At 46.7% G+C, this 53120-nt stretch overlaps 11 protein-coding genes; 3 read left to right on the top strand and 8 right to left on the bottom strand.

The window, feature by feature from the left end:
- Positions 1-11639: 11639 nt before the first annotated feature.
- Positions 11640-11807, bottom strand: GSTUM_00011359001 (uncharacterized protein; the record flags this gene model as incomplete). The annotated part of the gene is made up of 1 exon (XM_002841876.1): positions 11640-11807. The coding sequence occupies one exon, from the start codon at positions 11805-11807 to the stop codon at positions 11640-11642; it is 168 nt and encodes a 55-aa protein (XP_002841922.1).
- A 2403-nt stretch (positions 11808-14210) lies between these two features.
- Positions 14211-15552, bottom strand: GSTUM_00011358001 (uncharacterized protein; the record flags this gene model as incomplete). The annotated part of the gene is made up of 5 exons (XM_002841875.1): positions 14211-14739; positions 14799-14857; positions 14927-15234; positions 15344-15412; positions 15471-15552. The coding sequence occupies 5 exons, from the start codon at positions 15550-15552 to the stop codon at positions 14211-14213; spliced, it is 1047 nt and encodes a 348-aa protein (XP_002841921.1).
- Positions 15553-16323: 771 nt separating this feature from the next.
- On the bottom strand, positions 16324-17867 carry GSTUM_00011357001 (uncharacterized protein). XM_002841874.2 has 5 exons: positions 17604-17867; positions 17284-17557; positions 16809-17233; positions 16649-16756; positions 16324-16597 (listed from the first exon to the last, which is right to left on the bottom strand). The coding sequence occupies exons 1-5, from the start codon at positions 17816-17818 to the stop codon at positions 16567-16569; spliced, it is 1053 nt and encodes a 350-aa protein (XP_002841920.1). The 5' UTR covers positions 17819-17867; the 3' UTR covers positions 16324-16566.
- Positions 17868-20044: 2177 nt separating this feature from the next.
- Positions 20045-25109, top strand: GSTUM_00011356001 (uncharacterized protein; the record flags this gene model as incomplete). The annotated part of the gene is made up of 16 exons (XM_002841873.1): positions 20045-20162; positions 20227-20471; positions 20537-20769; positions 20832-20948; positions 21012-21578; positions 21638-21707; positions 21759-21827; positions 21882-22061; positions 22118-23188; positions 23247-23495; positions 23550-23805; positions 23862-24176; positions 24226-24311; positions 24369-24552; positions 24609-24740; positions 24793-25109. 16 exons carry the CDS (start codon positions 20045-20047, stop codon positions 25107-25109), a joined length of 4209 nt encoding a protein of 1402 aa, XP_002841919.1.
- A 1623-nt stretch (positions 25110-26732) lies between these two features.
- On the bottom strand, positions 26733-30393 carry GSTUM_00011355001 (uncharacterized protein). XM_002841872.2 has 4 exons: positions 29728-30393; positions 28400-29560; positions 27706-28332; positions 26733-27645 (listed from the first exon to the last, which is right to left on the bottom strand). Exons 2-4 carry the CDS (start codon positions 28451-28453, stop codon positions 26989-26991), a joined length of 1338 nt encoding a protein of 445 aa, XP_002841918.1. The 5' UTR covers positions 28454-29560; positions 29728-30393; the 3' UTR covers positions 26733-26988.
- A 2855-nt stretch (positions 30394-33248) lies between these two features.
- On the bottom strand, positions 33249-36334 carry GSTUM_00011353001 (uncharacterized protein). XM_002841871.2 has 4 exons: positions 35589-36334; positions 35046-35436; positions 34790-34916; positions 33249-34372 (listed from the first exon to the last, which is right to left on the bottom strand). The coding sequence occupies exons 1-4, from the start codon at positions 36200-36202 to the stop codon at positions 33528-33530; spliced, it is 1977 nt and encodes a 658-aa protein (XP_002841917.1). The 5' UTR covers positions 36203-36334; the 3' UTR covers positions 33249-33527.
- Positions 36335-39125: 2791 nt separating this feature from the next.
- On the top strand, positions 39126-40318 carry GSTUM_00011352001 (uncharacterized protein; the record flags this gene model as incomplete). XM_002841870.2 has 2 exons in its annotated part: positions 39126-40093; positions 40171-40318. One exon carries the CDS (start codon positions 39126-39128, stop codon positions 39831-39833), a length of 708 nt encoding a protein of 235 aa, XP_002841916.1. The 3' UTR covers positions 39834-40093; positions 40171-40318.
- Positions 40319-40372: 54 nt separating this feature from the next.
- Positions 40373-41993, bottom strand: GSTUM_00011351001 (uncharacterized protein; the record flags this gene model as incomplete). XM_002841869.2 has 5 exons in its annotated part: positions 40373-40753; positions 40808-41214; positions 41271-41433; positions 41490-41544; positions 41652-41993. 5 exons carry the CDS (start codon positions 41991-41993, stop codon positions 40674-40676), a joined length of 1047 nt encoding a protein of 348 aa, XP_002841915.1. The 3' UTR covers positions 40373-40673.
- Positions 41994-42741: 748 nt separating this feature from the next.
- GSTUM_00011350001 (mitochondrial 54S ribosomal protein YmL19) lies at positions 42742-43646 on the top strand. XM_002841868.2 has 4 exons: positions 42742-42934; positions 42993-43025; positions 43101-43313; positions 43378-43646. The coding sequence occupies exons 1-4, from the start codon at positions 42806-42808 to the stop codon at positions 43465-43467; spliced, it is 465 nt and encodes a 154-aa protein (XP_002841914.1). The 5' UTR covers positions 42742-42805; the 3' UTR covers positions 43468-43646.
- A 749-nt stretch (positions 43647-44395) lies between these two features.
- On the bottom strand, positions 44396-47264 carry GSTUM_00011349001 (uncharacterized protein). XM_002841867.2 has 8 exons: positions 47122-47264; positions 46882-47017; positions 46739-46804; positions 46529-46677; positions 46446-46459; positions 45569-46382; positions 45514-45520; positions 44396-45458 (listed from the first exon to the last, which is right to left on the bottom strand). Exons 1-8 carry the CDS (start codon positions 47146-47148, stop codon positions 44812-44814), a joined length of 1860 nt encoding a protein of 619 aa, XP_002841913.1. The 5' UTR covers positions 47149-47264; the 3' UTR covers positions 44396-44811.
- A 370-nt stretch (positions 47265-47634) lies between these two features.
- GSTUM_00011348001 (uncharacterized protein) lies at positions 47635-51061 on the bottom strand. XM_002841866.2 has 4 exons: positions 50322-51061; positions 48723-50124; positions 48485-48673; positions 47635-48355 (listed from the first exon to the last, which is right to left on the bottom strand). The coding sequence occupies exons 1-4, from the start codon at positions 50577-50579 to the stop codon at positions 48075-48077; spliced, it is 2130 nt and encodes a 709-aa protein (XP_002841912.1). The 5' UTR covers positions 50580-51061; the 3' UTR covers positions 47635-48074.
- Positions 51062-53120: the final 2059 nt, after the last annotated feature.

Genomic DNA, 53120 nt, shown 5'->3' with positions numbered 1-53120 from the left:
ATCAAAGAGATCATATAGTCGAATACGGGATAGACTCATTGCGGGCACGGCAACTAGGGAAGTGTATTTTTGAATGCTACCTGTGTAACAGGCAGTTCACAAGGTGCTAATCACGTTATCGGTAATAGATACGATAGTTGGCAGGTGGCCTGCTCTTCCAAAGAGGAGGCGAGAGCTGAGAACTAAAGGAGGCCTCGAGGGTGTACTGAGAGACAAAGGAGTAACCGTTCAACCAAGGATATTGAAATACTGTCTATCAAAGTCTACCTTTTCTATCATAGAAACAGGTGGTCTTTAAATACACAAATCTGTTCATGTCTAGCATGAATGAAACTAATCAAAGGTATCAATCGATACACTTTGGTGAAACTAATCAAAGGTATCAATCGATACACTTTGGTGAAACTAATCAAAGGTATCAATCGATACACTTTGGTGAAACTAATTAAGTATCAGAGCGATACTTAAAACAAAATATAAAGCAAAATCAAGTATCAAACGATACTTAAAACAAACCAAGTATCAAAGCGATACTTAAAGCAAAACATAAAACAAAACCAAGTATCAAACGATACTTAAAACAAACCAAGTATCAAAGCAATACTTAAAGCAAAACATAAAACAAAACCAATAACCGAGTACCCGTACTGGTTACAGCCAGATTCCACAATGGCCGAAGCAGACTTTGACAGACAGTATTTCAATATACTTGGTTGAATAGTTACTCGTTATTTTCTCAGTACATTTTCGTAGCTTTCTTTACTTCTCAGCTCTCAGCTCCTCTCTGGTAGAGCAGGCCACCTGTCAACTATTTTACCTTTACTAACAACGTGACTAATACCTTGCGAACACATTACATATACTGTATTATTCTTACATCTTCAATTCTTTGGAATCATAGTCACAGGACTCAACTGAAATTAATATGCATAGTAACATGGGGGCCCTGTAAGGGAGCCGGAAGGGCATTTTGCAAACCAGAGATTCTAATTCCGAGTGGGATTATCCTACTTAGGCTGGTTTCTAGATATCAGATCCCGGTATTTCTAACAAGTGCAGGACTCATAGAAGACTTGATAACACTCACAATCTGCTACTATTTTAATTAAAATATAGATAATAATTAAAAAACATAAATATATATGTTACAAATAAGAAAAATACCTATAGGAAAAAAAAGAATTTTATGAACTTTGATAATCCTTAATTATAAGAGGTATATAGTATTTTCTTATAAATTTCTTTAATAATTTCAATATCTAACAATTTACCACTAACTGAAACATGGTGAAGTACTTTGTAAAACAAATAGATAGTGTAATATAAGAAATAAATAAAAAGAATAGTCTATATTTTACAAAATATATATCTTTTACCTAATGTTAAAATATTCTGTACTAGTAGTTTCTGCAAAATAAAATAGACCTTATAAGGAATAAATATTAGTAGTACTGCTAGGAACTGTTTTTTTTTTTTTTGCATTAGTTAAATAGTTAAAAAAAATGGTAGAATGTAAAATAATAATATTATATACAAGACTTATATTTTAAACTTGTACAATACAATCTCTTGTTTAGGAATAGGAATGTTCTCTGATATTACTTTAAAAGAAAATTATAGTTGTATTATTCCATTTTAGCATATTATTATATTATTGTTAACTAATTATATTCTAAAATGTTAATTTTTTAATTGACTAAAAATATCTACTTATTTACTACTTCCATTAATATTTCTATATACTCTTTGAAATACTACTGGGTACAGAACTCAAAATTTTTCATACCCTTAAATGTTTACAGAAGTCAAGTGTAAATCGAGAAGCTTCAACTTGTTTATGTTAGTCTCACTCCTCAATCACTCCTGAGATATTTTCATTTAATTGGTAACAAGTCTGGTTGTTGAAGTCATTTTATACATTATTATTTCTATTTTTTCTATATTGTAACCATCTCATGGTTGTATCCTATCGCTTACAAAATTACTCTTATTTTCTTAAATACTATAACAGCATCTATTATTCAATATACTTGTCATGAGTTTTTCATAACGATAATTTGTGAAATGTAAATATGAAGTAGTATTTATAAAGATATATGTTAGGGAATAACTTAGGTGGTTGTAAAAATTTAACTTAAAGGACAAACTCATCACCTTATATAGACCTTCCTATAATTCTCTTACAAATCCACAGTCATATGGATTATAGCTGTGTTCTATTTGACTACATAATTCTCTACCACCATGATCTCTAAACAGGTTCTGTGTATGAAATTCAAGTAAGACTTATATTATAATGCTTACTACTATCCAACTAATGATTCTAATAAAACATGACTATTATGACTTAAAGTCTAAGTCATGTGCAAAACTCACATGACCCCAAAATATGTCATATGTATGAATAATAATCATAATATTATATGACTTAATTAAGTCGTGGATCAAAACCAGTATCCCACATGACCCCTAACCAGGTCACATATATGAACATCAACCATAATATATAAAATTCTTTTAAAATTGCACCTGGTTTATAATACTTAATAGTGTTAAATAAACTTATTTCCGAAACTTTAATCTTATTTACTATTGTTCCTGTACTCTCTTCCAATTTACTAAGTCTTCTACCAAGTTCTAGCAGCTTCCTACTTCTTCTGTTTTATGTAACTATAAATTTTTTCAATTAAATTCCTCCTCTTTGCAACCATGTAATTTTAACATAGGTGCATTATATAATTCTGTAATATAGTCTTACCTCTATTTACTCAAGTCTAATGTGTCTATAGAATAATTCAAGTTAGTAGCCCTCTAGAAGCTGCTACCTTCAACCTCTGCTCCAAGAGCTCTAACTAATTTATGTAATGCCCTAAATTTTCAGCTAACCAATGAAATATTTCATAGTGTGTATTCAGCCATGCTGAGTAAAGTATTAAAATCGAGTTAGTAATCTTAATACTGTTACTGTCAGATTCTAATTAGGACTGGAACTTACTTAAAATCTTGAAAACCATTAGATTTGAAAAAGTAGAAATTGAAAAATAGTTTCAAATGGATGAGAGCTATGAAATTTGGTAAGATCTGTATTCAGGAGTGCTGAGTAAAGCATTAAAATCAAGTTAGTAACCTTAATACTGTTACTGTCAGATTCCGATTAAGCCTAGGACCTACTAAAAATCTTGAAAACCATTTAAATAGGAGAGAAGTTGGTTGGTAGTAGGATGGTTTGCCAGTGGAGGAGCGTAGTACCCCAAATATAGCTTGGGCACTGTAGCTAATTTGCTGGAACCAATAGTAAATGGCAGGGCCCTGTAGCTAATAGCTGGGTCCTGTAACCAATGGCTTGGCCCTATGACCAATAGCTGGACCCTGTGACTACTAGCTGAGCTCTGTAGGTAATGGCCAGGCCCTTTTGCTAAGTTCTGAACCCAATAGCAAATGACAGAGCCCCATAGCTAATACCTAGGCCCTGTAACCAATTGTCAGGCCCTGTTACTAATGGCCCAGTCCTATGACCAATAACCTGGCCCTGTGGTAATAGCCTGGCCCTGTTGCTAATGACTAGGCCCAATAGTAAATGGCTAGGCCCTGTAGCTAATGGCTGGACCCTGTAACCAATGGCTAGGCCCTGTGACTAATAGCCAGGCCTTGTAGGTAATAGCTGACCCTTATAGCTAATAGCTGGGCCCATTAACTAATGTCTAGGCCCTGTAGGTAATGGCCAATCACTGTAGTTGATGACCGGATCCTGTAACCAATAGCCAGGCCCTGTAGCTAATGGCCAGTGTCATGGTAGGTAGTGGCCATGCCCTGTAGCTAATAGCTGGGCCCTGTAACCAATGGCCGGGCCCTATGACCAATGGCTAGACCCTGTGACTAATAGCCAGGCCTTGTAGGTAATGGCCGACCCTTATAGCTAATAGCTGGGCCCTGTAACCAATGTCTAGGCCCTGTAGGTAATGGCCAATCACTGTAGTTGATGACCGGGCCCCGTGGGTGATGGCCGAGCACTGTAGTTGATGGCTGGGCCCTGTAACCAATAGCCAGGCCCTGTAGCTAATGGCCAGTGTCATAGTGGGCAATGGCCAGTGTCATGGTGGGCAATGGCCAGTGTCATGGTGGGCAATGGCCAGTGTCATGGTGGGCAATGGCCAGTGTCATGGTGGGCAATGGCCAGTGTCATGGTGGGCAATGGCCAGTGTCATGGTGGGCAATGGCCAGTGTCATGGTGGGCAATGGCCAGTGTCATGGTGGGCAATGGCCAGTGTCATGGTGGGCAATGGCCAGTGTCATGGTGGGCAATGGCCAGTGTCATGGTGGGCAATGGCCAGTGTCATGGTGGGCAATGGCCAAGCCCTGTAGCTAATGCATGGGCCTGTAGATAATGCCAGACCCTGCAGGTATTGACTGCACCCTGCAGGTAATGGCCATACTATGCAGGTATTGACCGGGCCCTGCAGATAACCGCTGGAAAATGCCATTTGTTCTAAGACGGTTGGGCTCAAGCATCAACCTTTTAGACGGCCGTCTTTAAGAAAGACTGACACCATACCCTGCCGTCCTCACCCACGCTGCCCGGGATGTCCAGGAATACAGCCCGCCACAGTCCTATAAGGCACGCCAGACCGTTTGGAAAACCGGAATGGGTAGGGGTGAAAGAAGAAGGAAGTGATGAGGACCTCTATTGATAGAGGTAGGGGAATCGCGCAGCCGTTGTAGACGTGAGGAAGGACACCGACGCGGACACAGAGTGGAGCACTGAGTTGGTGTGATGCTTTGGCAAATCGAGGAAAGCTTAGCATTCAGAGAGTAGAGATCTGCCTCTAGTTATATATTTATAAATTTGTGGGCTTGCCAAGCTGCTATACACCCACAGTTGGGGCTATGCCCCCGCACTAACAGGTGGAACCATACCCGCTGATACACACTGGCACAATATACAGTAGCCCTTGTATCCCAACATACTGACAAGCTTGCTCCTCCATACTCTCCATTCAACTCTATACTGTTGGGATTACAATACCATCATCAATAGCGGCGGTTCTCCTCATATCTTTCGGACACACCCACGGACTCAAGTCGGTCAGATCTCTATATCTCATATCCGACTTCCACCATCCGTGAGGAACCAGACAGAGTCACTGATGGTGGAGGCTACTACCTTGCATGTAGTGAACTCGACGCACAGGACTCTCGGCGGTCCACACCTCCAATTCTCGCCCATCTACTAGAAGAAGTAGAGTAAGCGCGAGATGACTATTCCCTTGAACCCAACTAACATTCTGGGTCCGGTATCGGTGCCGACTTGTATTTTACTGCAGTGATATCGGGGCAATAGGTGCGGTGCTTAAGTTCGTTAACCGAGCTGCGAAAATGGTTGGGCAGAGATTGGGTACTCGGCGGGGATGGTGGGCGGAAGCAGGGTGTTAAGGTTTTTAGAGAGAACAGGGAAGCCGCGACTTGGCCTGGGTGGGAGCGCACTACCAGCTGTGAGGGAGAGGGTTGGATTGCCGGCAGTTGTTGTCGAGGCTCTTGGATGATACTTTGCTTATTCCTCGAGTGACAGATATCTATCTCGGAACCTACATTACATATAGAGTGCCCCGATAGAGAAGGATAGGGCTCAGCCAAGAAAACTCTACTATCTTCTAACTGTTACATGCAGAATCCTCCTGATAGGGAAAAAAATTTCCACCAAACCATTGAGCAACTCTGGTTGCACCTAAATCTGAACAGTGGCGTCCTTTCGATCATCGACGTAGGCATGCCAGTGGGCTTCAAGGCCTCGTCTACGCCCACTCCACCATCCTAGAGGACTACATCAAGGGCGTTGGCAAAGCTTTCTTTCTAATCCCCCGCGACCTAGAATGCCGGTGGCTTCGCAAACCCCCCTATGGAAAGGGGCCTGCCGCTCTAATCGCCCTGCACACTAGCCAAGAACAATGCTCCATATTCCCCTCTAGCCCCACAGCCTGCACTAATAGCAAATACTACTGCCGCTTCTCCCAGCGCTATGAGCACCCCGGCTATCTGCAGAGGTTCATGGATGAGTCATCAAAAACAAAAAGACCATCAAGATCTCGAGTATTCAAATGCCGCCTTCTGTCGTGGTATCGACCACCGTGCCAACACAGAGAGCCCGGGTTAGCCCAACAATCGACCACTTTGGCATGACTCCCTTAGGCAGCGAACCCGACGTGCTAATTCAGAGCCCATACACAATGCAGCGGCTCTGTAATTACAGTTTTACCCTTCCGCACGTCATGCTCCCCCAGCTATCAAACACGACTCGTGTGTTATACTCAACTTATGCACTCCAACAGGCTTCTATTGAACACTGAGTTGTTCCTAAGAGCCCCGGAAAATTGGAGCACACAGACGCGAGTAAGGGTGGGCGGGGTCATCTCGTACAAGCTGAAATGTAAACATTGGAGACGCCAGTAGGAAGCCTATGTCAAGGTTTTTTACAATCAAGGATCTCCATTTTTCGATGGGATGAGGGGTATTGTCAAGGATAAGACGATTACTTTCATGAAAGGAAAGAAGCGGGTTAAGGGGATAAATGAAAGCCCCAAGGCTTTAGAGGAAGTTGGATGCTAGGGAGTGGCATCTTAAAATGGTTAAGGTACACAAGGAGGAGAAGGAAAGAGGGAGGCAGGAGACCGCAATGGTGGGGAGGGGTACCAGGGAGATTCTCGAAGAAACGATTAGGATGTGGAGAGAGAAGAGGGGGGTGATCTGATTGGGGGTTCAAATATAGGAAAAGGAGTAAGAGGTGATGAAAGGTGGGGGGGGTGTAATCGTAGTTTTGTGCTTGCAATGTAACCATATTCTCATATCTGGAGCGTAGGCCGCTGGTGGGTGGAATGTATATATTGGGCTTCTCAATTTTTGTACATTATTTACCTAGCTCCAAAAGGTGTTGCCCTCAGCAGCTATTAGTGATGTCATTCGAAAAGTCGGGTGATTGTTGGAGAAAAGGTAGCACCCCCCCACTATTCTCGAGTCCACTAACCTTTCTCATCACCTACCCGGTAGTCGTGAGAATGGGGGTGGGGACACATACTAGTAGAGTGTACCGTTCACTATATTCTCGCCCAAGTAGTTATATCCGGCCTGATAACTACGATCGGCTAAAGAAGAAACAATTTGCGAAATCTCCGGGATGAAGTATGGTTGGAGAGTGATGTCGCGTGGGAGATGCCGTAAGGAAAGGTGTGGGTGATGGGACACTGAAGCGGTGGGAGTGGTTGGAGAGACGTCTTGGCGACGGGACACTAGTTGTGGATGTCCGAGTGATTTACCTACATTTCAGGAATATATCAGGTGGTAGGAAATTTCTTAGCACCCACACTGCTTCCAATGCTCTAAGTTCAGCGGAATTCTTTTGATTTTACCCCTTGTGTCCCGGACTTCCGCCAGGTGAAGTTCTTTTAGGATATTGCACCTCAGTTGCGAATATCCGCAGATATAGGGTCGGCATTTGAGAACGATCTCGGGCATCTAAGGATATCTACAGGTACCATATCTACTTCCCATTGGGAAAGTGTATAGTGACTGCATGTTATATACCGAAAGACTCCCGACACTTCCAGACACGAATGAAGCATGCAGGATTTGGAAAATCAGCACCCAAAAACGCCAGATTAGTCTCACTCTAGCCCAGCCTAACCGGGCCGCCTTCCAGCGCTGGTTATTTGGGCTGCAGGCGCAAGGCCAGCTACATATGGAGCGAATCCCTTCCAACTCCCCGGATATCTCAAGACTATATGCGCAATCCTCTGTAAGAAGAAAATTCACCCAGCCCGAACTACCTAACGAGGTTGTTTCCCGATGCCCACAAACTGACATTTTGATATCTTCCCCGCTCGCTAGGATAGGACCCCACTACCCGCGAGAAAGCGCTGCAACCCAGAATAGTGGTAACAGGAAAGCAATATCTATCATGCATGAAAAACACCCGAAAGAATAAAAATACTGTAGTGGGAAAAACGGTATAGTGAGCCAACACCTACCGGAGCAAATACCGACCCCCGGGGTCCTGAGTGTGGCCTCGCCAGTTATCCGTATCAACCCCTGAAGTCAATAGCTTTTACGGCGGCATCATAGATACCCCTCCCCCGCCTAGCTGCATCTCAAAACCTTGCATTTAACCCGGGGGTTTTTGCCTCTACAATTAAATTTCCGCGAAACGAAAAAAGCAACTCACGCGGCGGGAAAGAGATTGCGGTTCATAGGGCAATAGGAGCACCAAGATGGCAAAAAGGTGGCTCGCCGTGGCTTACTTGATTTCCCGTTTTTGTTTCTCTATTCCACTTCCATGTACGACCAAGCTGGGGAATTGAGCTCCCAACCTCCCCGCCGGCCATATATATAATTGGTCCTTTAGCCATTGGCCTTTCAGGCCCTGTTGATAATGCCAACCTTTTTCTGAAATTTCACAGTGTGGTGACCAATTATCGGTCTCTTTTCACTGGTATGATACCCTGTTTCCCTTGAGAATATAGATCTTGAAAAGGAACCTTAGATTTCCTCCAAATTTTGCATTGAGCGGAACCAAAAACTACCATGTACCCACCAACTGAGGGGGTCAGCACCACAACCTTTCTCGTATAACCTCATATTTGGAAACGCCATCTAGAGTAGAACTGTCCCCACAGTTGTGAAACTGTAGGATTTTCAGCGATGGACTCGAGCGTGATCGAAGGGCTCGAGCAAATTGGTAGTCCCTCAGGGAGTATGGGGGGTGGGCAGTATTTACTCTGATAGATGACATCACATGATTGCCTAGTTCTATATACACATCGAGTGATCTATCATGATCATGCATTTCCCAGTATAATGGAGCAATACCCCTAATCGAGCAAATCGGTCGGATCAGGAGGGCGCTGCCCAAGCATAGCCTAACCGCATCCATCGCGAAGGATTCTTCCAACGTTTTGAGAAATACCGATTAACGAACCCAATGTGAAACCAATATCATACTTTGAGGAGGTTGTCATGTTATCGACCTGTGTGATAGCAGATCCTCAACTATGCCAAGGGCTTGGAAAAACGCTACCATTAAAGAAGGCTACTCTCCTCACCTTGCACACCGAGTGCCTCACAGCTGATAACTTCGCCACAAGACTCTGGACATTTCTGAGGCTTGGAGCCTGCTTGGAATTCTGCTATTTTCGGTGAACGAAACTAGCCACACAGGTCAACCACCGACTTAATTCTTTGGTAAAAATTTAAAGTCCTTAAAAACAAACTTCCCCATATAATCCCTGGCAATGAGGTTGGATTCAGAATAATCCTTGCATGTATTTATTTAGACCATGATCAAAACTATTTAATATAAAATTTTGGTTTTATATAATTAATCCTTGGCTCTGTTGATGAATGTGAAATCAAAAAGAGTTCTGAAGTAACGAGTATCATAATATTATTATATCCCTACGTCTAACCTCTTTCAATGACAACATATGAGACAATTGCAACTAGATTACATGCCTTACATGGTGGGATGAACTTCTGACCTATTTAGCCGTAGTAGAAAATTACCCGAATAGTCAAAGAGAGTAAAACTAGATGACAAAACCACAACTTCCAGACTCTAGACGCATGTATGATAGGTTCAGTCTCTGAGAAAATTGGCCCTTACCCCTTGTGTGAGTGCCAGGTTTGTCTTCGCGTCAACACCCCAGAAGAACGCCTTACCCAACAAGGGGTCTCAGGAGCTATGGGGAAAATGCTACACGCATAAAGGTTTCGCACAAATGGGCCAACTTCCAATCGTCCGGCCTAACTACTGTCGGACGGCACAAAGACCACCCAGTTATACTGTACCTCCTACTACCCCCTTCTGATCAGTCTTTTATAAAAACCTTCCAGCCGTGACAGCAAACCATCGTGATCTATTAACTATCATGTCGTGAGTTGTCCTAGAACAAAAAGTTTTCGTGACATGCATTCCGTGGTAAAAAAAAAAGAAAAAGAAGTGCGGATAGTGTGGTCGAACCATGAGAAAAAGAAGAAAATTGCGAAAAGCAAATATTTTGAAAAATCCGGTGAAAAAAGGAGAAGAGAAATCGAAGGAAAAGGAAAGAAGGGAACAAAAAAAATTTAAGGCGCATGCCATCTACAGACTCTAGAAATCCCAAGAGGGAAGGAGAATTAGAAAACGGGTACATTGGATAAGGGTGAAGGGGGCACAAAAAGAAAGCCGAATTCAGTGGGATATACAAGCCAGGTCCCATGAACAAAGATAGAAAGTCATAGCTACTCACTGAAAATTGACAGGTAAGAAAAAGGGACAGATATGAGCGAAAACCTCCACAAAAAAATAGCGTTTGAACAAGCTTCTAAAATTGAATGAATCCCCGATCGTTCGTTTTTACATCAGCTCAAACGGTTTAGCTGCCTTCTAGTTCCCCAACAATTAGATCGCCGACTGGTTCTAGAATTGACCTCACAAGGGGGCAAACCCACTCATTCAACCAGATAAATCTAGTCGGTATTTCCTCTGGCGGCAGGATATTGTTGTTGGGGAAAAGGGCTGGTATAAGGCCCGTACCGAGGACCAACATACTGGAGGGTAGCAGGATCGTAGCCAACGGACATTGCACTATCTCTTCGCACATCTACCAGTGTATGAGGCGGAGGAACAAACGGGTACCCACCAGAAAAGCGTGGCGGGGGGAAGGACCCAGGGTAAAACCCGTAGTGGCTCTGCCCAGGCTTCGGGTCCTGAGTAGGATTCTCGTTTGCCAAAAAAGGTTGTGCGTTAGAAATCTCATTGAAGCTATGATCGGAAAGGCTCTCCAACTTTATAGTACCCACTTTAGCCCGGGGAGAAAGAGGCTCTGAAATGACTGAAGGGTGCCCTGTAGACACCCTCTGTTGTCCAAGAGCTCCCAAACTCCCATGTACCTCATCCGCGCCAGCAATTCCTTGGTTTGGAAAATTATAGCCCTGACCTGGGTTGAGATACTGTGGGACAAAAGGCGGGTATGGAGAGAATGAATACCCAGCCGGGGGGTTGTGTGTAAAGGAGTGCGGGGCCACCGGGAAATTTCCAGGATGGCGAGAAGCCATCACACTTGAACCGTACTATTGCCTCTGGTCAGTTTTGGGGGCCTACTGTGATGGAGTGAGCTTACATGATTGTGGTAATTCATGACATGAAATTGCGGCATAACGGGGATCACCGGATTGGCAATGGAGAAGCGACGTTCCGGGTCCATCTGATCCATCTGAATGCCGTTAGAATTTTGTGGAGCCGGAGCGAGAGGTCCGGTCTGGAACTGATATTGCTGAACTGGCGGGTATTGGAGAGCTGTGTTGGAAATCTCTGGCTCGGTAATAGTCTGGGTGGCAAGGATGGTTTCCCGCTGGTTGCGATGCCCAGCTGGTACCCCGATAACTTGCGGCTTCCTGTACACCTCCCGCATCTGGACATGGAGTTTTTTACCCATGAATTCCGATCCATGCTGAGCACAATTAGCCAGAGGGAAGATTAATCCCGAAGGTCCGGATAAAGAAACCTACTTCAGCTGCTTGGGCGACATTTGCCATTTCTTCAGTCTCATATCGTATGAATGCGAACGCATTGAGGCCTAAACCTAAACCCGTCAGCTGCGAACCCTCGAAGATCTTCAGACCCTACCATGCCTGCTTTGCCTCTTGACCAAATTACAATCGATGATCCTCCCGTGTGCCGAAAAACGGGCCCTAAGCTCGCTATCGGTTATCTGGGGATTAAGCTTTCCAACAAAGATTGAGACTGTGTCAACCTCAATGATCCGGTCGCAGCGCAGTGCCATACTCATATTATGAGTAGAAAAATTACTCGTCCAATCTGAGACCCAATGGCTATTAAGGCGCAGAGACTGTGATTGAAAACGGATATCAGGATCCAATAATGAACCTGAAAACCATAGATTGGCCATACCTGAAAACCATCAACTGCATCCTGGCGGAACTGAAATCTAACATAACACTTATTACCTGATGTCAGACCAAATGACGGTATGGTTGAGGAGCCATCAGAAAATTCAACAGACTCCAAAGGGCCAAATCCATGAAGCATGTCGACTACCTCATGGCGGTGGATGGGACTGCTATCGATCTTGCTGAGTACGAGGGTTCTATTGACCTTTGCGGGTTCACAGCGTATTGGGCGACCAGATGAGTCAATGATTCTGGCCCTGCCTTCCCTAATGGCTCTTCTCGCAACTTCGTCTGTCTAAATTAGGGTCAGTTTGAGTCAACCAAGCCCTGAAACGCATAAAAGTACCTCAAATTGGCAGAAACTGTAAGGGTTTCCCTTACTGTCCCTACGGATTTTGACGTGAAGTCTGCCGTACTTTGAAAAATGGGCTTGTAGACTTTTCATTAGTTCCTCATCTGTCTGAGTCGCAGCGAGGCTATTATATAGTTAGGAAATCAGGAGCCATAAATTCTCTTCAAGAGCGCCGCTTACTTTGCCACAAAGACGCAAGCTGAGGGTAACCCACGCGCCGCAAGATCCTCTGGACCTCTTTCAGCTCCGGCTTCTAATGTTTCAAAGTCTAGATTTGCTTGCGCTATTTGAAAGCCGCCCTCGGCCAGCATGGTATCAGGGTTGTGTTCATGAGGAACGAAGAACTCTGTGTCGTTATCAGACTCGGAATCCTTGATCTCAACCTCCTGTGACTTATTGAAAAGAACTCTCGAAAACTGTCTATTACTCTCTCTACCCAAATTTAGAGGAACAGAATGTAGAAAGGATTGCAAGGAATCATCGCCATCTTCAAGGCTTGACATGGTCTTCCCACGGCGTCTCAAGTTAAGGGCTCCTATCCCATCTGTGATTAGCCAATGCGCAAAAATTAAGGAGATGATCATCTTTTCGCCCATCACATCCGCCATGAGGCCAGAGATTAGAGATAAATACCCGGCAACCGGCAACATAAAAGGAAAGGGCAAAGGCGGAATTTATCAAAGTACCTGAAAGGAAATTCAGGAAGTAATGTGCCCCAGCCCCCCGGGTCGCCCAAAACCTCCCCGCAGAGGGTCCGGGGAACCGCTGCGACCTCCCCATGAAAGACGTGAAAAAATAGGGGAGGGGAAGAAAAAAAGAGTAGGGGAGCAAACCATATCCTAAGAATCATAAAGAACGAAAAGAAAAGATTGGACACTCAGCCTCACAATGGCCGAAAAAAGTATCAAATTCACCGCATCGGAAATAAGAATGAGAACTTTTAAAAACTTACCTCCTGGTATTCCCACGTTTTGAGGAGTTGATGGCTGGTCAACTTCATCTTCGCTACTAGACTCATGCCTATTTACTCCTATATTAGCAGATAGGGAGCGAGGCGAATGTTTTATATCCCTCCTTTGAGGAGTAACAGGGAGTGCAGAATTCTGGGACATTATAGTTGGTAGTGGTGAAATTTCTGCCAGAGGTGTAAGTGAGAAGGAGGTCAAAACAGAAAAATAGAAGGTATAGAGGGGAGAGGGAATGGTGGACTGAAACAGGAAACAGGAAACAGGAAACAGGTGGGGGGGGGGGATTAATTCGCAGCGATTCCTGTGGTAGCGACCGCGCCGCGAGGAGGCCAGGACCGCTCCGAGCCGCAGGGGACTCACGGGTAAATTTAGTGATCGGCTAACAAAAACCCTTGATAAAGGTTTCCAGAAAGATTAAAAGATCGCTCTAGAAAGTGTAACCTTGTAGGTTTCGCCGCCGAGCGTGATAAGAGGTGATGCGGGAGAAGATGGGGGAGACGAGACCAAAGAGAAGGGGGAGAGGAGATAACTTTCTAATAGTCGATCGAGAGTGAGACAAGAAGCAGGAAGGGGGGGAAGGAAAAGAAAGCGAGCTTATGTTTCTCAGGCTGGCTCGACGTGAGAGGACGTAATCATAGTCTAGGTCGAATCTCGCCAGTCTCTTGTCACGATGTCTATGGTCGGAGCGATGTCACCCTATACTCGAGTGGACTAAGGGCGGATTCAATCTCTCATTAGATGGGGAAGCGGAGCATCCAATACCATTATAATTAATGCGTAGACAATATGATTGATCAATTACTCTTAGAACAAATAGCAAAGCACAGAGACAAACACTGTTGAACATTAAACTATGAACTTATGGCATATTGGCCATCGGAAGGTGAACCAAACAAAGATCCCAAATATCTCCACGTCTAAATCTATTGATAACAGAAAAGACCCCAGTCATCGGACTACACATCCAGTGAAATACCCATATTCTCCACCCTCTCCCGATACTCCTCCATACGTTCCCTAACACTAACCCCATTCCACCTCTCCTCGCCATCAACCATTTCTAGTTTCGGCATCCCAACCTGCTCAATGGCAAAACTAGCCGCTACGATACCCATTGCCGCAGCAAGTACGAACTTTGCTGACCCATTTCTAGCGATTGATATACCCATTCCACCGATAAAAGCGTTACCTCCGCCGGTGGGGTCCACAACCTTTGGATTATTTCCTCCCGCCTCGGTAGGTGGGTAGTAGGCTGGCAACCAGATAGGCGCATGCTTTCTGCAGCCAACGAGACACCCTAGCCTCCCCGCACGGACAATGATAGCACCACTCCCCTGTTCTCCAATTCCTGCAGCTGCTATCTTCCCTGCCAGGGATGTGATAGTATCAGGATTGTCCTTGACAAGAGGGTCTTCTATGCTGTAGTATCCTGCCAGCTCGTCGTGATTAGGAGAGATGATGTGAACCATTTCGAGAGCCTTGTACCTGACCAGGCAACACAAGTGTTAGCAAAATTTTCTTACTACTTTTCCCGAATTAAAGACGGCGGAGGAATCATATGCATTTCTACCCTATGCGCCGAATTACATGAGTCGGGCACAGGCTCCCAGATCACCAACGGCATGGGATGCAAAAGCCTATCTTGTAATGCTTTGTACAACCCAAAACAGACATTATTTGCGCGGGCAGGGGTACAAATGAGATGAACCGCTTTTGCTGTAAACAGTCCCTCCTCAACGAGGTCATTGACGTCTAAGCGCTTCTTTGGTGTGAGATACTTGAATTCTCTATAATCCCCAGGCCCATACTTATTCCACCCCCGAGTTGTTTTTCTCTCCTGATCCTCACGAATGGTCAAGTCAGTTCCCAACACCACGAGGTCTTGACGGATCTCGTGGGGGAAGTCATTCCCTGCATCAACGATCCACCCAATTGCTTTTGCCTGGGGACCAGGGCTGAATAGACGAGCACCAATAACAGCTATAAGTTAAAAATATTTAGTTCACAGGAACTCAAGCGGCTCAAAACAAAAAACCCATCATGAAACCCAAAGTTAAGTGGCAATCAAGATTAACAAAGGGCCACAAACCATAAGTCCCAGCACCTCCGATGATGTTATCGACCACATCTTCTTTATCTCCTCCGAAATGAATCTCGTCTATAAAAAATCATAAAGGTTAACGTCAAATTTCAACTTTAGGTTAAATTAAGCATACCAAGTATAAACATTCCAAAAGTAGTAAAATCAACACTTTTGGCGGGCACCGCCCAGCCTGGGACGAAGCTTCGGTGATCCATTGATATTGCCGTTGGTTGTTGGAGCGGCTGAGCTGGGTTGGGGTGAGGCTGAACGACCACTGATTCAGTAAACCAGGGTTACCCTGCCCGGAATCAAACATAATATTATTATGTGACAGCGAGGAGAAAAAGGGTCAATGATAGGGACGACATCCTTTGGGCCCTTAGTTAATACTCACAACGGGGTCCAAGGACAGTAAAACAAGAAAAGTAGAAGCAAACTTGTTTTTTACAAGGTCGCGATAGCAGGGAAAAAAAAAAATTAGGGTCTATATTCAAGCAATACCAAGCAGATACTGTTCTTGGGAACTTAGTTTGCGGTACATGGCTTAGTTGTTCCACGACCCCAAAAAGCCCACTTGGAACAGTGTTGTTTATACTCGCAACAGGCAAGAAATATCGGAACCGAGTGCTCGTGAGCTTCCATGGGATTTCCGATATGCACGGATTCTTGCCGAGGGTGTTTTTGCGGGTCACTGTTTTCGAGTGCATCTGGTACTAGCATCAGATAATATTCTTTCACGTTAGCATGTGAGCTATATACAGACATCAAGGAATGTTATACATCCTGTATCATACTTATCATACTCCTCTCCACATCTTAAGAGATAACAAGTGATATGTCACAGCAATGGCTTGTAGAATTGAAATTCTAGCGAATTAACTAACATTACAATGAGGTATGGAAAACTGTAAAAAGGATGTGTTGGTAAAGAAAGGGAAAAACAAATAAAATATTATTTTATATAATAGACTTTAACGGTCATAATGTTAAGTGATAATATTAGATTAAGCCTCAAAGTGAGGTTAAGCTACAAGGTTGTATTACGCCATACACCAATTGAGCTACAAAGTAATATTGAGCCACAAACTTGAAGTTATCATACTGAGGAAAAAAGAACTGTGTTTAAAAATACCATGGTATTTCCGTACATGCCAGACACACTACAGTTTATTTTTACATTTACTTTCAAAAAAACTGAGTTTTTGGACGTCCAAACAGGGCCTAAATGTTTAACCCCTGTTGATCGTATTTCCAGACCCTCTAAAGGATAATTAGACACAATATTTACCTTCAGAGAAAGAATTGGCAAACCTCGGATTAGCTTCCTTAAATTCGTCCCATTCCCTTGCTTTCATAGTCTCTTCGTCGGCCTTTTCATGGTTATCTTCATCAGGTTCTGACCTGATTCCCGACTTCTCACTACGCTCCGTTAGCTCAAGTATTGCAAACAAAAATATGGGGCATATAATACCCTCCGCCCTCGATAATACCACCCCGCTTCCTTTCCTCCTCAAGGTACTCATCAATGGTCATAGTCGGAAGATTATGCCCCGACTTAAAGACACCCTGTTTTAGACGCTCTCGGCTATCCAAGAGGGTAAAGGGGCGCAACGGTTTTCCGTCTTGAGACAGGAGAGGTCCGCCTTTGATAGTCGATGGAATGTTATCCAACTTGTCGTTGTAACCATCCCTTGAGCCCCGGTCTCTACTTCGCTCATCTTTGGTTAGGCGGGTAACAGGGTTTTCTTCGATCTTGGGAGCTTTGCTAAGAATATCAAGTTCAAGCTCAATCATCTCAAGTTGTTGAATGCTCTTCATTATTGCCAATGACATTAATGCAGTCTGAAGTTTCCGTAACTCATCTTCATCCAATAAGTGAGGATTCTGGGCAAGCGCCTATAAATATGTTAGCACCTCAAACGGTCTGCTCGGAAACAAGTACCGACATCGATTTTAGTTTTCAATTCTTTTTCCAGCTTAAATTTCGCAATCTTCTCGTTCCTCCTTGCTGCTGCGTCAATGGGGGCGGGAGAGGCTTTGGGTGCTTCTGGATCAGCCGGGTGAAGTACGCTTCTATCATAATTTGACAGTAGATCATAAGCGTCGCATAGATTTAAAAATCTCATATATAGGAACTTGGACAGTTTCAATATAGAAGCGCGATCCGGCGACTGTTGCTTGGAAGTGAGATCGGCGAAGTGATAGTCTATAAGCATGTATCTTCACGTCGTTAGACCCTTTATTTATAAGAATTCGCAACTCTTACCTTATCTCTGATGACACAACGTCTTCTAATGACTCATTTGTGCTGAATAGAGATATTTGATCAACAAGTTTCTTGCATTCCTGGTATGTTCGGATAGCGGTCTGCAATTTCTGTTGGTAAGCGGGACTATTGTAATCGTACGATTCCTCGATCTCTTTCCGAAGGCGTTCCCCAGAATCATACAACGACCGAAGTGACTCCTGGTTCTCGCTCATGGCAGCCCTGACGGTTTAGGGTGGTGAAGGGTTGGTGATATTTTGATGCGGGGGTGAAGAGGCAGCGCTCGAGCAGAACAGTCGGTTGGTGGCGAAGGTAAAGAGCTCCGATAGACTGCGAGTATCTGATAGATAACGGGTTGATTGTCCGATCTAATCTAATCTGCGGATCTTGCCTCGGTAAGCAACTTTTTCTCCAGGTGATGACGCTAAGTTGTCACGCGTGCGACGCGTCTCCCCATAAAAACAAATGTCCTCAACGCGACCTAATATACTTCTTAAAACGGCAAATCTGGTCACGTTTGTGGGCTCCTCAGTCCTTGATATTTGTGAGCTTCTACCAATGTTACAATGAAGGGGGGGTTGGATCAGAAAACGATCGAAGGGCTGGAACGCGCTTTTTCGAACCGGGGGGTTATAAGATAGAACCCCTTCTAACAAAACAATAAACAATGACATTAAATTTTGAAGAAAGTAACTGTTGAAGGTAAAGAAACAAAAAAAATTATGACAAAATTCCTAAACATGGATAATTTACTCCTCTTTCCCTACTTCTGAGCAACGAATATCTCCTGCTATTTTTGCTTACTAAGATTTTATAGAACCCCCCCCATTCTAACCCCCCGAGTTCGATCACCGAAGGCCTTCTTTGCAACTTTGGAGCCTTCCACTGACTCGCAGAAAAAGTATGATGGGCAATCGACGCCCTTCGCCCCGCCAAAAGATTAGGGATTGCCGTTTTGAAGACATTTGTAAGATGGGATGTGCATACCAAGGATTCACTACCGTAGTTCATGATGCGTTCGAAACTCTTCATGCCAAAATTGGAAGATGTGTAGGCTCTCATAATTATCCCAATCGAAATCAATCTCTCTCCCTCCTTCCACATGTCACTACCCAATTTTTCAATTTTACAATAATATTATTATTACAGTATGCTGTATTTATTCGGCATTTTGCGGTACTATACAAACTCGTACAAGTCCGATCCCACACCCCAGGCAGTAGCAGAACTGCATCTTCATACATAACTACGGTAAACTAACGAAACCCCAGAACGCACAATCGAGGGTACCGATATTGCACAACATTTTCATCCCCATATTATCACGGTGGAATGGAGCACGGAGGTTTGATCTGGCTGTTTCTGTCATTTTGCTGACGCCCCCCTTTCCAGGCCGTGGCACTTTCTCTCCTCCAACCAACCCACCTCCCCTTCACTCCTCCCTTCCCTTCTTATCAGCATCAACACCCTCATTGCCACCTTCATTACCACCCCCATCATTTGCTTACCCGCTATCAGCGAAAATCTCTCGGAGTCACCAATTAATTAAAAATCAGTTGACGTCAGAAGTAACCTTTCCCGAAATCCTCGGTCTTTTCTCACCCAAACAGCAAGCTGTCAAGGAAATCATCCTCAGTGGTAAATCGGAAACTAACCATTGACTCAGACCCGTTCAGGCTCTTCGCCAAAATATGCCTTTGATGGGAACTCCAAAAAAATGGAAAGTAATGAAAGAGCAAGCTTCTAAAGTCGATATGCCTACAGCTCTCCACCCGCCACCTGAAAAGCAGGACATCGCTAAGAAAGGGACTGCTTTTGCAGCGGAGTCAGTGGGCCTGCTTCTCGATTTAGGCCCTCTCGCCGCTCAAGAACAGTCTTGGGGAAGTGTTAACGGATACATGAAGGATCTCGAATTACTTATTCCAGCACACGATACATTTCTTTGCGAAGATGTCCCGATCGCCCCGGATCACCCAATCTCACTCTCACATCACACAAATCAAACTTCACTAAGGCCTCCCGCGCACAAATCCGACTCTGGTGGAACGAAGCTCAACCATGAAAGTGATCTTATAGATATTACTCTAGAAAGCGCTGCCTCAGGTACCTCGACCCCGATCAGTCCTCCAAAACCTATCGAAAGCACAATGCAAAAAAACTCTAAAAATTCGGAAGCATTCCAAGAGGAGGTGGAAGATCCTAACGGAAGTGATACTGGAGAAATACCATTCACACTTCAACCGATTCCGGTCCCTAAAAAATGGAGTAAGCGTACATCTGAACGTCGCCTCCAACGCCAAAGTGATTTTTTAAAGTGGTAGGACTTCCACTCCGAAAAGCAGTTAAGACTTAACTCAAATTGCGTTAACAGGGCGAATGAGAAGTCCAAAGAAATAAATCTCCAACATAATCAGCAGCAAAAGGGAATCATTGAGGAGAAAATGAGTTTGAGATCAATAACTTCGAAGAATGAGAAGATCATTTGCGGCCCGCGAGAGTACCAACTAGAACTGTTCGAGATTGCAAAGACCAGGAACACTATCGCCGTTCTCGATACTGGTAGGTTCATAGAAGCCTAGTTTACAATACGCCAACTGCTACTGACAACTTTAATGAATAACAGGATCTGGAAAAACTCTTATTGCGTGCCTACTAATTCGCCATATCATTGAGAAAGAATTGGAATCACGAGCGGCTGGCAATCACCCTCGAGTTAGCTTTTTCCTGGTTCACAATGTCACTTTAGTCTTCCAACAAGCGGCCGTGCTACGCTGTAATATCGACGCCAAAATAGGTGAATACTGCGGTGATATGGGGGTAGGCGATTGGAGGAAAGAAACATGGAATGATATCCTTAAGGGACAACAGGTACCACTTCTATACATTTTATAATAAATCACTCGCTTACTCGCTCGCTCGCTCACCCCCGTTAGGTGATCGTAATGACAGCGGATATCCTCTATAGTTGTCTTACTCACGCTTTTATCAAAATGAAAGACATCAACCTGCTATGCTTTGATGAAGCTCACCATGCGAAAAAAAGGCATTCATTTGCCCGAATTATCCAAGATTTCTACCTCCCTGAGCCAGAGAACACTCGACCTAAAATCTTCGGAATGACAGCTTCTCCCGTTGGTGGCCGCTCTGACGTAGTACAGGCAGCAGTGTATGTACCCCAACCCAAAGTAACACGACACGACCGTGTTGGCTAAATCCGTAAACTTATAGAGACCTAGAGAAGCTTCTGCATAGCCGAATTGCCACTACCAGTGACTTAGCGCTACTTCAAGGTTCTATTAGTCGCCCAGAGGAAGTAGTCACTGCCTATCCAAAACTAAGGCCCCAGTTTAAAACAGACCTCTGTCGAAGGCTTCATAACACGTATGGCGAGTTGGATTGCTTCTCCAGGATCTTTGCATTCGCTGAGCTAGCATCATCGGAGCTCGGACCATGGTGCGCAGATGTCATGTGGAAGTTTGCCCTTAGTGAGACGCAAGCACGAAAATTCGAGCGCATGACAGAGAGGAGGTTGGATGCACAAGCAGAAATTGAGAGCATTGCGAGGATTGAAAAGGAGCTTTCATATCTGCAGGAAGCAGCAGACATTGTCTGCAAGTACAACATTCCGCCACCGTCTGCTGATTCAAGCCACCTAAGCCCGAAGGTCTTGCTGCTTCACGCTTATTTGAAAGAAATCTATAGTGTGCAGACTACAGATAAGTGCATAATCTTTGTTTCCCGCAGATATACTGCCACCGTCTTGGGCGAATTGTTCAAGTGGCTTAAAATCAAGTATTTGCAAATTGGGGTACTTCTTGGCTCTCTTACCGGTTCCAGAGTGCCAGGTACGAATTTTACCCTTCGGGAGCAGATGATAACTGTGAGTAAATTTCGACAAGGCAAATTGAACTGTTTAATAGCTACATCGGTTGCAGAAGAAGGTCTAGACATTCCCGATTGTAGCTTAGTCATTAGGTTCGTTATTGGCATACTCCTCCCCGCACCATTTGGGACTCAAGTGCTCATTGAAACAGATTCGACCTGTACAGAACCATGATCCAATATGTCCAGTCTAGAGGGCGAGCCCGGAGTTCTGTTTCCAAGGTATAATATATCGCTCTGCGGATGCCTTATGACACAGCTAAATGAGTATAGTATATTCATATGCTCGAGAGTGGAAACAGGAGCCATCTGGAAATGCTGAGCGACGTGCGGAATTCAGAAGTAGGTATTTCGGGCCAATCCAGAAACGATAGACCATTCTAACAGGTGCTCTAGAAAATCATGCGAGACTTTTGTCGCAGTCTCCCGGCTGACCGGATTCTAGATTCCACTAGCCCAGACGAATCATCTGTATTGGAAAATACAGAGGGGCCATATCATATCGAGCCAGGCACTGGCGCAAAATTAACAATGAATTCTTCCATGCTAATCCTATTCCATTATACTCAGCTATTGGTTTGTGGCTTTGACGATCTAACTCGTTCCCAACTCCCCTGCTGACTGTCTATTAGCCACAAGAGGATAATGAGCTACTACAACCACTATTCACAGTTAGACGTGTTTCTGAGGGCTTCATAAGTGAGGTTACACTCCCAACTCTATCCCCAGTACAGCACATCGAGGGAGCTCCAATGCCCACGAAAAGGGCTGCAAAGCAATCAGCATCCTTCTTTACCTGCCTAGAGTTGAGGCGGAAAGGCGAATTAGATGAAAACCTCATGCCTAAAAGTTCCCGGACCAAGAGGAATCCCAAGATGACCAATGCCCATCTAGCATTGGATATTCATAGCTCCAATATTTACCCGAGAAGGGCTAAACCAGATTTCTGGAAAATCAATGCTCCACCCTTTGAACTTTGGTTCAATATACTTTTGCTGTCTAACCCTACTGGCATGGCCCCTGCGATCCAACCGATCTGTCTAGTCACTCGGAATAAGCTACCTCCTATTCCCGCTTTCACGGTCTACTCGGACAAGGGAGCGGAGTCGGAGCTGATTATATTACAGCTGTCGAAGAGCTTGCGAGCATCCCCTGACACATTAAAGAAGCTTTGCCAGTTTACTCATCGCCTTTTTTTCGATCTCTTTAATAAAACCTTCGAGCTTACGCTCGACACAGTGCCTTACTGGATCGCTCCTATAAAGGGTTCAAACTTCACCAAAGATAGTCTTCCTGAGAACACTCTCGATTGTGAACTCCTCGAAGAGGTATCTTCAAGGGCTGACATCCTTTGGGATGATAATTACCCCGCTGAGAAATTAATTGGCCGCTTTCTTATTGACCGGAGGCAGAGGTCCCGGAGGTTTATAGTACTTGACCACCACCCGACCCTCAAGTCAACTGACCCTTATCCTCCCAGTTATGAGTGCCCTCCTGGTATAATAGACATACAAGACTACAGCTATAATGCTTCGAATAGGCGGAAGTGGTCAGGGGTGAAGTGGAAGGTTCCAGTGTCTGAGCCTGTTTTAATCGCAGAGTGTCTCTTACATCGTATCAACTATTTGAGCGCCCCTGACAGCAAATGGGTGACTGCAGATAACAGAGCAGTAATAACTCCTTCAGCTTTTTCGATATCCGCTGTATACCCCCGTTCCCGTGAATTAGCACAACAATGTACAACCACTAATATCTAAATAGATTCCGAGCCAGGTCATTCACATGGCTATGATATTCCCCTCTTTCATAACTCGAATTGATAGTTATCTCCATGCGTGGGAAGTTTGTAGCCTTTTAGGGATGGAAATAGATGTAGGGGTAGCTCTGGAAGCCATCACAAAGGATTCCGAAAACACACATGAGCATGGCTCAGCCCAGGTATCACTTCAAAGAGGGATGGGAAGCAATTACGAGCGGTTAGAGTTTCTAGGGGATTGCTTTCTAAAACTGGTAAGATTCTCTCACATTCCAAATCCAGAACCCTATTTAATTCCTCAAAACTAGGCAACTTCGTTGAGTCTCTATACAGCGTACCATGCAGATGATGAATGCGAGCTTCACGTGAAGCGAATGGTTCTCATCTGTAACAGATATCTCTTCACTAAAGCCAAAGAGATGAAGATCCCGGAATACATTCAAACCGCAGGATTTTCACGTCGTACTTGGTACCCCAAAATGAAGCTGCTTATGGGAAAGGGGACTACCCAACATAATTCCTCTAAGGAGGAGATTTCCCACCGCTTGGCCGATAAGTCCATTTGTATTCATTCCCATCTAACTAACCTCCGGGCTACGAGCTAATGAACTTATCGATAGCGGATGTGTGCGAGGCATTGATAGGGGCTGCTCTAATTGATAAAGGGCTTGATGGGGCTACTCAGATCGTAACCGCAATTCTGAGAACCCCAGAGCACAGCCAGAAAGTGTGGGCCGATTACTACAATTGTTACACAAAACCTGCATATCAGCTTCAAGAGCCATCTCCATCTCACATAAGGGTCGCTGAAGATATTGAAGAGTTAGTCGGCTACAAATTCAAGCACCCACGTCTATTGATATCTGCTCTCACACATCCCTCCCTCCCATTCACCTGGGACAGGGTTCCGAGCTATCAGAGGTTAGAATTCTTAGGTGAGTTTGGCACCTAAGCAAATAGCGAGCTTGTTCTGAAAAATCTTAGGAGATGCAGTGCTAGATCTCGTCTGCGTGCGCTACATGTTTCAAAAATATCCTCATGCGGATCCCCAATGGTTGACAGAGCATAAGGTCCGTATCATAGTATAGACTTATACCTGCTGGCCATGATATTAACAGGAGATATAGATGGCGATGGTGTCAAATAAATTCCTTGGAATGGTTGCAGTGGAAATGGGATTTCACCGGAAATTGAGAAGAATGGGATCTGTCTTGGACCACGCTATTCGAGAGTACGAAGTTGACATTCAAGATGCAAAGGCCAATTCCAATGGTGCTGTAGACTTTTGGACTTCCCTCAAAGCCCCTCCAAGTAAGCTCAACACGTTTCAACAAGCCCTAGGGAAAGCATACTGACAGACCCCATAGAAGCTTTGCCAGACGTTCTGGAAGCATTTATCGGAGCTGTTTTTGTAGATTCTGGATTCCAATACAATATTGTTGAACGCTTGGTCAATACTTTTATTCTTCCGTACTTTGTCGACATGACAGTATTTGACAGTAAGCCTGTATACACCCCCACCCCCAACCCCCAACCAGCTAACAAATCCAGACTTTGCCGGTCAGCACCCAACCACTTACATCACCAAGTTCATGGACGATCTCAATTGCGAATTCTGGGGATTCGAAAGTCAACAGTGCATGACAGGAAATATGACCTATATCCTCACCGCTATCGTAGTGCACCGTGAGATTTTTTCCTACGGGTCAGGGGTGAGTGTGAAAGCCGCCAGAGTAGAAGCGAGTCTTGCAGCAATTCAAAAGCTCGAGGATCCCGAAGGCTTGAGGCTGCTAAAGGAGATCTGCAACTGCGCGGAGGTCCGAGAAAAACGAGCCAAGGAGAAGCAGGACAAAGGAAAAATCAATTAATGTAGTACCTAACAACAGTTATGTTGGAGAGATACCCCCCTTTTTTTTGTCGGAGATATCCTTCCTCATCTTCCTACTAACTTTTAATCAAACTCATGAAAAGTCTTAATGACCCCCGTCACTTACATAGCAAAAACCTTGAGACTTTTTCCCATCCTCAATGCTCAAGCGCAAGATACCGCACCGTGCATACCGGAAACACATATCCTCTTTCCCCCGAAGTCCTTCAAGGTGACATGCCCACTAGCTAGCCATACGAAGTCTGCTCGGATCTCCATAACCACGAGTCTAGGACTTAGCCCTGAAAAACCTGCCTTCTGAGGGGTGCGGATTATAGTATCCTCAAAGCAGCAACTCCCCCTCCCGGCCGTGAAGATAAAGGAATCACGTATCGCGCTATATGCGGCTTTACACACCTCTCGGATAGAGAACTTGGCCTCCTAAGGGATGTGCTTCCACAACAACCACCACCACCTTAGGTCCGTCTCGTAAGACCCAAGCAAGAGCGTTTCCAATAATCTTGCCCGCAGTGTTTTTCATTAGCCGCGAGAAGGAAGGAGGGAAGGAGCGCGCTACGTTTTGTGTTTCGCATCATCGCTGCGAATAAATTCCGGGCTGGCGGCATTGGTAAGGGTTTGGTAAAACATTGTATCGAGTGATATCTGGTGAATAGAACTTTTTTTTCTTTTCTTGCCGCTGTGGAATGACCTTCTCAAATTACCTGGCGAACAGTTATATATTCCCGGCGGACTAACTAACCAACCAGCCAAACAAATTTATAGCTAAAAGAAAGAAAAACGGGACCATCCACTATAGGACATTCTTCATATTTAATCCCCAGCCGCAGCCGCAATACGCACAGGGCAGACAAAACCAATCCTACACCTCAAACACCCCACAACTAATGATAACCCCCCCACCAATGTCACGACTGTTCCAGGGGGGGGAGGGGGGAATCAGATCCATGAAACTGACAGCAACCCTCAGCGCTAAGATGTAAATGTACCCTCTCCGCTTAAAGTTTTGGAAGGAAGGGGAAAAAAAAACTCCGGGGTGGGGGGAAAAGGTCGTATTATATTAATCCTCCGTTTTTTTTTTTCCTCCCTCCCGTGAATATGGCCTGCGAGAATTATACAAGGGGTGAGAATTCGTCCGGGACGATTAATCCCCCAGAATCTATCGAGCTCGTGGAGACCCGCAGGGCTTCTACAGTGTAGTATCATCATACCGCGTGCGCTGTGCCCAACGCTAAAAAAAAAAAAGCGTTTTGAGCGTGTGATTTTTCATGATGCTTGACTGGTCATACCTTGACGAGGGTTTGTCTCCCTGCGGGATGTGGTGCTGGCGATGGGGGGGGGGTCCTTCGTGACTTTTTTCGAAGGGAAAAGATGTTTTTTCACTCATCTTGACGGGAGGGGGGTTTCTTTTTTCTTTTGGTACGAATGGTATCCCGCGATTTACTCTATCCCGACTGCGGGCTATTGACTATATAGTGCAGTGGGTTCTTGAATTCTCTATGGGTGGTGGATATTTAGATGTGGCTACCGGTAGCTGCCTTTTACAAATATACTCCCTCGCGTGTCCCCAAATGCGCTGTACAGTACTTTGCAAACTGTGGAGCAATATAGTCTAGCCACCCCATGACATTGCTCGAACGTTGAATCCATATTACACCTACAAAGCCCAGGAAAAAAAACTACCAGCATTCACCATCCAACCACCACAAGTCCCTAAGTTAAGCCGCAACATTTCGATAAAAAAGGAAAAAAATTACAAATCCCAAACTCCCCCCACCTCCCGGTGCAAATCAAGAAAATAACCCCATAGCAAGCGCACTAAGAACCGAATGGGCGAAACAAGAAAACATGAATCGTCATATTCAAATACACTGCTCCATCTCACTCATGTAAAGCTCCACATGACTCTTCATCTTCGCAAACTCCTTGTGAGCTGCAGCGACCTCCGCTTCCACGGTCTCCTTCATGTCCGCCATTTCCTTCTCAATCCGCTCGATGCGAATCTTTTTGCGCTCCATCTCCTTGTCGCGTTCACTGCGCTCGCGGCTGAGAACGCCGTAGGCCTCCTTCAGTTCTAGCATTCGCTTCTGGGCGGCCTCGGCCTTGCCTTCGCCCGTCTCGCGTGCGCGTCTGAGCTTCTCCGTTGCATTCTCGAGTTGGCGGGATAGTCGTTTCTCCGAGCGCTCGACTTCGTGCACCTCTGTCTGCTTGACAGTTAGGATTTCGGTGTGGCGAGATGCCCGTCTTGAGGTTTCCTCCTCCTTAACGAGCTCCTGCTCGACCTCTTCCATAACTTTGACGCAGCCAGCTACGTCCTGTTCCACAATCACGAAGGAGTCTGCTGAGGTTTGGAGAGAGCGGGACTTGCGCTCCAGGCTGTCATGTGCCGCCTTTTCTGCGCCGAGGGAGTTGGCCATATCGGTTATTACTTGCTGCAGCTTTTGCGGGGAGTCGACGATGTATGGACGGATCTTGTTGTTTTCTTGCTGGGTTTTCACTTTGAGGTATTGGCGATCCTCCTGCGGATCAATTAGCTACAACCACAAACGCGTAATGGGAGCATTGGAGAGAAGATATACCAGTGTCTGAACGTGGGAAACCTTCAACTGCTTCAACCTGTCCAAATCATTCGTAAGTGCCCCCTGCCTTTTCCTGACCGTCTCCAAATCTGCCACAAGCGCACTCAGGACCTTCTTCGCCTTATTGATCATAGGCTCCTCCTTAAGCCTCTGCATTTTCAACTCCTGCAGCCGATTATTCAGATCTTCGTTCTCAAAGTACAGCTGCTCAATCTTCTCCTTCGCCTTCTGGGCTTTGCCAAAGTGCTCGTCGATGACACCGGCCCGCTCCTCCCGGAACCTGGTAAAGTTGATGACGTAGCTGAGTATCCTGGTCAGGCGCGTAGAGTCCGGTTTCGCCAAGTCATTGAAAGTGAAGTCCTCGATTCCGCACTCGAGCATGAGCTGGCTGAGGGATACGTAGAAGGCCATGAGGGTGTGCGAGTCGGTTTGCGTATCGGGGAACTCGAGAACCTGTTGTGCTGCGGCGTTCAGCACCGGTTCGACGGTCTCCTTGCGGACGCCCATGAGGAGGTCGGCGAACATTTCAAAGACCAGTTGGATCTTTTGCGGGGAGGGCTTTTTGAGGTCCTCCATTTGGAAGGGGATACCAAGCTCGCTGATGCAGTCGACCAGTTCATTATCTTTCTGCTCGATCATTAGAATGACTCCTCCAAGGGAGGTGAAGGGGAGATGGAAGGGAGGGGGGGTGTACGAGTAAGAGATGATTATCTGCGGCATATTGCTGCTGTTGCTGTTTTCCCTTCATGGTCGAGCCCGGGGCCTTCGAATTGCTCTGAGAGCCTCTAAAGTTACTTTGTCGCATATTGTATGCCATATCGTGATGATGTTGATGTTCGCGTTACTGCAGGGAAGAAGGGTAGTAAAGTGGTTCGTTTGAAGAAAGAAATGTAAACAAAGAAACAATAACACCCCTCCGTCGCCATCCACAAATGAAAGGAAAAGCACAATCCTAACAATGCCATGGTAATTCCAACAATGTCATTGTAGTGATAAAAATGACAAGGCAAGCATCCCGAACTCATCCCTCTTTGGACCACCTTCCATCATCAATCTCAATCCCGCTTTCCACCGCTTCCCTTCGGTCCACCTTGCCGAAGATATGATACAAAGTCCCCCCACTCATAACGGAGTAACTTATGATAACACCAACAATATGTATCATACTCTTTACCAACCGGAGTTTATTGCGATTTCCAGAACACTTTGAAAAAAAAAAAAAAAAAAGTCGAGTTGTCTCATTAATAAACTCCTATGACATTTCCCAACAGCTTTACAAGTATGACGATAACCCCCCTGGCTCTATCAGCAAAATGAGGCCTAGAAGCATCTTGATTGTCGATGAATTGCCCAAACAAGGCTCTTGTTGGCTTCCTGTTACCTTTTTTTTACGGTGGAGTTTTCTCTTTCGAATTCATTCAGTTCCCTCAAGTATTTTGGAAATCGATAAAACTCGTCCCCGTCAAATAAATCAAGTCGACATACGAAATTTAACCTTTGGGGAATGCATTCAGGAGCTCCTAGGTTGCGCGATGAGAGGGGAGAGGAAGGAAAGCTATCTTCGGTAATAAACCTGGAGAAAACCTCACTTCTTATCATTAACCCACGTGTGCCTACCCATGTATCTATGTAGACGTCAGTACCGTACTTGTACATTCCATGTAATCACACAACAACAACGACGGGTAGACAATCAATATAATGATGTGATAATGTAGGGATACCGGTAAATTAGCTCTCTCCCCCGATCCCCACCCATCCATCCATCCATGTCCCTTGCATCACAATCCGGATCACGGGCATCTTCCACAACCTCCTTCCCTGGCAGTTGCCAATCCAAGTCACGAGGCATAACCTGTTATGTATGGAAGCAGTCAGACTAACGCTTCACTCGAGCTTCTGGCAAGTTGTCCAATTGGACAACTCCTCAAGATAAACCTTCCTGACGTCGAAGCTTGGTTTGCTAACAGGCTTCCAGAGATGAAGGACAGAAGTACCGATAGTGAGGGAGGGATACCGTACCGTAGCCCAGCCTCAACCGTAACCCATCTCTAATGTTATAGGGGTTACGGGGCACACCATGACGGACAAGCTACGACGAGCTTCATAGCTATAATATCATATAATAGCTGGTAATGCGGGGTACAAGTACTGTACCCCCGATCCCCTTCCTCTCCCTCTCTCCCATCCACCACATGGGGACGAGGCGAACCCATCAGATCGCCTACCCAGAAAAAAACCTAAAAATCCACTCTTTATACCCCCGCCCCCTCCCACTCCTCTGAGCTGATTACCACCCACCCTCCTCCCCCAACAGACCCACCACCGAAAGCCCGAACCAAATAACTTACCATGCCAACAACAAACCACCACCTCCGCAACCCTACCCCCGAAGAGCTCGTCCAAATCCGCAGCGCGCACAAAGGATACTGGGGCGAACACCTAACACTAAAGCAATACCTCAAGCGCGAGGAAATCCTCTCAAGCACCACCCTAACAGGGAACGGTAGGTTGACAAATTGGGTTCTCGTGGACCCCACCACCAACCCGGCCACAATCCTTGCTTCTTGCGAGAGCATCCACAAAGAGGTGTTTGTTGTGGAAGCCGGAAGCAATGAGGTACGGGTTAGCCATGGACATGGTATCGGGAGCGTTTTCACGCCGACCGAGATGAGAGGGAAAGGGTACGCTAGCATTATGTTGAAGATGCTGGCGGAGGAGCTGAAGTGGCATGGCGGGGAGAGCGCCTTGAGTGCACTCTACTCGGATATCGGGAAGGTGGGAGATGTTTTCTATCGAGCCGGCCGCACCTGTAGCAGTATTAGGGAAAGCTAACTCTTTCTTGTCACCCCCACCAGGAATTCTACAAGAAGTTAGGATGGCATCCGCATGCTTCACTCCACCTCAGCATTCCAGTACCCCCCAGTTCCTCCCCCACCGCAGTCACCACCAAGACAATCCCGCTGAAAACCTCCTCCCTCCCTCCCCTCTGTGCTCAGGACATCAAAGCCTTGAAAGTCAGCATGACCTCCACCCCAGCCCTCAAACCCCGTATCACCTTCCACCCCGACCCAAAAACTTTCGATTGGCACTTCGCCCGTGCAGAGTACCTCGCCAACGTCACCAACCGCCCCCCTCCTACCACCAAAGGCGCAATCACGACCTCGGGTTCAGCGTGGGTTGTCTGGACCCACGACTTTCAAAAGACTGAGACGAAACTCCACGTCCTCCGTGTCGCGGGCGAGCCCAGCAAGGAGGACGCAAAGGACCTGCTGGCCGCGGCATTGGCCGAGGCGAGGGAGTGCGGTCTCACGTGCGTGCACGTTTGGAACCCGAAGGAGGCAGTGGAGGAAGCCGGAAAGGAACTCGGTGGACAGGTGGTCGAGAGGGAGGCAGACTCGATTCCCAGCGTCATGATGTATGAGCCTAGAATGGGGAGTACAGTTGGGGAAGTGGAATGGTTCGCTAATGAGAGGTTTGCCTGGTGTTGAGTTGGAACGAGTGGATGATAATGGTGGTGTCGGCGTTTTGTTTTCTATTTTTCCTCTCCGTTTCCATTATCGTTAAACCCGTTTGTTGCCCCCAATCACGCCATGCATATAATATAGAAGTTGGTGAGGACGTTTATGAGACCGGAGCCCTAGCATTAGGATATTATCATAGTAAACAATCTCGGTCCCGCATAGATCCTTCGGCCAACCGGCCAACCCTCCTGTCGTTGGTTAACGCTCGAGAAGGAGAAGAAGAGAAAATACCCGAACCAAAACCACCACATAGCAATACCACACTCGTTTCAAACCGGCCCAGCAAATCCAAATCGCGAGTGAGCATCCATGACAGTAAAGCCAATCATTCCTCCAAAAGTGCCCCCCAATTTCACCAAGTGTACAAGTGCGATCACACCAGGGAACAAGTTCGCCCAGCATACCAAAAAGCTCCAATAAATCACAAACCCGACGCTTAGTCCATTCCCAAACCCAACCCCCCCCCCCCCACACATCATACCACACCCATAATCATAGCGAAAAAAAGGCTCTCCCTCCCTCCCTCCCTCCCGCTGTTGAAGTAAAAAATAAAAATAAAAACCCATCACTATCAAATCAAATATAAACGATCATTACCCCATACTCTGATACCCGCGCCGCATTATGAACTTCCGAAGAAAAAACGAAAAATAAAAATAAAAGGGGAAAAAAAGGGGGGACGTGGCCCTAAGGGTCCGGGAATGCGGGTTGAATTCAGATGTATAACACGTATGAGTGGTAGCGCAGATCTCAACGACCCACTTGCGCGCAAACAGGTATGATATGACGAGCGGGTATACATACATATCAGATCCAATTGCCCGAGTAGGAGGGAGGGGAGGGGGGGTGGGGGAGAGGGGGTACTCAGGTGCCCACTTATGCTGGTGGAGAGGGTGTATTACTTCTAAAACCTGACTGCTGGCTGGAGCAGCTTTACCAGAGGTTCGAAAACCCTCGCACTCGCTCGTTCACTCACTCACTCACCCACTCACTGCGGGGAAGATAGCGACAGCGTGATAGTGATAGTTCCATAGGGATCACTCGTGGGTTCTCTCCTTCTCCAGGGATCGAGGATTGTATCGACAAGGGAGGGGGGAAGAGAAAAAGGCTCAGATTCCCGACTCTGTGGCAATTTGGAGGGTGTGTTCACGGATGCGTGTGTATAGGGAGAGCCAATCCACGCTCTTCCTTTAGACCAATGCAATGCTTCAAACTCCTCATGCGCTCAATACCGGTATGGTATGATACTCCTCAGCTCCGGACCGGCCCCGTTCATTATTTTCTTTCCTTTTTTCAAAATGTCACAATGCGGTGCGGTATCTTGCCATACTGGGACGCTGTATCCTTATATTCTTAATTTACAGTTCAAATGAAACACACCCCCACCTTCTCCCCGCATTTCTATGGCACCCCTCCTACCAGCCAAGCGGCCCCACCGGATAATCATAAAATTTGAACGGCCAGACGAACATCTCCCGAGTGACGCGCCATGACTAGTAAACGCTATTCATTACCAATGAAAACATTAGAGTACAGTCACCTCCCCAGCCCAAACCGACTAACCAATGATTCCCCTAGCCTAGGAATTCGTAGAGAGGAAAGGCAAACTTGAAAACTTGAAAATGAAACACGAAACAAAAGTAAGAGAATAAAGTACAAGTACGATACAATGATTCCCCATTGTCACATATGCTAGAGGGATAGAAGGAGGAAGCAATAGGAATGGAATGAGCTATATACTCGAGCGTAAACTAAGCCTAACTGAACTAAACTAAACACCTCACCAACTGACCAAATTCTCACAAACCAACCTTGCATCCGAGATGAGAATAGGGAAATAGAGCAACGGGGGAAGCGTGGAGGGCGTTCACATCATAGCATCAGAAAGATAAAAAGAGTAGCCAATGAGAAGTGGGAGAGCGGGTATGTGTCAAGTAAAGCGGGTGTATGAGATACAGGAACACACCAACAGAAGGTTAAAATAAAATAAAATAAAATAAAATAAAAAGTGAAGAAACAATAAGCATACCAGAACCCAAAAGGAATCGTTGATAGAAAAGCAAGGAAAAGACCGAAACATGCCAAAGCTTCCGAGGCTATCCACCTAAATCCCATCCCTTTGATTGAAAATGAAACCTCCTTGGTAGCCTAACTTCCATGCCCCACAACATCGAATGATACATCTCGCCATTACCGTTTCGATACTACCCCGCTAATGTGTGTTTCCGAAAGCAACAAAGAAGGTGCGGAAGAAGTGAACTAGGTATAATAAATTTCTAATCCCAAGGGCGGATACCGCTAGAATCCGCCGGCGGTGGAAATTCCGTTTGCCATGATCACAACTTCATCATCTCCTGGGGTGACAGACGCTGTAGTTGCCAACCTCTCCAATTCCTTGTCGCACTCCTCCATCTCTGCCTTGATACGCTTGCTCTCGCGCTCGAGGTAGTCCTTGCGTTGGAGGAGCATCTGTCTCTTTTGCTCCGCGGTGAGAATGGTTTCGTTGCCGTCCACACCGAGAGCAAGGAGGCTAGGTTCGATGGGTACGTTACTCATTTGACCGTGAGGGTTTAATATCGAATTGATGGAATGAGTGCGTTGATTATCACCGTCAGCTTCCGCAACTGATAGAGAGCGTTTGCGTGGTTGTGAAGGGGTGTCAGCGGATAATTGGGCGAGGGCGGCAGAAGGAGAACCGGAGAGACCGGAGGGAATGGATGTCTGATTCGAATCCACTTCGGTGGTAGACACTGGGTTATTATCAGTTCTGGCTTCACGGAAAGCCCCTGTAAAGTCCACAAGTGGGGGGTATTGTCTCTGCTCAGGATCGGGATGTTGCAGCTGCCTCAAGGAATTCCCGTTCGCGTCACTCATAACCGTGTCATCGTCCGATACATTAGTCGGCTGTAGGTCATGCTGTCCCTGCGGCTGGACTGCTGAGAACGAGTCTGCCCTGCCGGCAGGTGTCGGAGTTTGTGCCGACAGCTGTTGGCGAAATTCATTTCCTGGGATAGCTGCAGGAGCGGGGGCGGGACTAGTATTGTTGTTTCCATTTGTCGGAGCAACGACTCGTTTTCGTCGTTTAATGACACTCTTTTTCATAGCCTCTGGCCTATGCACGCCATGGAGTTTATGGTAAAGGCCTTTATCGCACAGATCAGTAATCCTTCAATCTTTTATCTTCCCAATCTTACCAACAAAAAAACCGAGAATGAAAAAGTAATAAATATGAGAAGCGTAAAAAGGAATAGGATGCATAAACCAAGTGTAATGGAAATACAAAAATACAAAAGAAAAAGCACAGGGGAATTTAAAATAAGAAGAAAAATGCCGCGGCAAGGCATATCAGATTGACCCGAATACGTGCAGGTGATGAGGTGATTATCAATCGAATCAAATCAGATCATCAAGGGTTAGGGGTGACACTACATGAACAAGGGAAACCACGTTACTGGCTTCGGCTATTCAAGAAGATTAAACGCCTCTAGCAATCCGCATCGTACGATCTGATAAGAAAACTACACGGGAGGATTGGTCAAGCTGAAATAATTATAACTCACCGCACGCATTGCAAATTGTATGACCACTCTCATCCCTGCGCCATAACGGTGTGATGGTTGTCCCGCAATTCTGGCATGCCACGACAACCGTAGTATTCGTGGGGGAGCCTGTCCTAACAACCGTAGCCTGTGTGTACGGCTGACGGATTTGAGGTGGTCGTTGGGATTGAGGGGCCCGCTGGGATTGCTGGGATTGCTGAGCTTGCTGAGCTTGTGGCCGCTGAGCTTGTTGCTGCTGCTGCTGAGTCTGTTGCACCGAAGCAGAAGGACACGGAGAAGCAGAGTCTTGGCTGGTGAGCGCCGGGTCCATGGGAATCGTATTTCCATTTGCCGAGGTTGCTACAGTAAACTGCGCTGCTTTGCTGACTCTATTGTTGAAAGCAGGACACCCATTGCATCCCTCCGCTCCTCCAGTCCCATTGCATCTACCCCCACCCGGACAGGTTCCCGAAGCGACCTGGTCGGCAGCAACATAAGTGGCCCCCAATGAAGACTGAAGAGAGCCTATAGTAGAACCGTGAGGAGGTCTTTTTAGATTTGTAGGGCGTGATTGATTTCTAGCCTTCAGATACAGCCCGCAGGCGTTGCAAATAGTTTGGCCATCCGGTGCACGGCGCCAAAGAGGTGTACGTGTAGTGCGGCAATTGCTGTTCGCGTTCCCGCCCAAGAAGATATGAGCACATTCCGAGACCCAGTAGAACTAAAAAAAGGAAAACAGGGGAGAGTAAAAAAAGAATAAGGGTAAAAAACTGAATCTAGAAATAAAGGGATAAAAGCGGATGTACGACAAAAAGCGTACCTGCAAACTTGGCCACCGCTAGGACCTGGTGATGCCTCCTGCTGCTGCTGCTGGGCCTGCTGCTGCTGGATCTGCCGCCGCCGCTGCTGCTGCTGGACCTGTTGCTGTTGCTGCCGCTGCTGAGGCGGTGGTGGCGGTTGTGCTTCGAGTTGAGGAGATGATTGATTCTGAGATTGCTGCTGTTGCAGAGCCACCTGTTGTAACTGCTGCAAATCCTGCTGCTGTTTAATCGACTGTTGTGCATGTTGTGCATGTTCTTGTAACGTTAGCGAGACTCTCTGCGAAATTGAATCTACAGTAGCGTCCCTGTCATGATCTTGAACCGACATATTTGAGGTTGAAGTCTCCAAATTGTCTGTATTTGTCTGGGTGTCAATAGCAAGGGTAGCCGCGAGCTCCAAAGTAGGAGAGGGTAGTGTGGGAAGCGGTGGTAGTGGTGGTGGTGGTGGTTGTGCAGCAGTTGTTGTGGTATTAGGCAGGTTTGTGGTGGGTGACGGTGAGGAAGGGGTGACTGCGGGAGCAGATGCGGCGGCGACGGTTGTGACACTAGGTGTCGAGGTCGAGGAAGACATGGCGAGTGAAGTAAACGAGTCAGACAGCAGCTTCCCAGGCATGCCGCAGAGGGTCGGGGATTGCGGGTAAGCAGATAGGGTAGGCTAGGGCGGAGTAGAAGATTGCGTTATTCCGGGGGTGGAATGGAAAAGGTGTTAGGTTGTTATTATATACTGGTGCAGGTTAGGTTGTCGATAGCAGGGTGGGGAGGAGGAGGAGGAGGAGGAGGAGGAGAGAGAATGGAAGGAAGAGAGAAAGTTATGTAAACTTAAGAAAAAGTAAAAAAATCCGCTCGTAAGGGATCCCGAGTCTGGCAGGCTCGGCGACACCAAGATCAACTGGAACCAGGGACCGTAAAAGGAAGAAGAAACAGACTTATTCTCAATACAGACAATCTTCTATGTAGCCCACCTGGTAATCCTGATACACACATCTACAGCCCCATATTGGTCGATTCCCCCTCGCAGAGCACTCCGGTCATAGTGATAAGGTTATCCTGTGGGGTGAGGAAGGTACCGAGACGGTCTCCTCCCAAAGGATACCACGAGAGAGCGTGGATCCAAGCTCCCACGAACTGCTCCTGTCACCGATGATGATAATGTGATAAGCTCATATCAAATTCTCATTCTGTGCCTGCCCATGTCTCCTCTTTTCCCCATGCGATTTCTCGCCTTTTTTTTTTTCTTCAAAGAGTATCTTCTCTGCCGTCCCTGTTCCAAAACGGGGGGACAATCTGGGAGAGAGATCTTTTTCCCTCACGATGAACCGGTCCGCCGAAACAGCTTGTTAAAACTTGCAGATTCGTGCCGAGCAACTGATAAAAGGATGGTAAGCCAATATATCCCTCCTCCCATTGGTCGATTCGAATGGATCTGTACAGCTGTACTTATCTGATTTCGCGCTCAACCCCAACATCACCCATCCCTTGCTGAGCGCAACACCGTACCTTTGAGTATGTTATGATAAATCACGTCTCATCAATCGCCACGAATTTATATATCGGTTGGTCAAGCTTTTTTCTTCGCCTCTTCAAGCAACGGCCAATACCGTTCCTTTGCATTTCTACCCATCTACCGTTGGGTGAGAGATTTATCACATTCATTAATCCATATCGCAACCTCTCAGTGCAAAAATCTCAGGTCGAGCGATTACAAGCTTAGGCGCAGAGAGAGAGGCCCAGAGCACCAGTCAAGCAGTTAACAAAGAGAATTTTACCCCTACACTAGCGTCCACGAATATCCATTTCCAACTACTTTCACCCTTGCCCTGCTGCATGGAGGGGGAGGGAAAGAATCATTTGTCAAACCCCCCACAATATCGTAGCCCAGTCTTAACATATCCGCCCCCCACCTCCGCGCACAGGAGTAAAGTACTGCACAAGTATTATCAGGGGCCATTAATTGTTGGTGCAAATACCACGATTCGGAGCCCGGGGAAGTTCCAAATTTACCCACTTGAATATATAATTATCGTATACTATTTGATACGGGCATATCATGCCCCGATATCATAATTATGCAGAAGGAGAAAAAGGCCATCTAATCTAATCTTATGATTTGGAAATTGTCAGAAGCCCGTTATCATATCACTTCATCAATAGAACTCCGGGAATCAATAGAAGCCCCCCGGGCTCCTACTGATAACAAATTTAATCTTAGGGGCACATCTGGTTGCCACCTCATAACCTTCTTAATCTTGACATAGAATACAGGTACTCGAGTAGAGAGGTTTGCGGTAGAACTTTTAAATTCTTGTTTTGGAGCGCCGTGTTCGGTTTGCGCTGAAACACAATGCCGATAATAATCAAGTTGCAATGGGTGGGATCAAGAACGGAGGGTAAGATTTGTCCCATCCAAAACCCACACCGGGCTGCAATGTTTCAATCCAGTGTATCTCACGATTAAGACCTCAAATCACTTCGAGGTGGTTTCTTTTTTTTTTTTTTTTTAATTCGAGTCGATATTTTAAACGTGGTGGGGGCATATGGCCATTCAAAAATGGTCAACACCTCTTGCTGGTTTTGGAGCACGAATCATACGAATATGATATCCGAAAAAGAAAAAAAAACCTACGGTATTTCTCACATAATCACTGATGAAACCTCTTTTCAAACAATAGGGACATCACAGCAACACCACCACTGCTTTCGACAATTGATATCATATGTACTTAAATCCCCCACCCCCACCCCCACCCCGAAAATAAAATAGAAACCCAAGCCAAGATGCCAATATTTCCTTCCTGATATTACCCCGATTTCCCGAGTAACTCCTGCTGAATTGGTCCCCCCCTGATGCATAAATTTATACGGTGGTGATAATCACTGATGACATATTTCTTGGCTTTTATCTGTGTGCCAACAAAACTCTACTCAAGTACTAGACTACTCGAATACTACAGCATCCCTTTGTATTGTACCAGCACAGACCATGCCATCCCGGAATAACTACAACCGCAGTACAGTACAGTACAGTACTTACGTTTCGCCATTCCAGCACTTCCGAAAGCGGAGCATGACCGGATCGCCCCCTCGATACTCGATATGATCTATCATTGACCGGCAATTTCAACAGGCAAGGACAGCACGGAAACGGTAAATTTGACACCTTCCAAGCTGCCAGTGCAATGGTGATGACAGGTCGTGCAGTGATCCCCCGGGGTTAAGTAAAGTTAGGTTATACGGGGTTGAGTAAAGCAACCTCAAGGTCTATCAAGCTTGACCGTTCCCGACCGGCTTTCTGCGTTGTGGTAGTTTCACGGTATATTGCAGCTGAGGCCTAAAAAGGATTCTCGTGTGATGCCGGGGTCAGAACTCGGGGTTGAGATACGATAACAGGTATTGCATATACTGTTTCAGGGGTTTTCTAGGCCCGGAAATACAACGTATTTCATTAGATAGTCGCACCCCGCGGGTGGCCCTTTCACCCCACGTGTTGTCTAGCAAACCGGGGGTGCGCTTTGCTGTGAGTCGAGGTTAACAGATACATGTGCACAGGTGGGAGAAGCACCAGCTCCTCTTTCTGGGGATACCGGTATCATATTAATACTACGAAAATCAGATATCTCCCGATTCAACTTCTGGATGACCTTATCCAACGAGCTTCATGCCAAACCTCGAGTGACACCCCATGCAACCCACGTGCTCTAATAACACGTTGCGGGGGTGCCAAGTATGATATTTTTTCCTCTTCCACGCACTACGGAAGAAAGGGTGAAACAAAAAAAGGCTTATATCCCACTCTCCCCTACTACCAACCCTTCCCAAGTCTTTATTTACACCCGCAATTCCTCCCTCTCCCAAAACTACCAGCTCGAGTACTAATATTCTGGCCACCACCAACGAAAAGGCCCACCTCAGCTCCACAAAAAAAAAAAAAAAAAAAACATGACAACAACAGCAACTCCCCCCACAGACCCCCCCCTCCCGGACTTAACCTTCACCCTCCTCCCCCCGACCTCAGAGCACTTCCTACCGGCATACACCCTCCTAACGGACTCAATCGCCCAATTCCGCTCAACCCTAACCCTCTCACTCCTGTACTCGCACCCACACCTGACGCTGCCGCCCACGCTTGTGGTGGCAGTCTACCTCCTGCGCACGCAGGAGTACCTCAGCATGGCTGCCATCCTTTTCACCGGGTACGCGATTGCCGTGCTGTCGGCCTGTGGGTACCTGAGTTACGGATACATTGAGCGGGCGGAGTGGATGGGGAGTCGGAGTGGGTTGGTGGCTATGTTTGGTGGGGACAGGAAGAGGGAAGTTGTGGGCGCGCTCTGGGGGGAGGAGGTCATTGGGGTCGTGGTTTTTGAGAGGGGGAATGGGGATGGGGACGGGGTGATTTATGGGTGGGCGGTTAGGCTAAGGTATAGAGGAAAGGGGATTGGTAGGGGGTTGTTGGAGAAGGTTGCTGAAATTTGTGAGGGGAGGGTGAGGTTTTCGGAGGATCATGTTCGTACGTTTCCCCAGTCTTGTTTCCATCTCTCCCGACAGCAAGCGAGTTAAACGGGATATTAATCGAGAACCACACAGACTCCCACAGACTCTCCAGAATACCGGCAATGTTTAACAGAGTCTTTGACAAACGAGAAGCCAAAGCACGATTAATGTTGGAGGATGTTTTGAAATCACAGTAGGGGCGTTTGGCACATATATTTGTATATCCCTTAGCTCAATCGTACTATCGGATACCCCTCATGTATTCCCTATTCTAAACCAGACTGCCATGTATGAATTATGGTATCTCGGGTAGCCCGTTTACCCTTCCAGCCATGCCTTGTTTACCATTATTATACCATTGCAGCATTGAAAAGACGGGAAGAAAAGAAGAAGAAAACACCACATTGCCAGTTATGATACCTCAAAAAGGGTACTTTCATGATATGATATGCAAACCCAGGAACCCGGAAACCGAAAGAAAACTAGATACAAAAGAAGAAAAGGCATGAGCTAATTTGTGTTGAAATTTGTGTATGGACGTGACGGCCATGGGGGGAGGGCAGATTTCCGATGTCCGCATCGATACGATTAGAACGCTACGATTGATCCATGGAATCCTCGCCTTTTGACTGTTTCTCCTTACTCCAGGTGACAAACTGGTCGAAGAGAGATGGCCCTAAAATTGCGTGAGTCAAATCTCAGATACAAAATGAAAAGAAAGAATACCTACAAACACTGGTTTCTATGGTGTACCCGTTGAAATCGGTGTCTACCTGTTCGTTGAACGGAATAAACTGCCGATATTGGTCCTTGGTAATCACTTTAGTGGGTGGCGGAGTGGAGCCGAGAAATTCTATGAAGGCATGTTTATGGGGAAACTTTTCACAAATTATAGATTTCCTCGCCTTTAAAGTGTTGCCCGATTCGGCTGGAGGGGTCCACTTGGTGGTGTAGCTTCTTTCATCGAGAAGGACTGTAAACATCGCACATGCCATGTCCAAGGGCAAATACTTTGCATCGGCAGCCTTGAAGAACTCATAGCAAAACCAATAGAACTTTTGAAACTGGTCGCTACCAGGTGCCACATCTCGCAGAAGGGCCGGAAGTTCGCGTCTGAGAGAGTCGTTGGTGTCAATACTAATAGAACATCGTCAGCATGGTTTATACCCGGCAACCCTTCAGGGACAACTCACCCCAAAGCCTTCATCCCATCCATGAACTCTTTAAGCTCAATGGCCCCCCTTCCCTTCGCTCCACACCAATAGGCAATTACCCAGAAGGCGATCCCTTCTGGTGACACACCGAGGGATTCCATCCACGAGACCGAGTCCGTTATCATTATCTCGTCAGTATCGCCTGAAAAATGGTCAGTCCCTGAATTCAAGCACTGATGATAACCTTGAGATGCGCACCTTTGAGCTCATCGAACCAATGTGTAAGGACGGTGTCAGGGGAAAGAGCACGAGCCTAGAAGAACTGGCATCAATAATAAAATTCTCCCGCCGCTTAGAACAATAATGAAAGTAAATAATAACACGACAGGAGAAAGAAAAAAAATCGAAATGGAAGCTCACAGTCCTGGCCTTCTTTGCAGACTTCTTTGTCGGCTTTGTAGCAGGGGATTCATGTTGCCTACGCTTCCTGTGTCTACTGTGCGAGTTCCCCATTGTTGCACTGTCTGGTTCTGATTCTGCTTCCGAGTCGCCGGAAGAAATAAGGTCGATTACAGCTTGTTTCCTCTTTCTGGAGCCGGTGGCGTTCCTACCGGTGGATGCAGACATAGAGGCTGAGCTCGGCTGAGGAGGGGGGGCTAGGGTGTTCGACTGAGCACCAGTAGGCCTTTGGGTAGTTTTCTTCGTCGAGGACCTGGTCACTCTTGAATCCGGCTGTGCTGCAGGACGCTTCTTGGGAGGCATAATTTCTGGTTTTATAAATGCCTTCGTTCAGTTTTCTGCTTCTTTGCTTGAGTAGTTGTAAACTGCTCGTGTGGAAGCAGTTGACTTGTTGACTACTGGAGTGGCTGTTCGCAGCTGGCGGAAGGTCCGACAAACGACAGATCTGTGCACCTATCTGTTTGTCGGGGAGAGACGAGGTGAGGTGAAGGAGGAGGAGGAATGGTGTGTGCTGTCGGAGAGAATTGAATGGTCGCCAGGTGGGAGAGAAAAAGAAACCTAACACTCTCCTACAAACCTCAAGGCACGACGAGGAAGCTCTCAGAAGCTGAGGTTCAAAACGCCAAGTCTCGCTGAAAAGAGAAGAAAAAAAAAGGACTGATCAGACGTGCTACTGTAAAAGCTTACTTGGGTACGGTACGAGTACCGGTACCGGTACCGGTATGGGGGGGGGGGCATGACGGCAGATCTGCAGTTGGCAGAATGAACATGCTCTATCATAACTTTTGTCCCTGTCCCGAGCTCGATACCTTCTCCACATTCTTCATCCCCAAATACCGTGCAGATTCGAATACCACCCCTAGCTATCAAGGCTGACAATCTCTACAAACGGGTCTCGAAAGCTTCAACTAAAAGAAAAGACTCTTTTGTTTCTCAAACCCTACACTTCGGCCCTAAGCCCTAAGCCCCCTACCGTTGGGGAGATGTGAGCACTAACCACCCCACGTCGCCCCTCCCTCAATCCTGTAACGGTAATAACCAAACACCAGGGCCTTCCCACCAAAGACACTGCAATTGCGGAGGGAGAAAAGGGGGGAAAAAAATCAACAACAACCATGTCCCGAGCAGTTGCGCGAAAGAATCAAATCGTCAAACTCATTGTAGGTGCGGGACAAGCGAGCCCTTCACCACCAGTTGGTCCGGCATTGGGTAGCAAGGGAGTTAAGTCAATGGACTTTTGCAAAGTGAACTCTATACTCTACACTCATCTGATCGAAGCCTTCCCTAACTCGGATTATTTAGGAGTTCAACGCCCGCACAGCACACATAACACCCGTACACACAAACCCTCGCTTTGCTCTCCCCAATTCACACGGCAGTTAACTAACCAACTATCTACCCCCCCCCCAGGGCACGCCCACCCCAGTACGCATAACCGTTCGCCCAGACCGCTCATTCACCTTCGATGTCCGCACTCCCCCAACCTCATGGCTACTCAAGAAAGCCGCAGCTCTACCACTCGATAAAAAGGGTCGTATGAAGGGTGCCAGCAATCCCGGGAAGGAATGGGTTGGCGAGATCGGGTTGAAGCATGTTTATGAGATTGCGAAGATTAAGCAGACTGTGTGTGCTCATCTCACCCAGTGGAGAAGATATTAGCAGAAAGAGCTAATAGGGGTATCTTTAGGAGGTTCGATTGTCCGGATTAAGTCTGAGGGCAATTGCCGGTTGTGTGATCCATCAGGCGAGGACAATCGGGATTAAGATCGCCATGTGATAGTAGCGATCTGGTTGTCCGGGGAGGGGAGGGATGTATGATATGATAAGATATGCTGTGGTTTAAAAAGAAAAAACCCGGCCGACACTGGAGGCTCTAGATAGACTCCACATGGTCGTTTCGTTACTGTATCATACTCTAGTACTTATTTAAAATAGAATTGTGACTAGACATGTAAATATCAAATACCAACACAAATCGCCGTCGTATCATATCTAACTTAAGCATCCAGTTTGCTTGCTGCGGTACGACAAAAAACCAACCTCATCCCATCCCATCCCGCCTCATCCCACCACATCTCGTCCCCCCCCTCTCACCCACATCAACCCATCCATCACCCATCAACCCCACTTCAACTTACCACACAACCTCTTCCAGGAAACGAAACGACAAAAAACCATCGGTCAGACAATGCCAATCTGGCAGTAACAACCCCCCCCTAACCCTTACCCATCTTCATACAACTGACGAAACCAGATTCTACAAATCCCTCTCCACAAAAACCCGTCTCATCATCGGCAGCGGGGTGATCCTCTACGCGGGCGTGGGCCTCCTCCTAACCGACGTGGCAGAAGAGAAATTCGACCTTGTGCCCAGCGAGGAGGAAAAGCGCCGGTTGAAGGAGTTGGTGCCGAAGGTTAGGGTTGTTGATCGGGAGGGTTGATGGGATGTAAATTTTAGCCTATCATAGTATCATGAATGAAATCAATCTTCTGCTGTACTCTGGAATGGCGGGTAGTACAAGTAGTATATGATAATGTACAAGTATGGTAATGTTCACTGTACGTTAGCTGGCTGGGCGGCTGCAATTGCGATCGAATGATTTCACTTCCACATTCGTGTGCTCTTGGAGGTTGCTATTGCGGCACTAGTAGAGTATCGCATGTGTGAAACTGTGGAGAATACCGTAGGAAGGGGTAATGTGAAGTAGTGTGAATATCCAATTGTAATATTACAGAGCGGAGATAGTTTTTTAATACAGGCGTACCTTCCACCCAGAGGCTTCGAGAAGGAGTATACGGATAAGGAAAGCGGACCGAGATTGAGCGAAGGAAAGGTGAAAGAAAGGGGAAATTTTTGAGCTACCGACCATGAGAGTAGTAAGAGAAAAAGAGTATGTAAAAAAGAAAATACAAGAAGGCTGGTGAAAATATTGGATGAACTTAAGACATAGTAAGGTAAAAGGAAAAAAGTATGCATGAGTCTAGCTGAGGGTGAAAAAAAAAAACAGCACTTGAGTTTTTTTGTAAAAGATAGAAAAACGCGAATCATCATTATACCTCGGGAATTTAAAATTTTGTGTTCCATCATTATCGCGTTTCGAAACCCACATCATTCATCATCTTACTCCTTCTTCTCACCATCATCGTCACTCTCAGGGTCGGCGGAGGGGTCAGAGTCTTGGGGCTGGTTAGCTGCCTGGGAGCGGGCGCGGTGCATCTTGTCAAACAAAGTCAGGGATGCAGTTTGAAGGGCATCGGTTTGCTCCTTCAACTGATCGGCAGTGATTGAATTGTCTCCCGACTGAACCTTAGCAACGGTCTCACGGAGGGTGGTGATATTCCCCCGGATGATATCGGTCTCAGTCTTGTTAAGGCTACTCTGGTGTTCCTTCAAGGCAGTCTCAGTATCAACGAGAACGGATTCAGCACGGTTAGCACCCTCAATGATGTCTCTGCGTTTTTTGTCGGTCTCCTGGTACTTCTCGGCGTCATTGATCATAGACTGGATCTCGGATTTACTGAGACCAGATCCAGAGGCAATGGTGATAGATTGGTCCTTGTTGGTGGCCTTGTCTTGGGCAGAAACATGGACAATGGAATCGGCGTCAATGTCGAAGGTGACCTCGATTTGGGGAACACCACGATGGGCCGGAGGAATACCAGAAAGTTGGAAGTTACCAAGGAGTTTGTTATCACGAACGAGCTCACGCTCACCCTGGTAGACCTTGATATCGACGGTGGACTGGAAATCGGCAGCAGTAGAAAAAGCTAAGATAGGATTAGTAAAAACAATGGTTGATATTGAGAAGTGACCTTTTCTTACTTTGACTCTTCTTGGTGGGGATTGTGGTGTTGCGGTTGATCAAACGCGTGAAGACACCACCGAGGGTCTCAATACCGAGAGATAAGGGAGTGACATCGAGTAGGAGGAGCTCCGTGACATCACCAGCAAGGACAGCACCTTGAATGGCAGCACCAATAGATACAGCTTCATCCGGGTTAACAGTCTTGGCAGGGTCACGTCCGAAGATAGCCTTAACGGTCTCAACAACCTTTGGCATACGGGTCATACCACCGACGAGGATAACTTCCTGGATATCGGTTGGTTTAAGGCCGGCATCCTTCAAGGCCTTCTTACAGGGATCGATACACTTCTGAATCAAGTCGTTGGCGAGGGTCTCAAATTGTGACCTTGTCATTTTCATATTGATGTGCTTAGGCCCAGCGGCATCGGCAGTAATGAAAGGAAGGTTGATATCGGTCTGAAGGGCGGAAGAAAGCTCCATCTTAGCCTTCTCGGCGGCCTCACGAATCCTCTGAATAGCCATACGATCGCCAGAGAGATCGAGACCAGTCTCCATTTTAAAGTACTTGACCAAATGACGGACAAGTGCAATATCAAAGTCCTCGCCACCAAGATGGGTATCGCCATTCGTGGACTTGACCTCGAAGACTCCCTTCTGGATCTCCAAGATGGAGACATCGAAAGTACCACCGCCAAGATCGAAGACAGCGATGACACGATCCTGGTCCTTGTCAAGACCATAGGCCAGAGCGGCGGCAGTGGGTTCGTTGACAACACGCACGACATTCAAACCAGCAATTTGTCCAGCGTCCTTCGTAGCCTGACGCTGAGAATCGTTAAAGTAGGCGGGGACAGTGACGACAGCGTTCTTGATGGGCTTGCCAAGACTTGCCTCGGCAGTCTCCTTCATCTTCTGCAAAACGAAGCCCCCAACTTGGGAGGGAGAGTACTTCTGGCCACGGGCCTCAACCCAGGCATCACCATTGTTGTGCTGCACAATCTTGAATGGAACATGAGAAATATCCTTCTGAACCTCAGGGTCGGTGAACTTTCTCCCGATCAATCGCTTAGTGGCAAAGAGGGTGTTTTCGGGATTAACCACAGCCTGGCGTTTGGCAGCAATTCCGACCAATCGTTCGCCATCTGCAGTGAAGGCAACGATTGAGGGGGTTGTTCGTGCACCTGAAATATAATTCCGTCAATTCATTACCCAACGAAAATCTTCTGAGTGACGGGCGCACACCTTCAGCATTCTCAATTACCTTGGGGATTTTCCCCTCCATCACAGATACAGCTGAATTTGTTGTGCCTGATATTGGGGCATTATTAGCAAACAATTTCTCAATCCTTGGACACATTGGAGTGGGATTGCGGATACAAACATACCCAAATCTATACCGATAACCGGTCCTTGAACTTTCCCCTCCGGAGTTGAGGAGTTAAACCTCGCAAAGGCGGATATGGGTGGTCTGACGGCATTCCGCAGAAGTGTAGGTCTCAATGCAGCGGCTGTTCGGGGGATCTGTGAGACAAACAATAATGTCAGTTCCAAGCCCTCATACGCCTTGCCGTCGGGAAAAAAAAATTGCTCGCTGACGGAGGGGTGGAAAAAAAGAAAAAACGTACTGAGCGGACAACACTTGGAAGAACCATGTTGAAAGAAATTGCAATAAAATTCTCTTTAGGAAGAGCAAAACCAAATAGCACGGGGTAAGGAGTAGAAGGAAAGGTTGTTGTGGTTTATTCGGTGGGGGGGGGATGAGATGAGGATGAGGAGGATGGAGGGGCAGAAGTGATGCGGTCCTCAATTTATGTGTGTAGCGCTTGTCGGTTGTGGAAAAAAAATTCACCTAAAACTTTTGCATTAGCCGAGTCCGAATTCGGAACAGAAAGAAGAACCCTCTGGAACCTCCCGGTAGGGCACCACCTACCACCATGATGTGGAAGAACCTCCCCCCGAGTGCGAGCCCGGGAATGGGGCACTCCCTAAACGCCGAGATTAGATGGAGAAACCCTTTCTCTACCTCGAGCCATCATGAAAATCGTCCGCCCTGGCTTTCACACTGGAAAATGGCAAGGCCGATATCAAACACAGATGACGACCTAGATTAAATAAAACTATCTGAGGAAGGGGCTAAATGAGATTGATAAGTATAATTTAACTAGTGTATGGAAAACTATGATATGAGAAAAATGTTCTAATCGCCTACACTACCCACCGAGAACAAGAGTAATAAGTACAACAAATATCGATGCCTATAGGGGGAATAAATGAAAAATAAATAAATAAATATATATAATATTATAACGCTGAATGTTAACCACCGGCCGATACCAGGCCAGGAAGAAGAGAGTATTTGAGTTTGGGTCGCAAGAAGAAAAAGCCCAGCCTTTGCCGGGAAGAAAAAAGTTGTAGGGAGTGGGGGAGAAAGGCCGGAGAAGGGGCAGAAGATTTACGGGTCGAAGGACGGAACCATAGCTCCTTTTTTGTTTAGTGTCGTATCAAGCTCTAATACATCTATGGCTTAACATCTCGGCCCGATGTCGATGCCATTATCCTTTCCCCCTACACTCACCACTCACTTTGCACTCTTTCTCGTACTAACATTGCTCCCGCCTGACTGCCCCTCTAGTACATGCGTATGCCCCACCCCTTTGACGATTTTCCCACCTTCTTCCTGCTGACAATATAATATACTCCGAATCCACTCATCGTTCCAGATCTCCTCCAGCGTGGCCCTCTTTTTAGGATTTAAGTCGAGCATGCGGCTGATTATCTGACGAGACTCCCGTGGCAACAGCCTTAGCAAACGGTGTGGACCCTTAACCTGCTGGCCAGATCCCTGGACAGTAGTAGGAGCTGGGTTTGAAACCGTTCCTTCTAAGGCTTTTGAGGATTCCCTGGAGACTGCTCGATCAACAGTGGCAGAAGGGCGATTACTCTGGTGGTTTCGGGAGGTTGGTAACGGAGCCGGCGTGTTGGAACCACTAGGAGCGTCCGGGGGCATTGAGAATAGCTTGAATGAATTATCTGACTGCCGAGGGGCTTTCCAAGGAAACCTTCGGAGAGTCATGCAGCAGTATATAATAGCGAGTGACCAGACATCGGCAGGCTGAGGATCGTATTTCAGGTCATTGCATACTTCTGGCGCAAGATATGGATCCGATCCGACGATCCCTAAAAGTAGATTAGAGAAAGTAATTTAAAAGTTCGCAAGAGACATTACCATGAGCTTCGACGATATCATTCTCAAAGGGATATCTGAAAACACTGGCACTCCCGAAATCAATGATCTTTAGAATACCATACTCGTTCATCACAACATTGTCCAGCTTCATGTCCCTGTGAGCGAGCCCCATTCTGTGAAGATAGGTAAGACCACTTAGGATTTGCATGAAGCAGCACGCTACCTCCTCTCTGGACATCTTGCCTGTCATGACTGTTGCGAAGAGGTCATATGGGCAGTATTCCATAACCTCGTACCATTTCCCCCGCTCATGGACAATGTCTAGAGTTTCCACAATGTTGCCATGATGTAAAGTAGAACCAATGCAAAACTCTGCCGTCACCTTCTTTGCATATTCCCGCTCTGATTCATAGGAATGCCTGGCTCTAAACTCTTTCACAGCAAATGTAACGCCGTCACTGGATCTCTTCATCAAACGCACAGAGCCACCAGCCCCCGAACCTAGCACTTTTCCGAAACGCCCATACTTCTTCGCGAGGCCATGGTCATCGGCAAATGGCGCTGTTAGTGAGACCTGGCTAACAGAAGATTTGGAGCTTCGGATGGAGCTGGCGCCGGGTGACTGGGATCGTTTTTGGGGTGACCTGAAGAACCTCTTTAGGTCGGACATTGAGCCCTTCTTGTTTCCCAAACTAAGAGTAGAACTGTCGTCATGATGTTTTCCAAGTGAGTGAAGCGAGAAATGTGAGTGATGCTTTTTATCCGATCGAGCTTCCCCGCCGGCCGAGGAAAGACTCGAACTCGAGCCATGGTGTCTGCCTCCCTTTCCAAACTTAAATCGAGGCTCAATATCTTCCAACTTCCTCGACTGAGGAGGTCGTTTGCTTCTGGCATAAGGGTCATCAAGCTCACCGGCTGGGGTAAATGGTCTCGAAGGAGGTTGAAAGGTGGGCGTGGGAGCTCCGGCTTCCATAGGTGTACCCAAAGGGCTATTATCCCGCGAGGATGACTCGGAGCTTTCAGGGGGCCCGATGGTAAAGGTTGCATTATGTCGTTGAGAAAGTTCAGCACCAGTCGAGCCGGGCCGGGACGAACTTGATGAGTGTGGTCTTGAGCTATTGCCCTCCGCATACGGCCCTGACAATGCAATTGTTGTAGATCCGGGCCGAGGTGGAGATGTTTGCGGAGTCATGGTTGCCGGGTCCCCTGGGGCTAATTTCAAAGGTTGACTTCCGGGTACCCGAAGCTCCTCCGAACGTGTATGCTTGAACTGACCCCGGTCATGAGTAGAAGCAGGAGTAAGCGGTGGTGAATGCATTGGTTTTCGCGATAAAGTAACCGGAGTTTCTGAATCTGAACGAAGTGCTTGAAGGGGAGGAGAGGAAGTTGAATTAGGAGCAGGAGAGGGAGGAAGAGGAAGAGTACTCTCAATGGTTGGCACCTATTAAAGCAAATTTCCAAAATGGCTTGTCAGTTTCGAATCCGTGACAGGTTAACACCTATTGAGCAAACCCCGAACGGTGCTTGACCCTGCAGAAGCAACGAAACGTGCTGCCAGTGCCTAGGGAAAGTTTGTATGCAGGGGGCAATGGAGAGGGGGGGGTGGTAAATGTGGGTGTGTGCGGGGGAAAAACGTACTCTGGATGGAGGCAAGGAAAAGGGAGTGTAATCGAATAGGCTCAACCTTCGGTGCTGCAGAGACGACTCTTGGAAGTCGGGGGAGAGGATGTCAAGCTGTTGATCTACCCCCGATAGATCGTCTGAAGAGTGACCATCAGGGAGTATGAAGGTGGGAATTGTTTCTGTTTCCTCATGGAAGGAAACAATGGTTGGTATGACATCCTTCTCCCGACCACTATTATTTAGCTTGTTGTCAGCCTGATCTCGAGAAGCCATTAGGGTTCCGTCAAGAGGGCCAATTGCGTGTGTTTGATGTTGACTTGAGCTGTTTCCCGGATCGTGATGAAATTTCTGATGTCTAATCCGTATCTCTGATTCCACGCCTCACAACCTTCAAATAAAAAAGTTACCGGAAACTTAGCCCTTTCCCCCTTTCAGTATTTCCCCTTCCAATAGTGCGGGATCCAAGTCTTCTTGTCCCCACGATAATTTTATGCTAGAAGATTGGTTTTCCTTTTTCCACCCTGCAGTAGGTAACCGTTTGTGCTATTCAAGGTTCGGTAGTTTTTTCTGCCGAGGCAATGTTCCACTCCTGCCGGATCCGGAACAAATGGATCAGACAGGTCTCAGGGTGAGCGAAATCTGGTAAAGAGATCAGGGCAAGGAGAAAGTGGAGGAAAATCGACGGGTGGAGGGGCAGCCGGTGGGCTCGAGGGATACTGTAGGATAGGATGGAAGGTGGGGGGGGGGTGAGTGGATGTAGAGAATACGGTAGCGGCTCAAGGGACGATCTTCGGGGGGGGGGTTTCGAGAGGAAAGAAGAGCTGAGGGACCCAAGAAATTGGAAAAATTTCCCTAAAGGGAGTAGCCCCAAGCGACCGGGAAAACCACAAGCCGTCGTAGTTCAGGTGCCGTGACAACCGCCCAAACATGGACAGCTGACAGTTGTACTCGTACAGTAATGGCAGTGGTTTGGGGGAAGCCAGTTGAAAAGTTCAGACCCTTTCCTCATTATCTGAATTCCCCCATGGCACAAAATCCCACAGCCTGGCCTGGTTTCCCGATTTCGCTTCTCTCATACCCCACAGCCCCCGCGCCAGGAAAAAGGACTGTCTCGTGTCGATTTCACCGCACCGTACAAAGTACGGTAGTCTACTAGAACAGTGCAGGGTATGATGAGTACAGCACTGTGCGAGATTAGAAAACTGCATGCAGCGGCTCCGAAAAGGCCGACGGAATCTGATCGGAGATTCAACGTTCCGTGTAGGAATTGGTGTTCCCTTGTGCAACCTTGGGTCAAAATTTACGACATCATTGGAGCAAACGATAGTCATATCTATCGTATTCACCCTTGAAGCCTGGAATGCGGAACACTGGAGCTAGACTCGCGAAAGCACTCGTAAAACCTCCCACCATCCGCTATCTCCGGAAGGCCATCCGTGTTTCCCGCCACTTATTTGGATGGTGGCGCAACAAGATTACCTGCACTGGTACTCGAGTACGGTACGCTACTGGCTGCCCGGTATTTTTGAGAACCTTTCGGAATCAGTCTGTAAGGAAATGGTGACGCTACTCGAGTATTCGAGTAGACTACTCGTACGGTATCTATGATCACAATAGGGGGCAGCCCAAAGTTTGGTGCAGTTTGGCTCAACACAGCAGAGGTAGACACGGTGGGGAACGACGAGCCCGTTGATCTCATTGTACCAGTACTGTACAAGTACCTACTCGTATGATACAATTATCCCTCACGAGATTACCCGTTGCGCCATTCTTCCCCTGGAGCAGCCTTCACAAGGTGGCCAGCGCTTAGCATGGAATTCCGCGAAGGACGTGAGGCCGCCTGCATTATTCCTATCCGACTTTCCACCTATTGTCCGCACTGTGAGACCATTTGAAAATGGGGGTGCAAGCTCGTACCGGTATGTACAAGTACATGAGTACTCAGTACTAATACTCGAGTACTCGAGCACATACGGGTACGGTGGCCTATCACAATAATATCTGCCCGATTATGTCATTATGGTGTCTGATACAAGTACGGCATCTTTTCCTTGGCATGCCATCATCATTGCTTCATGCTCTTCTCGTATCCGAAATCTGCTGAAATCGGTGAGACGACTATTGTGCTGTAGTCTACCTTAAGCTTCCTCCAATAATCACAACCCTCCTACAACCAAGCAAAAATACGGTATCTATGGGCACACGATACCGAAGCGGCAAATATCATCGACTGGAGCTTCGACACTTCATCATGCTCCCTTTTACTACTCGGAGATTCTTACTTCAAGGGTTCTTCCCATGCATGCCGCTGTCCATGGCTCAGCTAGGCTCAGGCAAGTTTTCTCTGTCCATGGCGTCTCGTCTGGATACTGGCCGGCGTGGTAAGTGAGCAGAACGGACGAGGTGCCTAGTGCAGCAGCCCCCCCCTGACGCAAAGTCTACTGTACTCGTACTGTACTCATACCGGTAGCTTTCCCGCGATAAGATGACCAAATGAAGAGTTCTCAAGGCGAAACAGACTAAGCCCAAACTCGCACTAGAACCTTGGCTGAGCGGATGAGTAATATTATCAGCACCACCAATGATCAGGATCGAGGCCGAGGTTGACAGTCTTGGGTGGAAGTTTCCCACTTTCGGAATAGGAACCGCCTTGATGGGAGCGGGAAGGGCAATTTTGCAGGGCATTGTTTCGTAATTTATTTCCCCTTGTGGTGATAAGCATATGGGGAAAGCGTCTTCATTACGATGGGCAGATGGAAAACAACAGGCTAGTCACAACAAAGGCCCTCATTACGGCATCAGAAATGGCTTTGA

Source organism: Tuber melanosporum (genome assembly GCF_000151645.1).
Source record: "Tuber melanosporum whole genome shotgun sequence assembly, scaffold_83, strain Mel28".
Lineage (NCBI taxonomy): Eukaryota > Fungi > Ascomycota > Pezizomycetes > Pezizales > Tuberaceae > Tuber > Tuber melanosporum.
Note: the sequence above shows the minus strand (reverse complement) of the source record. Positions and strands in the feature narration are given on the sequence as shown.

Coding starts and splice junctions, on each gene's coding strand:
- GSTUM_00011353001 (XM_002841871.2), bottom strand. CDS start 36,202: ATGCCTGGGAAGCTGCTGTCTGACTCGTTTACTTCACTCGCCATGTCT. Junction 35,437..35,588: donor AGCGGTGGCCAAGTTTGCAG/GTACGCTTTTTG, acceptor GAACGCGAACAG/CAATTGCCGCACTACACGTA. Junction 34,917..35,045: donor CTCCGTGTCCTTCTGCTTCG/GTGCAACAGACT, acceptor CCGTACACACAG/GCTACGGTTGTTAGGACAGG.
- GSTUM_00011349001 (XM_002841867.2), bottom strand. CDS start 47,148: ATGGTTCTTCCAAGTGTTGTCCGCTCA. Junction 47,018..47,121: donor TTCCAAGTGTTGTCCGCTCA/GTACGTTTTTTC, acceptor TTTGTCTCACAG/ATCCCCCGAACAGCCGCTGC. Junction 46,678..46,738: donor GGTAATTGAGAATGCTGAAG/GTGTGCGCCCGT, acceptor ATTATATTTCAG/GTGCACGAACAACCCCCTCA.
- GSTUM_00011350001 (XM_002841868.2), top strand. CDS start 42,806: ATGTCCCGAGCAGTTGCGCGAAAGAATCAAATCGTCAAACTCATTGTA. Junction 42,935..42,992: donor AGTCAATGGACTTTTGCAAA/GTGAACTCTATA, acceptor CGGATTATTTAG/GAGTTCAACGCCCGCACAGC. Junction 43,314..43,377: donor TTGCGAAGATTAAGCAGACT/GTGTGTGCTCAT, acceptor GGGTATCTTTAG/GAGGTTCGATTGTCCGGATT.
- GSTUM_00011355001 (XM_002841872.2), bottom strand. CDS start 28,453: ATGAAGGGAAAACAGCAACAGCAGCAATATGCCGCAGATAATCATCTC. Junction 28,333..28,399: donor CAGATAATCATCTCTTACTC/GTACACCCCCCC, acceptor ATGATCGAGCAG/AAAGATAATGAACTGGTCGA. Junction 27,646..27,705: donor TTTCCCACGTTCAGACACTG/GTATATCTTCTC, acceptor ATTGATCCGCAG/GAGGATCGCCAATACCTCAA.
- GSTUM_00011357001 (XM_002841874.2), bottom strand. CDS start 17,818: ATGAGCGAGAACCAGGAGTCACTTCGGTCGTTGTATGATTCTGGGGAA. Junction 17,234..17,283: donor AATTGAAAACTAAAATCGAT/GTCGGTACTTGT, acceptor ACATATTTATAG/GCGCTTGCCCAGAATCCTCA. Junction 16,598..16,648: donor TTTAAGGAAGCTAATCCGAG/GTTTGCCAATTC, acceptor ATTATCCTTTAG/AGGGTCTGGAAATACGATCA.
- GSTUM_00011348001 (XM_002841866.2), bottom strand. CDS start 50,579: ATGGCTTCTCGAGATCAGGCTGACAACAAGCTAAATAATAGTGGTCGG. Junction 50,125..50,321: donor TTTCCTTGCCTCCATCCAGA/GTACGTTTTTCC, acceptor TTGCTTTAATAG/GTGCCAACCATTGAGAGTAC. Junction 48,356..48,484: donor AATGCCCCCGGACGCTCCTA/GTGGTTCCAACA, acceptor TTTCAAACCCAG/CTCCTACTACTGTCCAGGGA.